General features: G+C 35.7%; 1 protein-coding gene and 1 pseudogene across 2 annotated transcripts; one reads left to right on the forward strand and one right to left on the reverse strand.

Annotated features, from left to right (window-relative positions):
- Positions 1-4,932: 4,932 nt before the first annotated feature.
- On the forward strand, positions 4,933-40,374 carry ZC3H15 (zinc finger CCCH-type containing 15). Its single transcript, XM_079132981.1, has 12 exons — positions 4,933-5,157; positions 14,206-14,307; positions 21,259-21,370; positions 21,918-22,070; positions 22,798-22,889; positions 24,408-24,590; positions 25,850-25,996; positions 26,162-26,263; positions 27,037-27,160; positions 28,931-30,323; positions 30,364-31,515; positions 36,719-40,374. The coding sequence occupies exons 1-10, from the start codon at positions 5,083-5,085 to the stop codon at positions 29,119-29,121; spliced, it is 1,281 nt and encodes a 426-aa protein (XP_078989107.1). The 5' UTR covers positions 4,933-5,082; the 3' UTR covers positions 29,122-30,323; positions 30,364-31,515; positions 36,719-40,374.
- On the reverse strand, positions 31,071-32,129 carry LOC306655766 (H/ACA ribonucleoprotein complex subunit 3-like; annotated as a pseudogene). Its single transcript has 2 exons — positions 32,126-32,129; positions 31,071-31,270 (listed from the first exon to the last, which is right to left on the reverse strand). The product of its transcript is annotated as an H/ACA ribonucleoprotein complex subunit 3-like (transcript).
- Positions 40,375-72,089: the final 31,715 nt, after the last annotated feature.

A 72,089-nucleotide genomic window follows, 5' to 3' on the forward strand; every position in this document is an offset into this window, starting at 1 on the left:
CCGCCACCCCCACCTGCCTACAGTTACCACCCAGTCAGTTCATTCAAACTAGGATGGACAATTAGGGTATAGCTCTCAAAATCCAATCATTTCATTTCTGAACATTCCTGTACTAATATAGGAACTTTTGAGGAACACCTCATATCATTTAAGAGACACTTGCAATAATAGACCAAACAAAAGAAATAAAATGGCCTGAAATAAAGTGATGAGGTTACAAAGAGATTATCTGAAAGATACTTATGAGGATTAGGGATGTGGCTTAAGGGCAAAGTGCTTTCCTGGCACATTCAAGGCATCTAGTTTTATCCCTGTTACTGCAACAAAAAAAAAAAAAAATACTTGTGGTATAGCTCAAAGGTTCTGGATAAAGTACCTCGATGGAAAGTAGATACTACTTTTTGTTTGGGTTATATACATAAAACTATGAAAAGTTCTATGGCATGAGAGAGGTGGTAGTGGTGTGTGGAAAGGGGAATAGGAAGTTGACTTAAATGGGGAGTATAAACTGAAATAACAGAAGATAAAAATCTGGCATCACTGGGCTAAGGAAAGTGTAGAATACTTGTATTGAATTCAAAGGGACATGGGAAATGATTAGAAAGCTATTACTAGGAAAATGACATGATTGATGGGAATCATAGGAAAAGGTTTGAGCTTCAGTGAAGAAAAAATATTTGGAAATTGGTACATCTTGATTTCTTGACAAATGTCATAATAAGCATTATTATAATGGTACCAGAAATATTTCAAATAGAAAGATAAGTCAACCACTTAAGAAAATTTTATGTCAGTGTAGGTTGAAGTGAAGGTTTATAGTATTGAAACTCAAACTGACAAGTTAAAAAGAGATTTCACTTGTTCTACTGAAACACTGGTGAGTCTTTTGTAATAGTTTATTTTGGAGGGGAAAATGTTTTAAAGGAAACTGCACATCAGAAGTATTTTGAAGCATTCGATATTTAAATCAAAATATTTTCTAGGGGCTGGGGTGGTGGTTCAGTATTAGAGCACTTGCCTGGCACGTGTAAGGCACTGGGTTCCATCCTCAGCACCACATAACAAATTAAAAAGTTATTATGTTCACCTACAACTAAAAATATTTTTAAATGATTTAAATTATTTTTAAAAACATTTTCTAATATATACCACTGCAACCCATTAAACAGACCAGCAAATTATATAGCCAGTTAAATTAGTGTTATCTTTATGACAAGAATTCATTTACATAAGTTACTATTCTGGCCTCTGCCCACCATAACAGTAACACCCACATTGTAGTGTGGTCCTTTATCAGAATCTTTATTACTTTGGTAGGGCCGCCATAACAAAATACTACAAACTACTACAGACTGAGTAGCTCAAACAATAGACATTGTCTCACAGTTTTGGAGGCTAGATATCCAAGGTCATGGTGTCAGCAGCTTTAGTTTCTTCTGAGACCTTTGTCCTTGATTTAGAGATAGCCAACACCTACCTATGTCTTCATGTGGTCTATCTTTCCTCTGTACACATGCATCCCTAGTGTCTTTGTATGTCCAAGTTTCCTCTCCTTATAAGGACAGTAGTCACATCATATTAGGATCTGCTGAAATGACCTCATTTTAACTTAATTTCCTCTTTAAAAGCCCTATCTCTAAATATAGACAGATTTTAAGGTAGTAAGGGTTTGTAGCTTCAGTTTATGAATTTAAGGGATACAATTCAACCCAAAACAGAGTTCTTGATTGCCAACAATTAAAATCAACTCTAATTTAAGAAGGTAATGAATCTATTGGGCATATTCCTCACAGAATCTTTAGAAAGCCTGGAATATAAGGTTTAGAACACAAAAGATACAAGGGATTAATAGCAAAGAATAAAACTAAGGACTCACATGGATCCTGCCATTGGCCTGCCACCAGTGGACTTGAAGAACTCCTGAAGTCTGCTTGACTCTAATTATTTTGAGATTAAACACTCTAGGCATAGGAGATAGATGGCAGGAATAATCTACCTTGTCAATCCTAAATTACATACCGACCCGACCATCTGGCTCCATTGGATAAGCGAGAGAGAAAACTACAATTTTGTTTATAAAGTGGAAACTTTAATACAACGGGTAAACACACATGTACACACACGCACACAAAAGACCTCAGGTTTCTGGGTAGCAAAAAAAAATCATTTCTATATCAGTACCAAATCTACTGCCCAGTGACTCGAATTCAAAAGAGTATACTCTGATGTATTTGAATAAACATAAGGTTTTCAAAGAAGATACTTCCAAGACAGTAAATTCACAGCCTATCTACCAAATGACACATCATGTTTGGCACTATTTTTCTTTGAATTCTTTTTTGATGGGTATTTACTTCAGGTTTGACCATGTTCCCACCATTCGCTGATGTATTTCACTCATCCTGACACCAAAGTGTATAGCCCTGCTTTCTTTGGCATTTGAATTTGTAACCACTGGACTAGGCCCTCAGTTTTATTTTATGTAAGTTTAGTTTAAATTATAAAGCCAATAAGAATAGATATTAAAGTCTCAATCCTGCTTCCATATATAATAGATAAACAAAAACTCATTTACCTCATTTTTTTTAAAAAGTGAAGTCAATTAGTGGGACTTCATTATTACTAGTTTATGAAGAAATATGTGTATGAAGACAGAGCACTATCAGAGCAGGTTCTACATTTAGAAATGTGTATTTTCCACTTGATGCAAGGAAGAATCTTTTTTTCTCTATCTGGATTATAACTTCAGGGAACAAACAAGCAAAAGTCAAAGGGAAGCGGAAGGAGGTTAAGAACTATGATCCTTAGCTATAGTTACTACTATAACATGAGATTCTAGATTACTTGTAACTTCCCCATATTTTAATTTAAAAATAATCAGTTTTATAATAATGATTACTAAATTCTCCAAACAATATTGTCCCAAAGTGTATCTTTGGAAGCACTTTAAAAAAAGAGGAAATTAAGGTAATTAACTTCACCCACATAGGAGGTCTTAAAGGAGAGGAGTTCCAAAAAGATATAGATCATAATAATGTGTGTTATAGTTTGGATATAAAATGTTCACCAAAGGCCCATAAATTAAAGACTTGGTCGGATCCACTACTGGGAGGTGGGGAAAGTCTAAGAGGCAGCCACTGGGGGTGTACCCTTGAAGGGGATATTTGGACCTCAGTCCCTTCTTGTCTCTTTGCTTCCCTACTGCCATGAGATGAAGAAGCCTCCTCCTTGGTGGACTTTCACGATATACCAGTGCCACCACAGGCACAAAGCAACAGGACTGAGTGACACCCATTGAAACGTCTGAAACTGTAAGCCAAAATAAACCTGTCCTTTTAAAAATATTTTTTTAGTTGTAGGTGGACACAACACTTTTATTTGTTTATTTTTATGTCAAGGTGAAGATCAAACTCAGTGCTTCACACTACCACTGAGTCACAATCCCAGCCCCAAACCTGTCCACTTATTTGTCTCAGGAATTTTAATACAGTGATGGAGAGGTGACGAACTATGCAAAGAGGGAAGCAGGCTGCAATCCACTGTACTCTGATGAGAACAACTCTAACAAGAACAAGGAAAACTAGGAATAAATAAATGCAAGAGAGGGTAGCCCTATCAGCCTGGATTAGAAGCCCAGATGAAGACAATTTCACACACACACACACACACACACACACACACCATACACATAACAAATACAGGGGAGTCTTTGACATTATCTTATGTAGAAAGTTACTCAGCAAATAAACTGCATTAATGGAGCTTAGGGTTTTCTCCCCATGTAAATTTTAAAAAATAATAAAAGATTAAAAACTTATCTAGAAAGTTGATTCTTGGCTACACAATGCGGTTTAAACAACAGTCACGGGACACAAAGAATAGCCACACATTGTACACTTTTCATATATTATTTTAAGCTGGTTGTAGTGATGCACACCTGTAATTCCAGAGATTCATATGTTGAAACAAAAGAATCTCAAGTTCAAGATCAAAAGAACAAAAACAAACAAAAAAATGTGTTTGGGTTTGTACAAATCTTAACCCCATTCATCAAGAACCTTTTTCAAAAAGACCTACTTTTGCACTGTTAGGTGATAGACATGCAGGCTTTAAAGTCGAACAGTCATAGTTAAAATCCCTGGCCTGGATGTTAACACAACTTTGGGCATTTTATTTCCTTCTTGTACTTCAACTATAAAATGGGAACAGTAACAATTCCTACCTCATGTAGTTGTAATAATAGAGGAAATAATGTGTGCAATGTACCAAATAATTTCTGGATTTACCAAGCAAATTTGGCTCACACTAGGACTGTGTTTTTTTTTTTTTTTTTTTTTTTTTTTTTTTTTTTTTAACTTTCACATTATAAAGGAGTATAAGGAATCACTTAGGCACTTGCCTAGAGTCTGAAAATAATTGAAGTACAGTACTTCAAACGAGTTCAAGTGCCCCATTCATTGGGACGCCATCCCTGGTGCTCTTCAAATGACTGCAGAGTTTTTCCATTTCTTCATAATAACTCCCAGGAATCTGAAGGCGCCGCACTCCTGGAGCTGTCCAGCCTACCCCCGCCACGGTACAAGAAGGTAACCGGGTAAACTGCGCTCGGAGCAGCCCCGAATTGCTGCGGGAACTCGGTAATGGCTCAGGAGGGGGATAGTGCACACCCAAAGCGACGATGGACAATTATCAACGTCAGAGGAACAGGGCGCGGAGGGAACACAGACACGCAGGGCTTTCAACTCCCCCGTTCATCTTTATCCTCTGGCAGCCGCAACCTAGAAAAGGCCCAGCGTCACGTGTGACGCATAAACATTTTCCCACGTCCCGCCCTACTCGCTCCAGGCCAAACGCCGCAAAGGCGCACGCGCAGCTTCGCTTCCGGGAGCCGCTCCTCCCTACCCACAATGCTCTGCGACACCGACCTGTCGCAAAGGCCGCGTTTCGGCGGCGAATGAGCGAGTTGCTTTCCGTGTGCTGCGGCGGCGACGGCGGCCGCGTCTTCCTCCTTCTGCTGTGGTGCCAGATCTCCCGAAGGTATCCATCCTCGCTTAAGTCTGGCCGGTTACACCTGTCTCCGCAATGCCCCCCAAAAAACAGGCTCAGGCCGGGGGCAGCAAAAAGGCGGAGCAGAAAAAGAAGGAGAAGATTATCGAGGTGAGTAGCCACCCCCTCCCCCACTCACGCCGCGAGCCCTCCGGGAAGCAGGCTCACCGCTCCCCCGGGTTCCGGCTCGCGTCTTGGGGGCCACGTGTCCCTGCTTTCGGCTCTGGGGCCCACTGCTCCTCCTTCAAGGCACTCATGACGCTAGCTGCCTCTCATTGCTATAGTGACGCTTCTGGCGCCCCCACACCTGGACTTTGCTTCTCCGTACACACATCCTCCTTCACTCACCGGGTGTGAAGTGACCCGCGGGTTTTGTCCTTTGCTAATTTCAGAATTGGAGACAGTTCTAGAGTTATGTTTAAAGAAATAGGATCAATGTGTTTTCTGGAAGGCCAACTCATGACAGGCCTTTGTGTTCTTTTTTTTTTTTTTTTACCCATCACCGAGGGGCTGTGCGTTATTTTTTCAAGCCACTAAATTACAACGTGGTGTCAGTTTTGATCCGCCTGTGAACTTTCCTGTAGGAGGAGTGCAGGTTTCTTTTAGATCGCAGCCCAGCGACTCATACATTGTACTTTATATATGCAATCAATTAAATAGAATAACGCATTAAGAGAGGTTAAGCTTATGCCATTAGTTGTATTAAACACCATGTCCCAGTTTATATGTATGGTATATGTATGCGTGTATACGCGTATATATGCTTATACCCACGTTTAGTGCATCGAGCCTGTTTAACCCTTTAATGTCAGAACAGTATTGACGTTAAGTGTTGTACACCTGTTTTCCAACGACAGTGTCAGTTTCCTTAAGGATCAATATTTCACATTCCATAAACATAAACCCCAATAAGATATTTCTTTGTTAATATTCATTTATCACAACCTTGAAAGCAGTCAAACTCCTTGTGGTCTTCTTGACCAAATCTAATCAGAATTTGGTCAATTTTCACGTGATTTTTAAGTCTGCTGATGTAAGTGAAATGCTTGTGAAGAATTATAGTAACCTTGGCTAAGTTCCCTCTCTGGAGTAGAACCTGTACTTCTTAAATTTGTCAGGAGGTGACATAGCTAGGCTTGAAAACAAAATGATTGTCACCTTTGCATTTGTGTGTTTAAATGTGTGTACATTTCTGGACAGTCTGGATTCATAGCACTTAGGTAAATCTCTAGGGATGATAATTTTGATAATACTCAGTGCTTTGTAAACAGGGGCATTTAGGGATATTAGGGTAGGTTTTCTTTGCTGAGATGGAGTTAATTAACTAGTAAACATGATACAAAGTAAAACTCCCTTGTGAAAATAAATGTTATATGACAATTTAAAGTACACTTCTATATATGTTTTGTTTTTAATTGGTAAAACATTTTTTAAAGAATTGTGCTTGGAAGTTTTTTATAGTATCCCATCAACTCTAAAATTGATGAACAGTATGTTATGGCTCCATTCATCTTGTAACAAGGTGGTTTTGTTTTGTTGTTTTGTTGGTTTTTTTGTTTTGTTGCTGGGATTGAACCCAGGAAGGTGAGCCTGTCTACCACGGAGCTGTAACTGCAAACAACTAAGTTATTTTTTAAGGTTTCATTAGTGAAGATATCTCCAAAGAAAAATGCAAAAGAAGGCAACTGAATTAACTGACCAAAAAAAAAAAAAAAAAAAAAATTCCTAATAGCTTAATAGAAGTAAGCCTGGTTTGGTTTTATTTATAACTTCCCTAAAGCCCCAGCATGTCTCCATGAAATAAGGGCAGTTCCCAGTCAAGTTTCACTAGAACACTACTTTATTAGTTTTTGTATAAATTTGTAAAATTTCAGTTGAAAAGAATTTTTATTACCAAACCATAGAAATTAAGGTAAAACGTTTGTTTTCTCGACATACTGTTTAATTTTTAAATAGTTGCTGACATCTAAAAATTGGGAGATTTCATACAACTACACACAGCTCCCTGGCCTACCTTGAAAAATGAGAAGGTTTGGATACATGGGAGGACTTCATTCAACATGCCCTCAAGGAAAAGGATTTGACTGAAGCTGAAGAGCAGCTTTTTTTTTTTTTTTTTTCTTTCTTTCTTTCTTTCTTTCTTAATTATTAGTAGTTCATTTTAGATATACATGACAGTAGAGTGTATTTTGACATACTACACAAACACAAAATATGACTTTCAAATTAGGATTCCATTCTTTTGGTTGTATGTGATATGAAATTTCACGGGTGGTATATTCATATATGAACATAGGAAAGTTAAGTCCAATTTATTCTACTATGATCTGAAATTCTAAATCAGTCAAATGAACAGTTAAGTAGAACAAGTGATTTCCAGCAGTTTTGTGGGGAGAAGGGTGAATGAAGAATCTTACCCATGCTGTCTACCACTGAGCTAACTACACCCCCTGCTCCTTCAGTGGTGCTTTTGAATAGACTTTAAATGGTTGTCCTACCTACCTGTCCCCTCTTCTGTATTCATATTGGCACAACTGCTACCACTGTAGATGCTTAGTGCGGAAAAGCAGCAACATGCAACTTTGGAGAACAAAGTAAAGGAAGTAAAAAGATGCATGAAAGTTACAGCAGTTTTTTTCCTTTGCTTTTTGTTTTTTTGTTTTGTTTTGTGTTTTTGTTTTTTGATTTTTTTCTGTTTTTTATTTGTTTTGTGGTACCGGGGATCAAACCTAAGGATTTGTGCATACTATGCAAGCACTCTTTGACTAAGCCATATTACATATGGCATAATTTAATGAATGGAGCACTAACTTTGGAGTCCTAGAGACCTAGGTTTTGAGTCCTGTATTTCACATTCCTAGCTCTGTAGTTTTTGACAAGTTACATGCGTGACCTATCTGTACTACTGTATATCCAGTCAGAAGAAACTGGCTCCTTAGTTCTTCCCATCTCTGAAAATAGATGTTAATTTCTTCCCTTGGTGTTACTGATTTTTCCAAAGATTTAATTTGGGCACTGCCTTCCAGCAGCCTTACGTGACATTTTAGTTGGCCAATCTTTAAATGAAAACAGAGGTTTTTGTCATTTCATAAGTTCCTTGTTGTGTATTACCTGTAGCAAATAAGGGACTTGGGAATCTGAAATGCAGAGGTATAATTCTTTGCAGAAGTTTTCAAACCTAGTTAATGAGAAACTGAACACTGGAAATCATGAAATGAAATTAGGCTACAAAACAATCGGACATATTGTTTTCTGTTTAGTCTCATTTTCTTCATAGAAAGTGTAAGAAAATGGATATAAGCTGTTTTTGGAATAAGTTATTTTCACATGCATATTTCTGTGGATCTTGAAGATGTTTTGACCACAGCTTAATTCCTAGCTCCTCAAGTTTTCCCATCATTCTTCTTTAAAAAGAGGTTATGTTTCACCCTGTTTCCTCCCTGCCCCACAACCTTCTTAGATTCTGCGGTTCATAATTTCAATAAATGTCTTGCCAATGTCAAAAATAAATAAATAAATAAAAACCGAATAGTTAGTATTGTGTGATTTTCAACAGTTTTGTGGGAAGAAGGGGGCTATGGCTTAAAGCAGTACATGGAAAGTATCCACCTTGTGGCATGTATATTTTATAGATGACGGCTTTTATTAATACTATATTGTAAATGAGAGCTTGTTAGGGGAATAATTGCAGACTGACTTACACTGTCTGTGTGATTTTTGTTGGGGTTTTTTTGTGTGGTTTTTTTTGTTTGTTTATTTTTGTTTTTTTGGTGAAGATAGATTTTATTCACCTTTCCCCTCCAGCATTTACAAAAAACAGGATAATAAAAGCTTGCTTAGTTAATGGGCAAATTGCAGGTCCATATCCTTGCTCTTACTAGTGAGCTCAGTACACAATTCTTGGTTTCTACTTTTTTTTTAAATTTTTTTATTTTTACAGGCTTCATTTTGATTCATTATACACAAATGGGGTACATTTTTTTTTGTGGTTGTGCACGGTGTAGGTTCATACCATTCGTGTAATCATACATGTACATAGGGTAATGTCTATCTCATTCCACCATTTTCATACCCCCTCATTTCCCTCTATGTAATCTAAAGTTCCTCCATTCTTCTCTTATCCCCTCCCCCACCCCCATTATATATCATCATCCACTTATCAGGGAAAACATTCAACTTTTGGTTTTTTTGGTACTGGCTTATTTCACTTAGCATGATATTCTCCCAATTCCATCCATTTGTCTGCAAATGCCATAATATTATTATTCTTTATGGTTGAATAATATTCCATTGTGTATATACACCACAGTTTCTTTATGCATTCAGCAATTAAAGGGCATCTCTTTTGGTTCCACAATCTAGCTATTGTGAATTGGGCTGCTATAAACATTGATGTGGCTGTGTTACTGTAGTATGCTAATTTTAAGTCCTTTGAGTATAAACTGAGGAGTGGGATTACTGGGTCAAAAGGTGGGTCCAGGGGTTGGGGAGATAGCTCAGTCGGTAGAGTGCTTGCCTTGGAAGCACAAGGCCCTGGGTTCGATCCCCAACACCCAAAAAAAAAAAAAAAGGTGGGTCCATTCCAAGTTCTGAGGATTCTCTACACTACTTTCCAGAGTGGCTGCACCAATTTGCAACTCCACCAGCAATGTAAAAGTGTGATGCTTATTTCTTGCCCACTGGAAATAATTTTTTTATATCGACTGCTATTTTTTTCTTTCTCTTTTAAACTACCCAAAATTTATGAATGCAGTGTGTGAATAGTTATTTTCTTTCTGAAATCAGTATTAACAAAGAGGATTATCGTTCTGTTGGCCACTCACACATTGGTTCCAGTTGGCGTATACTGTGTGTTCTCTTGCAGCTAAAATTTAATAATAAATTGAATTCAGCTTTGAGCAATAGAAAAATTGGTTCTGGAAAGAGGGTTTAAGGCAAGTGAATAAAAAATGTTTATCTAAGAGCCAGGTACCATGGAGCCAGGCACAGTGGCACAAATCTGTAATCCCAGCAACTTGGGAGGCTGAAGCAGGAGGATCACAAGTTCAAAGCCAGCCTCAGCAACTTGTCAAGGCTGTAATCAACCTAGCAAGACCCTGTCTCTAAACAAAGTATAAAAGGACTGGGAATGTGGCTCAGTGATTGAAGTACCCTTGGAGTCAATCCCCAGTTTTGGGAGGGCTGGGTGGAGATTAAAAAATTTTAAGGACTGGAGATGTAGCTCAGTGTTAAAGCATCACTGAGTTCATTTCCCTAATACCGAAGGAAAAAGAGGGAGAAAATGTTCCCTTAACGACTGTAGCAGCAAAGAAGTAGTGAAAGGGACCTATAGAAATGGGATCCATGTGTGTAAAGAATGGAAATAAAATTATGAAATTCATCTGGAAGAATAAGAAACCCAGAATAGCTAAAGCAATCCTTAGCAGGAAGAGTGAAACGGGGTATTGCAATACCAGATCTTCAACTCTACTACAAAGCAATAGTAACAAAAACGGCATGGTATTGGTACCAAAATAGAAAGGTAGATCAATGGTACAGAATAGAGGACTCGGACACAAACCCAAATAAATACAATTTTCTCATACTAGACAAAGGGGCCAAAAATATGCAATGGAGAAAAGATAGCCTCTTCAACAAATGGTGCTGGGAGAATTGGAAATCCATATGCAACAGAATGAAACTAAACCCATATCTCTCACCATGCACAAAACTAAACTCAAAATGGATTAAGGACCTCGGAATCAGACCAGAGACCCTGCAGATTATAGAAGAAAAAGTAGGTCCAAATCTTCACCTTGTTGGTCTAGGATCAGACTTCCTTAACAGGACTCCCATAGCACAAGAAATAAAAGCTAGAATCAACCACTGGGATAGATTCAAACTCAAAAGCTTTCTCTCAGCAAAGAAAACTATCAGCAATGCGAAGAAAGAGCCTACAGAATGGGAGAATATCTTTGCCAATCATACTTCAGATAGAGCACTAATCTCCAGAATCTATAAAGAACTCAAAAATCTTTACTCCAAGAATTCAAATAATCCAGTCGACAAATGGGCTAAGGAAATGAATAGACACTTCACAGAAGAAGATCTACAAGCAATCAACAAACATATGGAAAAATGTTCAACATCTCTAGTAATAAGAGAAATGCAAATCAAAACCACCCTAAGATTCCATCTCACCCCAATTAGAATGGCGATTATCAAGAATACGAGCAACAACAGGTGTTGGCGAGGATGTGGGGAGAAAGGTACACTCATACATTGCTGGTGGGGCTGCAAATTAGTGCAGCCACTCTGGAAAGCAGTGTGGAGATTCCTTAGAAAACTTGGAATGGACCCGCCATTTGACCCAGCTATCCCACTCCTTGGCCTATACCCAAAGGACTTAAAATCAGCATACTACAGAGATACAGCCACATCAGTGTTCATAGCTGCTCAATTCACAATAGCCAGACTGTGGAACCAACCTAGATGCCCTTCAATTGATGAGTGGATAAAGAAACTGTGGTATATATATACAATGGAATATTACTCAGCCATAAAGAATGATAAAATTATGGCATTTGCAGGCAAATGGATGAAATTGGAGAATATCATGCTAAGTGAGATAAGCCAATCTCAAAAAGCCAAAGGACGAATGATATCGCTAATAAGTGGAGGATGACACATAATGGGGGGGAGGGAAGGGTTAGTGTTAGGGTTAGAGTTAGGGTTAGGGAGGGGGGCAAGTATGGAGGAAGGAAGTACTGTATAGAGGGTAAAGAGGGGTGGGAGGGGTGGGGGAAGGGAAAAAATAACAATGAATCAAACAACATTACTCTATGTAAATTTATGATTACACAAATGGTATGCCTTTACGCCATGTACAAACAGAGAAACAACATGTATCCCATTTGTTTACAATAAAAAAAGAAAAAAAAGAAAAAAGAATGGAAATAAAGAAATTAATGAAGAATTTTAGCTGAGATCAACTATTGATTACTTAAAGCTAGATTAATAAGTACAGAACATATTTTGCATAGATCAACAACAAAATACATTACAGTGCATGGGTGGGGTTGAATGTTTTAAAACAATGCCAGTTTCTGCTTACCTTAGTATCCCAAGCAATAGAACTTGGTTATCTTGAAGCACTATTCACTGTTGACCTGCCCTTCCCCTGCTTCCTTTTTTTCAAACTCCATTTTTTAAGGAATGGAGGGAATGCTGGCCCTGTTACAGCCCATTTTCTTTTTATTGTTGATGAACCTTTATTTTACTCATTTATTTACATGTGGTGCTGAGAATCGAACCCAGGCCTCATACGTGTGAGGCAAGTGCCACAACCCCAGCCCTACAGCTCATTTTCTAAGCTTATCTACTGAGACACACATGTACTGTTTCTTCCTAAATCCTCACTTTTAGAACCTTATTAATCCAATGAGGGCCACTGTTTCCCAAGTTTTATGTTAACCTGATTTGGGGTTCACCATAACCCCCTTTTCCTACCTTACTCGAAAATCCAGGCTAGTCTTTGGATAAGGTTCTATTCTATGTTCAAGAAAAAGGAAAAAAGCCTTACTGAAGTAGTTCAAATTATAACATCCTGTTTCCACGGAATTCTGTTGGTATCCCAGACCTACAGTGTGCTATTTGGGAAACGTGTTGCTTATCAAACTGTGCTCTAACTTAACCAGGTTTCTCTGGGAAGTGCATAGTTTTTTTTATGGTGGAGAGAGTAAGGACTTTGCTTAGAGTCAAATATAATTCGGTTCTAACATCATAGGTCATCTCATAGTTAACACTTAAAAGCCTAGACACAGTTCTCAGTGCTCTGGAGAGAGGAGAGAAGAAACACACAAGCCACATGTAAGTGATAAATTTATATAGCTCCTTTAATTCTCCCAATGAAATGAATATTACTGCCATTTTTATAGTTGGGAAAGCAAGCCTAAAGGTTAAGTAGCCTGCTCAAGGTAACTAAACTGGCAAGAAGCAGAATTAAGATTCAAACCAGGAAATTTGGCCTAAGTTCTTATTGTCAATCTCTATGCTATCCTACCTCTCAGTTGTGAAACTTTTAACTTTTAAAAGGTTAGAATGAGATCCAGTAAGATATATATTCAGGAATATATGTTTAGTGTATGCTAGATGAATATTTTCCCTTCCAAAAATAATAATTTTTGAACTCTAATTAGAGACTTTCAAAATGCAAGTCATTCATCATCTCTTTAGACTGGTTAATTATGTGCTAAAGCAATGTAATTAAACTTGAAAATTTTCGTTTTTGGGGGGAGGGTATGGAGTTCTGAACTTATGCACCTCTACCAGAAACTTCTCCTTGTGCGCTTTCTTTTATAGCAGGCCAGGTCCCCGTAGGGTCTTTTTTCTTTCCCAAGTCGTCTTATATCACTATCTACCTTGCTGTTTGCTGTTGTTTATTCATAGCTTGCTTATTCTCTATAATTACATATAGGGCACGGATAGAAGCCCACTTTTACTCTTCCCTATCAAAGCTTCTATAGATATTGTTGCACTTCAATCCTGATCTTTTGTTGGGGAGCAAGTACTCGGGATTGAGTTCAGTGGCACTTTCCCACTAAGCTACATCTGAAGTCTTTTTTTTTTTTTTTCTCCCAGAAACAGGGTTTTGCAAAAGGCCTTCCTATGTTGCTGAGGCTGACCTCAAACTAATGATCCTCCTGCCTTAGTCTCCTGAGTTGCTGGAATTATATGGAGGGAAAAAGAATCTGGGGCTGGGGCTATAACTCAATAGTAGAGCACTTGCCTAGTATGTCTGAGACACTTGACTCAACCCCCAGCACTGCAAAAAGAAAGAAAAAAGATTTAAGAATCCTGTTCATTTTCCTAAATTTATTTGACTGTAGAACTTACCCCAATATAGTAACTCTGCACATCCCATAAAACTGAAATTCTGAAATACATTGTGGAAAAAAGTATCAGGAAATTTAATGATTGTTGTATGTGTTGAATTGTAAAGAATCTGGGTGATGTTTTGAGGTCATATATTGCCTTGGCTTGATATTTTAGTGTTTTGCATGTCTTCATGTTACAAGGAACAGTATTCTTCTTATCAATAAGTAAATGAATCATTTTTAGATAGCATTGGAAAAATAATAATATGAACTGCTGAGATAATTCTATTCCTTTCTCACTTAGGACAAAACTTTTGGTCTGAAGAATAAGAAAGGAGCAAAGCAACAGAAATTCATCAAGGCTGTCACTCACCAAGTTAAATTTGGTCAGCAAAATCCACGTCAGGTAAATAATTTGAATTTCTTTATTTTCTTATCAGATGTAACATTATTCAGCATCAGGCACAGATAAAAGTATTTGATGTTATAATTGTATTTCAAAGTAGAGTATTAAATTCTTTTACATCTTAACCTTTCTTCCTCAGCCATACCTCTTGGATATTCCTCCAAGCCATTTTTTTTCCCACTTTCCCAAACTTTATTAAAGAAAAAAGCAGTGGTGGTATATCTTTAGAACATAGTCAGTTTTCTGGGATTCCTTCCTTGAAAATGTGGCATTTGGTTTCCAAACACCTGCCAGAAGTGTACATGGTTCCCAATTGTACTAAGTAGGTAAGAAGCTAAAATCCTCAAGTGTTCATCTTCCAACTTTCCCTAGTCTATGGTCTGTCCTTGGATCAGCAATAATTACCTGAACAGCTACTATAGCTTCATTAATTTTTGTAGCTCTCTGAGTTCTTCTATATTCTGCAATAGCAGAATCTGGGCAGCTTTATTAAAATTATATATCCAGGCTAGGGATATAGCTCAATTCATAGAGTGTTTGCCTGTCAAGCACAAGATCCTGGGTTCAGTTCCTATCACCGCAATTTAAAAAAAAGAAGAAGAAGAATTGCATATCCTGTTTCAAAGCCAAGATTATATTTGTCTAAAGCAACAGGCAAGTCCTCTTTTGTTTGATTTGCTTTAGCAACTGCATCTTGTGTTAAGCACTCTTGAACCAAAATGCAAATTGCCTTAAGCATTACCAGATAATCATCATGACACTGAATCTGAAGAAAGTCAGCCAAAGCTATCAGACTAGCTTTCAAGTCAGGATTATTTATATCTGCCGAGCCTTTGATCAATTTGGGTGTAAATAACCTCCAAGCCATTTTGATATAGCTCTAGTTTATTTTAATAGTGGCTGCATACTATTCTACAGTATGGGTATATTTTTTCTGTTTCACTGTTCATAAGTGATGACTTTGTTTCTAGCTTTCTGACACTAAGAACACTTCTCCAAGAGGTAATCTTTTACATGTGTCCTTATCTGTACTCAAGTCCTTACATGAGTTTGTGCTCTTTTATTTCTGTGGCTTAAGTTATCTGCTAAAAGACTTTCTATTTCTAGATCATGAGAATGGATTTCAAATTTTAATAAATATGCCTGATCACATTTCATAGAGACCACAATAATTCATGTTTTCATTTGCAGTGCATGAATGATGGGTAATGACGTTCTTTTTAATGTTTTCCAAATAAAAAGTATAAAATGATAATCTCACATCATTTGCCTCACTACTAGAGATTATCTTCATAAGTTTATTGGCTATTTGGGTATGCCTTTTTTAACTTCTTTATTCAAATTGTTTTGTTTTGTTTTGTTTTCCTGTTTTGGTTATCTTAGGTTAATTAGTGAGAGACATCCTTTGTCAGTATTGCAGATAATTTATAATGTTTTAGTTCTGTTTTGCACAATAATTTTTCATAGTATATATGTCTTGGTTTTTAAAATATGGTTAAAATGTATGACTTTCCTCTGAGTTACACATTCTTTTTCAAATTTTTTTTATATTTCAGTTAACAATTTGTCGTATCAGTGTATTTATTTTGTATAACCTTAAGTTTGTTTTCTTTAATAGCCAGCATAATTTATCCTACTGAATTGAAATACCACTATTGACATATATTAGTAGTAAAGTCTCAAATACATTAGGGTGTGTTTCTGTATTTTGTGCTCTAATCGCCTGCCCCTAAACCAGTATCATGCTGATTTTTTTTTTTTTTAACTAGTGGACTTGTAATATATTGTTTACTTGTAAGGCAGTTCCATTCCCCAGAATACTCCTTTTCTTTTTGTCTTAGTCATTTGTTCTTCCATGTAAATTTCAAAATTATTTGATCCACTGAAAACTCATTAACATTTAATCTCTCTCTGAGTTACTTAGGTCCTCACTAAGTTGCTGAAGCTGGCTTTGAATTTGAAATCCTCCTTCTTTAGCCTCTTGAGATTATGGGCATGTGCCACTGCACCCAGATAATTTGGCCCTTTTTCCTCAAGTTCTTTAGATTTTTTCATTCCTTAAGATTTTATAGATATGGGTCTTTTCTCTTTAAAGGTTTGGTTTGGTTTGGTTTGGTTTTTTTCTTTAACCTCTTCTCCTTTTTCTTAACTTCTGGCAATACTTTCTTGTTCAATGTAGGAAACAAGAGAATATCTCACATTTACATTTTTTTTTTCATATGAGAATATCAAAATAAGTATTTGTGAGATGTTAACCTCTGTCTGAAACCAATCTCTCAGTCATGCTGTCTGCAAATCAGTGCCTCAACCCTTTCCTTTCATCTATCCTTCAACTTGATTCTAGAGTCAAAAGCTATTGCTCTTCCCAGCTGCTAACTTAACCTGATTTAATAAAAATGTACAGTCAGCTCTCCATATCCAGAGGTTTACATCTTCAGATTCAACCAACTATAGATCATAAATGTTTAAAACAATTGTTGAAGTGTTGCTGGCATATACTGTACTGCCTAATTAGGACTAAGATGGCTTTGTTTTGAACAACACGGACTTTTTGGTCAAGGATCTAGAGCACACACAGATTTGGTATCTTGGGCAGGGGACATGGAATCAATACCCACAAATACTAAGGAATAACTTTATGCTAAACCTTGGTGTTAGGTACACTTGGGTTTGAATCCTGTCTTTTGGTTTTTTCTTTCCATGTTTTTTATTGCTGCATTATAGTTGTACATAATGATGGGATTTGTTACATATTCATATGTGCATACACTATAACAATATAATTTGGACAATATCACTGCCCAGCTCTTCCCTCCTCCCACCCCCCTGGTCCTTTTCCTCTACCAGTCTCCCTTTGATTTTCATGAGATTACCCCCACCTTTCTTTTCTTTTTTCCTCTCTAGCCGCCAAATATGAGAGAAAACATACAACCCTTGACCTTCTGAGTTTGGCATATTTTATTTTACTTAACATAATGGTCTCTAGTTCCATCCATTTTCTTGCAAATAAAATAATTTCATTTATTTATATTTTCTTTATGGCTAAATGGAACTCCATTGTGTGTTTACACCAGATTTACTTTGTTCTCTTATTCATTGATAGACATATAAGCTGGTTCCCTACTTCGGCTAGTGTGAATTGCCTTGCTGTAAACAACGGGTATGCATGTATTTCTGTAGTATAATGACTTTAATTCTTTAGGATAAATACCGAATTGTAGTGTAGCTGGGTCGTATGATGTTCCATGCCTAGTCTTTTGAGGAACCTCCATACTGATTTCCATAGTGGTTGTACTAATTTACAATCCTACCAACAGTTTAGGAGTGTCTCTTTTTCACTATATCCTCTCCAGCATTTATTATTTGTATTCTCAATAACTGCCATTCTAACCGGTGTGAGATGAAATCTGGGTAGTTGTGATTTGTATTTCACTAATTGCTAATGATGTTGAACATTTCTTTCACATTTTCTTTTGAGAAGTGTTATTAATATCAATGTACCCATTTATTAATTGGATTATTTGTTGATTCATGTGTGTGTGTGTGTGTGTGTGTGTGTGTGTGTGTGTAGTTTTTTGAGTTCTTTAAAGTTCCTGTCAGAAGAGAAGCTAGCAAAGATTTTTTCCCCATTCTGTAGTTTCTGTCTTCACATTCTTTTTTTCCTTTGTTCTACAGAAACTTTTTAACTTGGTTCCATCCCATTTATGAAGTCTTGACATTATTTCCTGAGCTTTAGGGGTCCCATTGAAAGAGTCATTGCGTGTGCCTGTATGCTGGAGTGTTGACCCTACTTTATGCTTTGGAGTTGCATCGTTTCTGGTTAAATTTATAGGTCTTTGGTCCATTTCAAGTTGATTTTGTGCAGGGTGAGAGTTAAGGGTCTAGTCTTTCTTCTACATATGAATAGGTTTCCCACACCATTTGTTAAACAGACTGTCTTTTCTTTTCTTTTGGCACTTTTGTCAAGAATCAGATGACAGTAGATGTATGGGTTTGTCTATTTTCTTCTATTCTGTACCTTTGAACTCTGTGTCTGTTTTTACACCAACACTATGTAACTTTTGTTGAATTCTATCTTTTGTTAAATGATTAAATTATTTAGTGACATTGGTTGTTATTCTTATAGCTGAAGTTGAATTATCCCTTGTAGAATTCCATTGGTGGTTAAATGAGAAGAAATTCCATTTTTCAGTTCTCTTCTTTCTCCTTTATCAGATTTCATAAACCTTCACAAAGTCACAAAATTTATGGTAGTATTTTGGTGTGATTATACTTTCAGTAGTATAGATTTGATACCATATTATTTAACAGGACTGTGTGAACATGGGATGCCTAACCATCATTAATAACTTAGAAATTGAGCAGCAGTCCTGGACATGAGGTGCACTATCGTAAGCCCTGTGCCATAGATTACCCTTCTCCTTGTCTGCCCCAGACATTTCTCTTCCTATAGATAAGAAGTCAATAAGTCAGGATATGTCCACGCAGGTTTTGCAGCACAGCTCCCCCACAAAACTCTGAGCCTACTTTTAGGACCTGTAAAAGACCCTTTCCCCATAAACATGTTCATCTAGAAGTTGCTGTGCTGCCAGTGCCTGAGGTAGCCTAAAGGAGGATGTGCCTTAGGATTACAACTGTGGATCCGTAACATTTTTCTCTCTAGCACTTTGAACCTCCCCTCACACACAGGAAGGATAAACTGGTAGAAAAGGAGAAGGTACTAGGGACTGACTCAACAATACTGTAACACTCCCCCACAGAGAACCTGAGCATTTTAAATTTGAACCTGTCCTTGGCAGGTCATAAGACAAGTAGGAATATAAATCATATTTTTAAATATTGACTTGATTTCTAACTTTTAAGTAGTTTATGAAGTCTTCATTGTAGTCACAAATGTTTGAGATGGGCCTGTTGATCAAAGATACTTTCATTATAGGAAAGGAGAGAGGATAGGAATAGGAAAAACAGTAGAATCAGACATAATTTTCCTATCCTTTTATGTCAGTATATGACCAGTGTAACTCCATTTCATGTACAACTATGAGAATGGGAAGTTATACTCCATGTATATGTAATACGTCAAAGTACACTTTACTGTCATATATATCTAAAAAGAACAAATTAAAAATTACTAAAAAGAAGAAGAAAGTGAAGTGGCCAGGAACAGTGACCCATGTCTATAATCCCAGCAACTCAGAAAACTGAGGCAGGAGGATCACATGGTCAAGGCCAGGATCAACAACTTGGTGAGGCCTTAAGCAGCTTAGCAAGACCCTGTTTCAAAATAAAAAGGAGCTCGGTGGTTAAACCCCTCTGACTTCAATCCCCGGTGCCAAAAAATGAAATAGAAAGTAACTTAAATTTTTTCTTTTTAATTGGTCAGTCACAATTTGGAAAGTCTTTGATCTATTTATAGCATTGTTATTACTTTCCTAAAATTCCTCTTTTGACCACTTTGGTTCTGATCTTTACCAATTTTTTTTTTATATTTCCTGGTCTCTTTCATGGGCTACATAGGTTCTGTTGAATGGTTAAGTATAGGTATTTTTCAAGGAATCATCCTCTGCTTACTTTTTTCTGCTGTTCTGAGTAATCTCATACACACCAAAATTTTAATCAGCTGTGATCTGTAACCTTTTATTTTAAAATTCTTTATCTCAAATCAAACCCTATCTAGTTTCAGTAAAATCAGTATCCATGTCTGGTGTAGCTGCCTTCTGAATAGCTCCACCCACATGCTCTGTAAGCATTTCATAGTGAGTATGCCCCAAACTGAGCTCATCTCCACCTCCTATCCTGAAACTTGTTTCTCCTGTATTCCCTGTCTTATTTAACAGCACTAATTAAATATATGATAATCCTAGACGCCTTCTCTACACTTCACAGTCACTTAGTCCTATCAGTTCTGCTTTCTAAATAGCTCTTTGTTTCTTTTTTCCATCCTAAATACTAATACCTATTTTAAACTCCTGTGTTTTCTTGCCTATGGCAATTGCAATAGGCTTTTTGCCTTCTTCAACCTTGAATTTCTAGACTATCTTCCATCAAGCTGCCATACTGATCTTTTTAAAAATAAAATATGCTCTTGTCACTTGCTTTATTTTAAACCAATTAAGTTGGACCCTGTCACCTACTGATAAAAATCCAAATTTCTCATTGATGCTTCTCATACCTTATTCCTCTTGTCCCTGTATCTGCATTGCCTGGCACTTTTGCATTCTTTTCTTGCTCATCAGAAGAGCTCATCTATAAGGTTTATCAGCTCAATCTAATTTTTGTAGATATTTTATGTGTATTATATTATAGTTGTTGGCAGTCTGTCTTTCCCTCAGATTCTGAACTTCTTTAAATAAGCATCTTTGTCTTTTCATCTTTATATTCCCTGTCATCTAACATAGGACCTGACATAAATGTTTGGATGAATCCTCTAATCACATTAGGTAGGTAAATCATGTGCCTAGAACTATGGTATGTTTTCATTTTGTTTTCTTTTGTTTGTATCTCCTGCCATGACCTAGTGTAGTGTTTTTTTCAGACACTAATATTTTGGGTGGAACAATTACTTGTGCGTGGGATTGTATATTTCAGAAGGTTTGCATTGCTCATCTTCAGAATGTACCCATACTTCTCTGGGTTGTCACAGGAAAAATACCTCAGTGGAAAACCATTTACTAAAAATGCCAAGCATTGTAGTAAATGCTTAATGTTTGTTGCCATAAGCTTTTGAATGTGCTTTTAATTAGGCATGGTACCATTTTTAGACCAAAAAAGAATTCATTACAAGTTTTAGCAATTCTTCGTAATAGTTTAACCACAACATTTAATATACACCACAAGGCCATTCTATAGGTATAGATATGCAAATGACTTTGTTATATTATTGATTACTGTGTGGTGAAAACAGTTTTGTAAAGAATCAAATTTACATTTTTAAACCTGGGAATATTTTAGGTAGCACAAAGCGAAGCTGAAAAGAAATTGAAAAAAGATGACAAAAAGAAAGAATTGCAGGAGCTGAATGAACTTTTCAAACCTGTAGTTGCTGCCCAAAAAATAAGCAAAGGTAAAATTTAAACTGTATTATTTTTATGAAATGTAATTGATGTTTACAATTCTGGATTTGTTTTGATGTTCATTAGCTATGTCATTGTACAACTATAACTCCCAACTGTTAGCCCCACACATCAGAAAAAATTAAGAATTTAAACAGTCTTTTGGTTGACTTATAACATTTAATCTTTGGTAATTGCCAAGGCAAAACTATAGTTGTGTAAAGCATAAATCTTTTTGGCAGTACTCTTCCATTCATGTTTGTTTCTTGAGTCCTGCCTTATTGAGTCCAGCTAGGCAAGTGACTGTAATAACTTGTGTGTTTAGTTTCCACCCCTGCACCTCTTTTAGTAAAAATAAAATAAGCAAAAATAGATACAAAATGCTATGGAAAGAACCTTTAAAATAATATTTTCCTAGTCACTTATAAGTGATATTTTTCCTCTCCTGTGAGTGAATGGAAAATAATGAGTTAACCAAAGTAATTATATTCCAAATACAAGCTATACTTTATTATCCAGCAGATTGTAATGCAAATTTTCACCTGCCATCTGACATAGGTGCAGATCCCAAATCTGTGGTGTGTGCATTCTTTAAGCAAGGACAGTGTACTAAGGGAGATAAGTGTAAGTTCTCTCATGACTTGACTTTGGAGAGAAAATGTGAAAAACGAAGTGTTTACATTGATGCAAGAGATGAAGAACTTGAAAAAGGTATTTTTTAACATTCTCTTAAAAATAAATGTGTATTCCTTTTAGTTTATCAACATATTTAGTAGTTTAAAGAACATTCCAATCTTCGTCGTATTGTTCGTAAATAATAATTAGTTGCGTTTGCTATTTTTTTGCAAAATCTCATTTTACTGCCTTATCCTCTTTGATAAAATTAATGAAGGTGTTGCCTGGGGTTGTGACTCAGTGGTAGAGTGCTTGCCTAGCAGGTATGAGGTACTGGGTTTGATTCTCCGCACCTCATAAAAATAAATAAATAAATAAAATAAAGTTATTGTGTCCATCTACAACTAAAAAATAAAAAATAAATGGAAGATGCTTAAAAACCCAGAATTTTATTTTTAATTTGTCACTCTTTCCTACTACTGCCTTCTCATTTGCCTCAGCTACTTAGGAAGCATTGGTGAATTTCTAGTAATATTGTTTATGCTGCCTTTGGTATTTTAAAGAAAAATGTGTTAGGACATGAGTCTTATAATAAAGTATATTTTCTCTCTGTTTGAAGAGGTACATATTAGTGGGAACAATAAATACAAGTATTTAATCTTTATATATTTTTTTAAATATTTTTTAGGTATTGATAGATCTTTATTTATTCATTTATTTATATGTGGTGCTGAGAATCGAACCCAGGGCCTCACACATGCTAGGCAAGCGCTCTACCACTGAGCCACAACCCCAGCCCCCTAATCTTTATATTTCTTTTTAGATACTATGGATAATTGGGATGAGAAAAAGCTGGAAGAAGTAGTGAACAAGAAGCACGGTGAGGCGGAAAAGAAAAAACCAAAAACTCAAATAGTATGTCCTTTTCTTGAATTGAGTTGCTGTGGTAATTATTATTAGGGAGAATTATGTGGCAAAGTATTATTACTATTTTCTGCTAGATTATTACTAGAAATTTTTATTTCATCAACATAAGGTACATCAAGTTTTATTTTTGGAATTTATAAGTTATGATTTACAAAATTAGATTTCTATTCTGAAAATAAAAACCATGCCACTAAAGTCATCTGGATGCCATTTTTTGGGGTGATCTTATGTTCTCAAATATCAGTGAATATAATCATGTTCAGATAAGCATTGTTTCCTTGTAGTCTGGCATAGTGACACATGCCTATAGTCCCAGCAGTTTGGGAGATAGAGGCAGAAGGATCAAATGTTCAAGGCAAGCCTTATCAACTTAGCAAGAACCTCAGCTACTTAGGGAAACTCTTTCTCAAAATAAAAAGGACTGGGGATGTAGTTCAATGGTAAAGTGACTGGGTTCAGTCCCCACTTCCAAAAATAAAAATTACTGCATTATATTTGTGTATACTGAATGGTGGGAAACCTGTTAAACGAACCTAAATTAATAATAATTTGTTTAATTTTAATAGGAAATTTTTTTTAGTTGCCAGATTAAATAGGAGTTTTTGGTAGGTAGTAGTTATAGTATACTAAGAATTTTACCTTTAAAAATTGGTGACTTATTTCTTAGACTGCATTCATGTCCACATATTTATCTATAGTACTATTAGGAGTGAAAAATATTGCTGTGCTAGACAAAATTTAAAATACCACCTTCCCATACAGCTTTTTTCAGGAAAAGATAATTGTTTATTAATTTTTAATTATTCGCAAAGGTTATTACCTGAGGCTTCAGTATAATTGCATCTTGTACCCATTCACGTTTTGAAGGATGGCTATCCTTTGTGTTCCTTTTGAGTTATGTTCACTTGTGACTCACAGTACAAAATTGTCTGAATAATTAGGTAATTCATACAGTATTTATGTCATTACTGTATATGATTAATTTTTAGGAAAGATCAAACCGAAAGAGTCATATTATTTTTTATAACCATTTTTATGTACTGATAAATATTTTTTTTAAGTCTGATTGAGACTAGTCTTTTTTGGTACTGGGGATTGAACCTGGATACACTTAACCACTGAGCCACATCCCCAGCCCTTTTTTAATATTGTATTTTCTCTCTAAGTTGCTTAGGGCCTCATTAAGTTGCTGAGTCTGGCTTTGAATTCACAATCCTCCTGCCTCAACCTTCCAGGCCATTGGAATTACAGGTGTTTGCCACCAAGCCCAGCAACAAGTCTTGGGTGTAATTAGAACATTGCCTAAAATATAAGCTTCATATGAGTTCTCTCTATAGAGAATTTGTTGTTGTATCAAATATTTTAAGATAAATTTTTAGGCATATTTCTTCACCCAAGTAGTTAGCCAGAAATGTCAGTAGAATGTACTTGTTCCATATACTTAAGCATTTACCATGGAAGTGGACTACTTCAAGCCACTACTTCTAAACAATATTGTCTCTATAGGTATGCAAGCATTTCCTTGAAGCTATTGAAAATAACAAGTATGGCTGGTTTTGGGTGTGTCCCGGAGGGGGTGATAATTGCATGTATCGTCATGCACTACCTCCTGGATTTGTGTTGAAAAAGGATAAAAAGAAAGAAGAGAAAGAAGATGAAATATCATTAGAAGATCTAATCGAAAGAGAGGTAACTAGTGTCTTTTTTCCTACTTTTTTTTTTTTTTTTTAAGAAACTCGAGAGCCATATGTGTTATAGCTTCTAATGTTTGCCACTTGGGGGCAATAGCATGTTGTTATGAAAGAGAAGAAATATTGTGACCTTTCTCCTATGTTACCCTACTTTAATTATTATTTGTCTAAAATGTAAATCTGGCAGTAAACATAAGTCAATCATGTGTAATAATTTTTGAGTACCAGATTATTTTCATAAGATGAGTTATATAAAATGCTTCATTGAACTTTTAATGTTAAATGCTTTCATCTGTGTCTTTTTTTTTCCTACCATTGTACTAATCATTAATATATGTATGGAAGGACAGCTCTCCTCCAGCTTTTAAGTTGTATTGTGTATACCATTGCTGGACTTAAAACGCTCTTTATGTTAGAGGGGAACAAGTCTCATTAAAAAGGATCTACAACTACTCCTGGCTCACAAAAAGAACAGTTTTATTCAGTGAGTTAAAAGATACGGCTATCAGGGATTACATGAAATTAAGAGATTACTGGAAGTTTTAGATTTAGCATTATATATTTCAAATTATATACATTTTGTTTCATCATGGACAATAAATAAGTCATGTAAATGCCTAATGTTGAGATTATATAACTTGTTCTTAAGTGGACATATTTGTTGTATCACAGGATTCAACATACTATAATGTAGACTTTAGAGTCAGGCGTGTTGTATCACAGGATTCAACATACTATAATGTAGACTTTAGAGTCAGGCGTGTTTGGGATTGTTTATAGCCTAGTTCCACTACCTGTTAGCTGTTCATCTTTTATAAATTTTGTCACCCTCTGCTTATTTGTGGTGATCAATGTGTTAGCATATGTGTATAAAGCTTATAACACTGAATACCAGGCATATGTTTAGCAAGTATTATTTTTCTGTGTATTTATTACCTGATTATTGCCCCTTCACAAGTGGCATTTTTTTGTTTAGTTTTGTTTCAACAAATGAAACCTGGTTATTGCTGTGGTGCTTTTTGTTTTCCATAATTAGTTCATGTTAAAACAGTTTTTCTTGACAAGTTTTAGTTTTGATATCCAATGTTGAGAAGAAATCCAGCTCTGAGTAGTATGTTGTGATTGTATCTTTGGACACTCATTTTGCTCATTGCCATGTAATATAAAAGGGCTTTAGTTTATACCATGTTTAATGTCTTTAGGATATTCATAAGCAAGGAATTAATTCATTAAGAGAAAACTGCTATGTCTTTGCAGCGTTCTGCCCTAGGTCCAAATGTTACCAAAATCACTCTAGAATCTTTTCTTGCATGGAAGAGAAGAAAAAGACAAGAAAAGATTGATAAACTTGAACAAGATATGGAAAGAAGGAAAGCTGACTTCAAAGCAGGGAAAGCGCTCGTGGTATGTCCCAAACTCACACAAGTTGGATCCTTTACTCTTTCTTCCATTTTAAAATTTCTGTCATGCAAGATTTTGTCTTTATTTAATAATGGATGTGTCTAAAATCAGTGATCAAGAAATGTTTGAATTTTCTCCTGAGTTGATAACATTTGTGTGTCTAAATAGATCAGTGGCCGTGAAGTGTTTGAGTTTCGTCCTGAACTGGTCAATGATGATGACGAGGAAGCAGATGATACCCGTTACACTCAGGGAACAGGTGGTGATGAGGTAAGAGGAAGAGAGAGCAGAGTGGTTAAGAGCACCAACCATGGAGCCAGAGTGCCTTGGTTTAAATCTTTATGCCATTAATGAGCTAATAAATTTGTATTTTTTTGTAGTTCTTTTATGGATTTAAAACAGTACTTAGTATATAGTTATGTGCTATATGTATTAGTTATATATGCTCATTTTTAAAATAAAAAATAAAGCCTTTGTGTTTAATATTTTATGCTTAAAATAAAAATCTTGGGGCAGTGTTACTATCTAAAAAGTAGAGTAGGGAGCATGAGACAAAATCAGTCATTTGGTTGTAGAGAATTTTAGTAATAGTAGAAAACTTACTGGTTTTGTGTGTGTGTGTGTGTGTGTGTGTGTGTGTGTGTGGTTTTCATAAAATTCTGCATTGAAAGAACAGGATACTCTTAAAAAAAGTGATGCTAAAGGAAGCTTCAAATATGACAATGCTTTTCTTTTTTTTTTTTCCCTGAAAAATTTTAACAGTAGTTGATCATTTGTTTTCACGTGACATCAGTGATGATTTTATTTCTCCAACATAAATCTTAGGACTAACAGTAAATTGTGAAAACTATTATAATTGTTGGTATATAATAATTGTATAAGTTAATGGGTATCATTGTGACATTTTCGTACATGCTTTAATTCTCTCCACTCCCTTACCCCTTACCCCTTCCCCACAAGCACCTTCCCCTTCCCTATAGGACCCCCTTCTATATGAAAATACTCTTATTTGTATCAACTTTCTTTTCTATGTGTTGTTAAAGGTTGATGATTCTGTGAGCGTAAATGACATAGATTTAAGCCTGTACATCCCAAGAGATGTAGCTGAGACAGGTATTACCGTAGCCAGTCTTGAAAGATTCAGCACATATGCTTCAGACAAAGATGGTAAGTATGCTACTTAGAATACTAAGAACTAAGAAGCTATCTAAAGAGAATTAGACCAGGCTTTGCAAAATTAGATATGTGTAGGTATCAGACTGGTAACTTAAATTTGGGTTTGGCCATATCTAAAATTAGTAGCAAATAGGAGAATCTATAGAAATTAGTGGCTGGGGGAATATTGATTCCATTAACTGAAACTAGAATGGGACCAAAAGTTGGAGATATAGGTAATAAGTGCAGTTGGGAACGTTCATGAGTTTAACTTTTTGTTATCAAGAGTGGCATTGTCTAGGATACTGTGTGGCTGTTTGCAGTAGAAAACAGTTTGAAAGCCATCTGCATTGATATCTAAGTGAATGATCTCATCCAGGCATAGCATATAGAATAACATTCCAAAACACACTGCAAACATTGGTATGTTAAAATAGGCAAAAGAGAAAATGCTTAAAAAAAGAATACTGGAAGCTCAGAGAAAAATTACAAAACAAGTTTCAGAAAAATCAAGGAGGATGAGAATTACAAATAAGTTGTTAGTTATGATTAGTAAAGGAGTTACAGGAATAAGGTGCCAGTTTTCAACAGGACTCATTGGTAGGAGAAATGAGGGGAAAGAGTGCGTATAGACCACTCACTTTTGACTTTGAGAAGGAGAGGGGAAATTTTAAAGTAAAGGAACTTAGTTAAAGAACCCAGACCTACAAATATAAATGATTGAGAATGGAGGAAAAGCTGTCTAGGGTGTATTTGGAGAGAAAGATTGTTATAATTTATATCTATTTGTGCCTTGAGTAAGGGGTTTATAGAGAGGAATAAAAGTTTGACATGTTTGCCATTGGGAATACTAAAGAAGCAGAAGCCGTGATAGGCTAAACCTTATTTTTTTTTATTAGTAATAAGAGCATACAGTTTATACTTGAAACACTGATTTGCCCTCCTGATATCTAAGAATGCTATAACTGTTGTCTTCTCAATATAAAGACTGATTTGCTCCTTTAAGAAGTGGAGGTTTGGTGACAATAGGTACAAGTGGGAATAATACTTCAGAGTTTATAATCCCCAAGACTTTATCATCAAGAGAGTTTGAAATAGGTAAAATCTAAATTTATCTGTTAAAAATTGTCTTTGTATAAATGTCATTGAACAAGATAGATAGTATATTTGTTTTCTCAATCATTTATAGCTATAAGGAAAAATAGCTACATTGTACTAAAATATTTTTTAAGATGCTGAAGATTGAACCTAGGTCTCCATGTATGCAAGGCAAGTGTTCTACCACTGAGCTTCATCCCCATCCATACCAGGCTATTTTATAACAGTTTGGTTACATGGTGAAATTTTTCTAGTTTCACACACCATCACAATTAGTGTGATTTAACTATTACTTGCAAAACCAAAAGCCAAGTAGCTGTTTATATGAATTTTTTGATTCTACACCATTTATTCAAACAAAATATTATGTGTAAGTTGACTGTTTTAAAACCTAATTACTAGGTCATGTAGGGAATACAGAGTTGTAGAAGATTCATCTTGCCTTTAAATATGCAAACCATTAAGCTTTCAAGTGCCTGCAGTAAACAGTAATATTTTACAGTAGTCATAAATAATTATAAATAAGCTTAGAAAAAGAAAGAACAGTTCTTGCTGCAGAATTCCTGGGAACAGCTTTTGTGGAATAGAGGTGGGTGGTGCAGATAAAGGAAGGAGAAGTATTAGCTCTTAGCTGCTAACGGAGCATAGTGTTTTGGCCATAATGACTTCAATTTTTATTTTTAGAAAACAAATTAAGTGAAGCTTCTGGAGGTAGAGCTGAAAATGGTGAAAGAAGTGATTTGGAAGAGGATATTGAAGGGGAGGGACAGGAAAATGGAGCCATTGATGCTGTTCCTGTTGATGAAAATCTTTTTACTGGAGAAGATTTGGATGAACTAGAAGAAGAATTAAACACACTCGATTTAGAAGAATGACACCAAACAAGTCAACGAAAATATTAAGTCAGCTCAGCATGAGTTGAAACTGACTACGTTAATTTTTTCCGCCTAGAATCAACAGGATGTTTATTTCCCATGCTGATTCTAGAGGGCTTACTCTCCAAAAAAGGAATAATCTCCCTACGTCTTCTCTTCTGACTTTGACTACATCTCATAGTAAGTTCAGAGTAGTTCATGATAATTGAAAATATAATGGTCATTACAGAAAATGATTGATTGTCGTAACTGTCCACTCAAGTAGGAAGTGTAACTGCTTTTCCAGCTTTTGGTTTTCATTGGGCATGTATTATTACTAGAAACAACATAAATTTAAAATACCCATCATTTGATGCAGTTTTTAATGAGTGGTTTCCTTTCCTTTGTATTTATGTTTTAAAGACTGCCTAAAACATGAGCACTGTACTTCATAAAGAAAGCTGCATATGCAGATTCAGTATTGTATCTTTGGACAACTGGATGGACATTTAAAATGGAACTTCTTTAACTGACAGGATCAGCTACAATGCCCTGTGTTAAACTGTTTTAAAAGTTTTCCCTCTTCTTTTTTGCCAATAAAGTTGTAAATAAAGACCATCGTACATTAAAATCCAAATATGGGCCTTTTTTTTTTTTAAGTTTTTCTTTGAAAATTTTCTTAACATTTCTAACTTGAGAATTTAAATATGTTATAGTATCACATAAGGCACAGACACTTAATGGGCTTTTTTAACACTTGAAGGAGCATGTAGAGTATTGACAGTATTAACAATGAATTTAATAACTAATTCTTAGCTTCTAGAATAGTCTGTAGATGATACTATATTGAAAAATAATTTCTCCTGAGTTGATAGATCATTAACCTAATTAAATATCATTTAAAGTAGATTCAAACACTACCTCGGAATTATTGATTTCCATGGTGTTAAAATAATGTGTACTAAAGTTTTGCTTAGTCTGTTTGTAAGAATGTAAACAAATTCACCAGAAATCTTTGGCCTGAGTGTCTTGCCATTGAGATTTCCTGAAAAATTAGGGTGATAACATTTAAAATGGGCATGATTTGTTAATGACATATTTAATACTAGATAACTCTTAATCATTGTTATATTGTATTTTTTCCTGTACTACAGTGCTGCTTTTGTTACTTGCAAATACAAATGGATTTTGAAACAACTAACATAATCATACTAAAGTGTCAGGTGACCTGGGCCCTATTCTCATTTTTAAATCTAGTGTCAGGTGACCTGGGCCCTATTCTCATTTTTAAATCTCTGTATTCAGTTTTTTGATTTGCTGGAAAGCTGAGACTTAAATGATCTCTAAAGTGCTTCTGAATTGTAAAACTTAAGAAAGCATGATTTTAAAATTCACCAAATGATAACATCAAAGTTGATAAAGAAATTTACTTCGTAGCTGTTTGATACTAGCACTACAATTGACGTTTTTCAGATATGGAAATCATGAGCCAAGTTTATTTCCTGTCTTTTTAAAGCTATACCCTGAACTATCAACTTTTTTTCAATTTTCAAAGCAATCTTAAAATTTTTTCTAATATATCTCATAACTGAAAGTTTAAATTCAGTTACTTTTGTCCCTAAACTTTTGTTTTTCTTCAGCATGTAAGATAGACCCATTTAAAAAAGAATGAGTTTTAGATGTTTGATTTGAAGCATCTCTAAAACACTACAGCATATAAGTCATTTTTTTTTCCCAAATCATTTTATCTTTAATAACATGGCAGAAATTCAAAATATGAAAAACATGTTCCCTTTAAAGAGGATGCCACCATGATAGCCTCATACAAACATGATCAATGGCAGTGAGAGACTGGATTCCAAAGGGCATGGGTTGTTAAGAAAGCTTCGTGGCTCACAGATTAATGAGTTTGCTTATGAATTCTCCGAAACAGAGCAGGCGACAGAAGGGACATGAAATTTAAGGGACTGTCAGAGAACAGGGTGCGGTTGCTGAATCGTGAGCACCTTGAAGCATTTCTTGATGGTGATTTGGTGTCTCGAGTATTTGTCGTCCAGGGAGAAGTGAGCAGGATGGGCTGAGCAGGTCTGCTGTCCCATAGGGTCAAATTTCTTTAGTGTGTAAACCTGATCTCCTTACTCGTTGAGGTAATCCTGGAGAAATATGACCACTCATAAGCCAGAGGCTCCAAGTCAAAATAAGTCATTTTGAACTGATTTAAAGGAGAAAATGTTTCAGTATGGAAGTCATTATTGATACTACAAGTGTGTAATTCTTGGATGAACTTCATAAACCTTAATCCAAATTTTGTTCCATTATAGAAGCATATGTGCTCAGAAAATGTAGAAACATTTACTCTTAGAAGAGCAGAATGCAAAATTAAATCTACTTCTAAAGTTACAGTACATTTCAGAGGTCAGTAGAAATAATTTTTTGTATTGTTCACAGTATAGTTACTCTGTACAATTAATCTGAGATTGTCCTTTTTTAAACCCATTTCTACATAACCTTAATTTTAAATAGTTTTTCTTTCAAATTTCTCTTTATATATAATTCCCACTGTTAATATGTGTCTGTAATATAATTATAAATTATGGGAGTTAGCTTTATTTTAAAAGGACTGTAGTTTAGAAAAACAGAAACTGTATGAAATCATTTTCTCAGACATACTGAGGTTTTCACTTTCTCCTTAACATCCATGAGAGTCCATTAACCTACACTCTCTGTATCTTATATTCAATAACTATTACAACCTATAATGATCCTATGTTTGCCAGAATATTTCTAATTTTAAGTAGGTATGTTGTGAATTTTACCTTATCTTTGCACAGATGACTTGTTCAGATCCTGTAAGCCCCACCATACATGGACAGATGCATTTTATGTTATTGTTTCCAGATACTTAGCACATTATTCATATACTCAAATACTTGTTTCAGTGAAGATCAATACCAGATAACAGGATGGACTACCAGAATCTTTTGTTTGAGATTTTTATCCTTTCTTAAGCATATGTTTCACTGACGCATAGCAGCGTTTTCTGAATAAAGATAACAACTTATTTCTTAATTACTAAAAATTATGAGACACTAAACTTTAGAGTATGGCCACACTGGTTCATCCTACAAAGTTTTATAATATACTTAGAAATAAGTCTGAATGAAACATAAGTACAAAATGCATTTTCATATTCTTCTGTATCTAAATGTTGTATGTTGTCCCTTGTTAATTACTTTTTGTTAATGTGGAAAGAAAAGGTGGTTCCTTTTTTAAGTAAAGATGTCCTTTGTGAAAATAATGTGATGGACATTTTTCAAGCAAAGACTCTTCTTTTGCGCTTGTGAGACATAGTTTTGCAGCAGTTAATCTGGTTTTTAAACAGATAAATGTAAAATTTAACCAGTCCTTGGGGACTTAAGCACCAGGACTTAATTTCCTTAGCCCTGTCTAGTTAGCTACGTGCTATAATTCAAAAAAACAATGAATACTTACCATTTTTCTTGCCAGTTAACCTCTAGGGTATACCAGTATTTTCAGAGGATCATACATCATTTTCCTTCCAAATACGCAGCAGTGTTTCGTTTTTCCTGTGAATCCTTTAAATCTTATTTGTATTTGTTTGGGGAAACTATTTTAGTGACAGAGGTAATTCAGTATAGTTTTTACAACTTTTACTATTGTACATTTTAAGAATTTTATGCATCACCATATTTAATTGGTTGTTATTTTGAGTATCTTATAACTTCATAGCATGTATGGAAATGTATCAAAGGATGTATAATTGAAAGTTAAGTAACTGAAAAGTCAAATTACAAGTATAGTGTATAATAAGTAATTATGTGACTTGTTTCATAATTATACATTATTGTATATATTGTAAATATTTTGCTTGAAGTTAGAAAAGTTCAATGTGTGAGGAGTATAATCCATTATTTTAGTAATGTTTCTCCTTAATCTTTTACACAGTGCTGAATAGGTAGTAAAAGTGAAAACTTTAGTAACTAAATTGCTTTTTGTTAGTTAACTTATGGAGATACATTGTGTATCAGTTGTATACAAGCTAATTAATCACATTGGTAGTTCCCTCTAGAGAAGAAAATACTCCCATATACTAAGAATGATAAGATTATTCCTTCATCTCTTATACTGATTACCCACCATAGAAGGAAAAGTAAAATTTTAATTAATATCTTTTTAATTTATTTTAATGGACACATAGTAGTTGTGTATAATTATAGTTAACTGTTTTTTGCACTTCATATCCATATCTGAAACCTGCAGGGAAGTTATCACTGATAGCTTCAGTCTGTTTTTCTTGACAGAAATGTAGAACTTAAAAAGAGCTGTATAATCTGGTTGGAGCTGGTCATAGCCAGTTATTAGTTACTTGATTATTTCTTTTTGTAGTTTTCCCAAAGCAGTTTTCTAACTAAAAGGGTGAAGAAGCCTCGGTTATCTAATGCTCCCTTTAGAAACCCTAAGATACAGAAGATCCTGACACCCACCTGCTACCCCTTTTCTCTCCTGGAAAGCTTTTGGCAGTAAAGAATTCTTTTTAATCATTTCACTTTGTTTAAATATTTTTATATATTTAATTAATTCAACATTGGGGTAATAACTAAGGAAATTTCTAGCTAATGGATTTATTACAAAGGTTTCTGATTGCTGACATCCATAAAAAAGCCAAAACTGGGTGAAAAGCAAAAAAGCTGATTTCCTTAATTAAAAATAGATAGCACTCAGTAGAAAGAGTGAAGCAGGGGGTATCACAATACCAGATCTTCAACTCTATTACAAAGCAATAGTAACAAAAACGGCATGGTATTGGTACCAAAATAGACAGGTAGATCAATGGTACAGAATAGGGGACATGAACACAAACCCAAATAAATACAATTTTCTCATACTAGAAAAAGGTGCCAAAAATATGCAACGGAGAAAAGATAGCCTCTTCAACAAATGGTGCTGGGAAAACTGGAAATCCATATGCAACAGAATGAAACTAAATCCCTATCTGCACAAAACTCAACTCAAAATGGATCAAGGACCTCGGAATCAAACCAGAGACCCTGCATCTTATAGAAGAAAAAGTAGGTCCAAACCTTCAACTTGTTGGCTTAGGATCAGACTTCCTTAACAGGACTCCCATAGCCCAAGAAATAAAAGCTAGAATCAACCACTGGGATAGATTCAAACTAAAAAGCTTTCTCTCAGCAAAGGAAACTATCAGTAATGTGAAGAGAGAGCCTACAGAGTGGGAGAATATCTTTGCCACTCATACTTCAGAGCGCTAATTTCCAGAATCTATAAAGAACTCAAAAAACTCTACACCAAGAATACAAATAATCCAATCAACAAATGGGCTAAGGAAATGAACAGACACTTCACAGAGGATGATATACAAGCAATCAACAGATATATGAAAAAATGTTCAACATCTCTAGTAATAAGAGAAATGCAAATCAAAACCACCCTAAGATTTCATCTCACCCCAATTAGAATGGCGATTATCAAGAACACAAGCAACAATAGGTGTTGGAGAGGATGTAAGGAAAAAGGTACACTCATACATTGCTGGTGGGGTTGCAAATTAGTGCAGCCACTCTGGAAAGCAGTATGGAAATTCCTCAGAAAGCTTGGAATGGAACCACCATTTGACCCAGCTATCCCACTCCTTGGCCTATACCCAAAGGACTTAAAATCAGCATACTACAGAGATACAGCCACATCAATGTTCATAGCTGCTTAATTCACTATAGCCAGATTGTGGAACCAACCTAGATGCCCTTCAGTTGATGAATGGATAAAGAAACTGTGGCATATATATATAATGGAATATTACTCCGCTATGAAGAATGATAAAATTATGGCATTTGCAGGCAAATGGTTGAAATTGGAGGATATCATGCTAAGTGAGATAAGCCAATCTCAAAAAACTAAAGGACGAATGATCTCGCTGATACGGGGATGAGGACATATAAGGGGGGGTATGAGAGGTTAGCATTAGGGTTAGGTTTAGGGTTAGGGATAAGGAGGGTGGTAAGAATGGAGGAAGTAAGGACTATATAGAGGGAAAAGGGGTGGGGGAAGGGAAAAAACAGTGAATCAAACAATATTGCCCTATGTAAATTTATGATTTTTAATTAAAATAAATAATAAAATATTCCAAAAAAAAATAGATAGCAAAATCATTATCAGTAATGCCAGAAATATTAGCACAGGTGAGTAATCCCTAAGAAGACAAAAAAAAAAAAAAAAAGGGGGAGCTAACGCCTCATTTATCTGGGCAAGAACATAAATGTACTCTTTACCTTTACCGTGAACATATAAAAGGAAGAGAAGAAGAATTTTTTTTCCCCCAGCACTGAGAATCAAACCTTGGGCCTCATATATGTTAAGCAAACATTCTACCATTGAGCTACAACCCTGGCCCCAGAAAATTTTTAAAGGAGTCCTAAAGCTGGATATGGTAAAATCTTAACTTGATTAGTATTGAATAAGTCTGTTGAGTTTCATATGATAAATTATTTTTAAATACATTTATGTAAAATATAACATTTTTAAAAGAAAGTACAGTTCTCTTCCACATAAAAGAAGTAGCTGCTTCACATTTGGAGAATGTCATTCACCAGAAGACATTGGGCAATTAATTTCAATCAATAGTTCATACTAAAATAAAGTACAGTAAAATTCTCAAAAGAATCAGTGAGCCCTATTTAGATGCCTTCATCCTACAGTTTTGTTATGTAAACAATTATTCAAAGAAATAAAAGATAAGGTGAACTTTTGTTGAAGTGCACATCTTTTGCTGTTTTTTAGATTTCCAAGTTTGAGTTTGCAAAGGAATGAATTTCAGGGTAATAAGATGGTCGTACTAAAAATGCTTTGTACTTTTAATAAGCACATTAAGTTCTTTATGGAAAATTGGAAGTGCTATAAAAGTGAAGTTTTGTTTTGGTGGTGCTTGGGTATTGAACCCAAGCATTTATGCATGTCAAGTAGGCATTGCTACCACTGAGCTACATCCCCAGTCCAAAAGTGATATATTGAATATGTTTTTCTACTATGTTCAGAGAAGCATATCTTTTTAAAAATCATTATTTTTAAGTCTGTTTACTGAATATTTAAATGTTCAAAGGATCCTTTTCAGAGCATTTCTGGAAATTTCAATTAAAAGAAACTAGGTATTATGATGGGATAAAGACAATGGTGAACATTTACCACCACCACACCCTTCACCAAAATAAAGTAGCATTTACAAAGCAGGAAACAACAAAATAGGAATTTAGATTTTCTTCAACAGATTTAGTGTGTTAGAATTTTAAAATAAATAATATTTTGTATTCAGTCATCTTAGCTTTATTAAGCCTATCTGCCTTTACATAATTTTTATTAGAAATAACATTTTCAAATTTAATAGGAGCTTTATATATTGCTTAGACCTTTACCAGATTACTTAGAAGTCAAATAAAAATAAGTACAGATTTTTTTTTTTTTTTTAGGTTTCAATAAAATTCTTAAATTCATAATGTATCACGGTTCATTCTTCCTGAATAGAATTTCATGGTATAATTTTCAAAAGACTATTCACATTTTTCATCTCTCTTTCCTTTGATAGTTGAAGATTTAGAAGACAAAATGCAAAACTGACTGTCAGAACTTGTCCAGAGGCAAATAATAAAAGCATAAGGAAAAAAAAAAAAAAACTGAAGGAAGCCAATAGGATTTCAGGTGTTGACAATAAACTTAGACGGCTAACAGGTTTATTCTTGTACATGGTTATAACAGGTTTATTCTTGAACTTACATTGTTATATCTGATTTAATTGAATTAGTAAATAAAAGTCTAGATGCTGCCTATAAAAATAAAAATGAGCCTTTCTTTGAAAATTAGAATGATATTTTATAATTTGTAATGCAATGGCTTTGACATGGAGATTTGGGCCAATTTTTTAAAAATGTGAGCTAGAATGGAGAGTTATTAACATCTAAAGTGTAAAATAATCCATGTTTCAAAGAGGTAAATTGACATATATCTGATTAATTCCTGTAGGTTTTTGTAGATCATCACTAAACTTTCAATATTTTTATTAAGATATAATTGAGGCAAGAAACATATTTCATAAATGTATTTACCTGTAAAACTACAACCATGATCAATATAATATGCATATTCATGTCTCCAAAAGATTCCTCATTCCCTTTTTAATCCTTTTCTTCCTAAGGCAACCACCATAATGCCCCCATCCCTAGGCAAGCACTGATTACCCTAGATTAGTTTACATTTTTTATAATTTTATATAAATGGAATCATAACATGTACTTATTTTTTTTAATTTCCCTCAGCATAACTATTTGAAGATTTGTTTGTTATTGCAGATATTGGTAGTACATGCCTGTAAATTAAGAAGTAGTATTTTTGTGTAGCTTTAATAACTTGTTTATCCATTCATCTGTTGATGAACTGGGCTTGTTTCCAACTTTTGGCTCTTAAAAATAAAGGTACATAAACTTTCAGGTACAAGTCTTTGTATGAACATATGGTTTCATTTCTTTTAGGTAAATAGAGTGAAGCATTTGGTTTGTATGTTTTACATTTTTAAGAGATCCACATTGTTTTCTAAAGTATTTATGCCATATTATATTCCCTGCATCAATTAATAAAAATTCCAGTTGCTCCACGTCCTTTTTGACACTTGCTTTGGTCAGTTTAAATTTAGGTCTGTAGTATATTTGGTGTTAGAGTTTGTATGTACTCCAGTGTATGAATCAAAGTTCACTTTTTTGAATGTGGTGAACAATCTTACTGATTTAGCTATTATTTGTTAGCATTTGTTAAAAGGACTGTCCTCCACTGAATTCTGTTTGCACCTTTGCAAACAATCAGCTGATCATCAATCAACAGTTCACTTTTTTAAAATTTATTGATTTTTCTATTTCTAACACCTTACTATCTTGATGACTATAACTTTATGTAAATGAAGTATTGTAATCAGGTAGAATGAATTCTCCAACTATATTAATCTTTTTCAAAGTTGCTTTGGCTATTGGGGCTTCCTTGCATTTACATTGTATTTTAGAATCGGCTTGTTGGTTTCTACAGAAACAGGAATTTTGACTGGATTTGCATTAAATCTGCAAATCAGAGTTACAGAGAATTAACATCTCAGTGTTAAATCCTCTGACCAATAAGTGTATATATGTTTATTTAGGTATTTTTACATATCAACAATTTTTGGTAGTTTTCAGTGCACAAGTCTACATGTTATTTGACCAATTTATTCTTAAGTATTTTAATTTTTCATGCTATTGTAAATATTTTAATTTCAATTTATAGTTATTCATCATTAGTATACAGAAACAATTGATTTTTTAAAATATACTTTTTAGTTGCAGATGGACACAATACCTTTATTTTATTTATTTATTTTTATGTGGTGCTGAGGATCAAGCCCAGTGTCTCACATTTGCTAGGTGAGCACTCTACCATTGAATCACAACCCCAACTCTTGAAACAATTGATTTTTGCATTTTGATTATATCCTGCTACTTTGCTAAACTCACTTATTAGTTCTAGTATCTTTATTTTTAATAGATTTCACATCTCCAATATCTATCATTTAATTTGTAAGTGAAGATGATTTTCTTTCCAATCTGGATACAATTTAGTTTTTTTCACAAGTCAGCAGGCCTCATATTGTGAATAAAATTTTAAATTTTATTTAAAATTTGTTTTATCGATTTTCTATGCCTGCTATCTTGACAATGGCAGTAGCTGTCACAAAGATTGAACAGCCTTACACAGTCTAACTTAGTATTTGTCTCTTTACAGCAAAGCTGTGATCAAACTATCTTACAACACTGCCTGGAATCTTTAGTAAGATGTTGGATTCTAGGTAATAAGAGCAGACCTTCTTGCCTTGTTTATGATCTTTACTGAAATATGAACTTAAGTGGAAAGCATTCAGTCTTATACCTTAAGTAGTGGTGTTAGTTGTACATTTTTCATTGCTGCCTTAGGTTGAGGGAGTTCCCTGCTATTCATTAAGATGGGTTTTTTTGCTTTGTGTTCTATGAATGACTTGGGTTTTTTTCAAAGTTTTCATTTTTCTGATGAGATGATCAGTGGGATTTATTCTTCATGTGTTAAAATGGTGAAATCAGCCTTGAATTTCTAGATAAACTTCACTTGAGTGATGTATTTTGTTTTTTATATATTGTTGGATTTGATTTCATAAAATTTATCATTTATGTTTACAATTGCTGAATTGGTCTATAAACGTAATGTCTTTGTGGTTTTTTTGTTTGGTTCATTGGTTGGTTGGTTTTTTTGATCAGGGTAATGCTATCACAGAATTAACTGGGAAGAATTTCCCTTTCGATTTTCTTGAAGGTATTATATACAATGTCATTTCTTCTTTAATATTTGGTGGAATTCACAAGTAAAACCATCTGGACCTATAGTTCCCTTTGTGGAAAGATTTTAAATTACAAATTGAATATCTTTCATAGATATATAACTCTATTGAGATGATTTCTTCTCAAATAAGCTCTTGTAGTTTGTTTTTTAAGGAACTTGTCCATTATTGTCTAAGTTATTTAGATATAAGCATAAAGTGGTTCATAATTTCCCTTCTTTTTATTATCTGTAAATTAGATAGTGATAAACCTGAGGTTTGTCAAGTTTCCAACAGCCCGAGGAACTAGCTTTTGATTTCATTGATTTTTTTCTATTTTACTATTTTCAGTTTATCGATTTTCACACTAATCTTTCTTTATTTCTAAAAGTTTAAGTTGCTTTTCATTTCTTAACATGGCCATTGAGGTTATTAATTTGATACTTTTATAATATAAGCATTGAGTGCAGTAAAACTCGTAGCTAATTTCTTATAAGAGATCCTCATGTTATCCCACGTAGCCTGTGTTTTGCATCATGTGAAAACATACTTGTTGGAAATAACTTTGTTAATATTAAGAATGCTTATATTCATATTGAGAAATTTAGGACAGCCTGAAAAGAATCATCTGATTTTTCTTTTAGGATTATTTTTTAATGGTCAATATGAATGATACTGTAAACATTTGAGTAGAAACTTTTTATTTATGAATATGGTATGAAACGGTAAAATCTGATGAAAACAACTCAGATGTAGTATAAATGTTCAGAACTTCAGGGAAAGACTGGGGGTGTAGCTCAATGATAGAGCTTGTGCTTAGAATGCTCTGGGTTCTAGGTTCAATCCTCAGCAATAAAAAAAAAAAAAAAGAGGGAAAATTAGCAAAGATATCTCTTGAGTTTGCTGAAAGACTGATGTTTTTATATGTTTGTTTGAATCCACTGTTCAAAAAATGTAATCAGTATTTAAATTAATTCAGTGAGAAAAGAGAAATTCTCCCAAATAAATTGCTTCCTTTTCTAAGGTTTTTATGTAAATGTCACAATAACTACCAAAAAAGTATTTAAAACCTGTTGAACTTTATAGAAACTAAAATAGTAAGGATAATTTCAGAAAAGATAAAAATATAACCATGCATTACTTAATGACAGGTATACATTCTGAGAAATGTATTAGGCAATTTTATCATCATGTGAACATCGTAAGAGTGTACTTATACAAACCTAAATGATATTGGTCAGTCCAGGTGCAACCTAGACACAATCCAGACGTAACCCAGATACATGAGAATGCTGCCAGTGTACTGTTTTACCATGACCTCTTTTTGGAAATAGAAGTGTACTTTAAAGTACAGTATAGTAAATTCATAAATATTATATACTTTGCATAATTGTATGTGCTATATTTTTATGCAGCAGCCAGTGCAGTAGGTTTGTTTATACCAGAATCACTGTAAACATGTGTGTAAAGCCTTGTGTTAACATTACGACAGCTATGACAGCACTGGATGATAGGAATTTTTAGCTCAACTATCTCATATGAGCTCCATCATATATGGGGAAAACAAAGCAATAACAACCTTTAGTTTGTTTAAACTTTAAAACTAGGCTTTAAAAATTGAAGGAACAAACAATATGACATTGTATTTTGTCTCAGCCTCAGAATACATCATTGATATAATCATAGCTGTATATTCATCCTGAGAAAGAAAAAACTACTCAGCATGTACATAGACAGATATGATTGAAACCTATTGCCAGTAAGGTTTTATAGATTTTTTTTTTTTTTTTTAAATCTCTGTATTGCTCACACTCGACTTGAACTTTAGTGTTCAAACAGCCTTCCTATTTTGGCCTATCAAGTAGCTAGGACTACAAGCTCATGCCATTACACCTGACTTATAAAAAAAAAATTTATACCATGAATATTACAGTCCTTTTTTAAAAAGACAAATGAGACCATTAATAATATCAAACAGTGTCTGGCAAGATTCTAACCCATCATGTGTTAACTCTACACAACTTATTACTGAATGCACTTTACCTTCAGAGCAAGCTTTCCATGGTGACGATATCAAAATTATGTTTATATTTGAAAGGCCCAATGCCAACCTGGAAATATTGGTTGCCTCGATGAATAATAAATTCTGCATCATGCTGATTACAACAACTGCCTGAGTTTGTTTCTCAATATTGGCAAAGATTCTGAATTCTTAACTGGATACATATATAGTTCTCTTCCAAGCAGGTATTAAAAACACATTGTCTTCTTTTTAGAATTGTAACTGAGTCACTGCACTTTGTCTCTGACAGTAGGCTTAAGGTTTGTGATGTATTAAAATTGCTTGAAAAGATTCATTGACTTGTTCTGTTTTTCTTCTATAAATTCAATGCAGTCCTAGTGGACTGAACCATTTGTTTTAAGATATATGGAGAAATACATGGTCTACTTTAATATACTGTTTTTTTCCTCTGAAAAATTAGTTTTATTAAATGAGGAAAAGATGCATAAAAATTTTTGAGATCACTGTTTCTAATTCAGTTCTAGTAAATTATGGATTATTGGTACTTACTGAAGCATCAAAATTTTTAAAAGACAAGCATGGTAAATATGCTGGTACTCCTGCTAATTTAAACTTCCCTGACAGTCACTTTTGCATTTGTTGTGTTTCCATATGACTTTATTTTTAGAGCAAAAGAATATGAATTTTCCATACAAATTATAAAGATTTTAAATGTACTTCTTTCCTTCATTCATCACAGCAGTCTTAAACTAGTCATATATATATGTTTATCAACTCTGTATACTACTTCTATGGTATACCTGGCTTTTCCTGGGTGGGATGTACATCCCTATGTAAGTGAAACGATAATTCAAAGACTTTCATACGCTAACACTGAACAACTTGGCAATTACACCATTTTATTCTGAATACACTGATAATATAGAGATAAATTCTGTTTTTTAGTCTTTCTGTCATTATTGATATTGTGAGAAACTATTATGAGGTTGATAGTGTATGGAAAATTATGTGGGAAACAGTAACATTATTCTTACACATACGACAGAACATACAGTTGAGTGACCCACATTATTTACTACTGTGTTTCCTTCTTGAATCAATTCCTCTAATCCTGGGCTAAATAACATCTATAACATAACACTCAGAAGTTCACATTCACAAGAATAAAGCTGATGAAAATGTCATGAAATAGTAATTAGTTGCCCTTTAGTTTTCTGATCAGCTACTCAAATGCAGCGTTCTGCCTGGGCTTTTGATAATTTTGACTGTGCTGAGATGGTCAGGTAATTACAAACTCTCCCTTACAGTTTGAGGGTTTTTCTAAAGAGGTCTTCCTTGTCCTGTATAGCAGGCTCTTTGCTGTCTTTGACTATTTTCTGTCCCTTGGCAATCTCACTTTCATGATTTCAGTAATCATTTCCATATGGGCAGTTGTATTTCTCCAGCCTCACATTTCCAATAAGCTGCTTACTAGACAGCAATATGAATATCCTGCTAGTACCTCAGATTTCAAACTCGACTCACCATTTTCTTTCTTAAATCTTTTGTTCCTTTTTTCCCTCTATTAGATTTCTTTATCCGTCTTTTCCATTCATTCACATGTCCACTATTCTGTATTACCCAGTCTCTCATCTTCCTTCAAAAATCACATATATTTATCTTCCAAACCAGGACATTTTTAAGTGTGAAAATGGCACTATGGATAAGAAGAAGGCTTTTTTCATACTTCTTCTAGGACTGCCCTTGCAAACATGGACATATGGTCACCATACTCATAATTAATCTAACCTATTTCCTTCCCTTTCTAGAACTAATCTATCTAAAGCACTGCCAGATTTATCTTCTTAAAGCCTAGGTTTAGTCATGAGAGTTCCCTTTGTATAATTCCTCAATGACACTAAATTGCCTACTAAAGAGAATCTAAATATTCATGTATGGCCTTCAAAGTTATTTTTAATGATGGGTCCCAACTTCTCTTTCCTACCTCATCATTTCTTAAGTAATTCACAATATAATATTTTTTATCTTAAATTACCTCTATAGTAAAATAGTAATTAAAATGTTTATAACTTAGTTGTGAGGCCAGAATGGAGTATTATATATAAAAAATGTGGTTAGTACCTAGGTACATCGTAGCAAGTATTTAGAACATAGGCTTTTATTATCACATACTACAGTTTTGTATGTCGTATCTGCCAATTCCTATTTGAGAAATATCGTCTTCCTTTTCCTTAGTCTTCCAGTCTCCACATTCTCAAATCCTTTCTATCCTTGAATTCTGAAGATGCATTCCCATGGAAGCTTCTTTCATTCACCAAAAAACTGGGGGGACTGTTTACATGGCCATTACTATGTGACTGTTCTACCTTCTTTAAGTGCTTAACTTTTTTTAATTATTTTTTTTTTATTTTTACAGACTGTATTTTGATTCATTGTACACAAATGGGGTACATCTTGTTTCTGTGGTTGTGCATAATGTAAAGTCATACCATTTGTGTAATCATACATGTACATAGGTACTTCCTTAATAGAGAAGTGTTTTCTTGAGGCCAGGAACTCACTCACTCACTAAATGCCTTCCCCGCTTGGTGTTATACATTTAGGCAATGACTGTTTGCTAATTTGATTATTGAATTTTTTGCCTTTGAAGTGTTCATTCCTTTAGAAATATTTTATGTACTGACATAAAAAGTTGACATTGATATTCTGTGGAGTAATTTTTGAATAGGTAATCTTGGGATATTGTTCAGTGGTGGAGTGTTTCTTGTGTGAAGTCCTGGATTTGATCCCCAGTATCACCAAAAAAAAAAAAAAAAAAGTCAAGTATGAGAATTGTAAAAGTACAGGTGTGTGTATAGTACATGTGTCTATTTCCTTTATAAAATGATTGAGAAGTCATAGACCTATTAACAGTAGTTGTCTTTGGTGTTTGTAGAAGGGAAGGAATGTAAAAACCCTGACTTTGAAGGTTTCCAAGTGTACATTTCTAATTGTACAGTTTAGGAGGGTTTCAGATCTCTGAAACTTTTTTTTAATCTTGAAAAACAAGCTCTGTATTCATTAAACACTAATTCCCCTCTTCCACTCTGCCATTAGCAGCCATCTTTCCTCTCATCGTTTCAAGGATTATGAGTACTTTGGATACTTGACTTGGGTAGTCTCAGACAGTATTTGTTCTTTTGTGTGAATGGCTTGTTTCTCTAACATGTCTTTGAGGTTCATCCACTTGTGTCATATGACAGGATTTCCTCTTTAAAGCTACATAGTATTACATTGTATACATGTGCCTGGATTTTCTTAATCTGTTCATTTTTCAAAAGACATTTGATTTTCTTTCACCCTCTTGGCTTGGGAGTAATGCTGCAGTGAGCATGGGTTTGTACAAATATCTCTTTGAGCTGCTGCTTTGAATTCTTTTGGATATACACTCAGAAATGAAATTGCTGGATCCTATAATTTTATTTTTAACTTTTTGAGGAACGTACATTGTCAAATAGGTTACTGAATTATGGGTTTTGTACTATCCTATGACAGAGGTGATGCTCCTCAGAAGAGCTCCTGGGGTGGAGGTGCCAATGGAGATGTCCTAATTGCTGTGGTGATGCCCTGTTCAATAGGAGATTATGTGCCAGCTACAGAGCTATTCAGTTCTTAACCTTGAATTTCGGGTGCCAGCTGCTCGAGGGTAGAAAGTTATGGGCACAAGCTGATAATCAAACTTACTTATGACCTTGACTCTACTTGCTTTGAAGAAGCTTTCTCATAATAACCTTTTTTTTTTTTTTTTTTTTTTTTTTTTGCGGTGCTGGGGATCGAACCCAGGGCCTTGTGCATGCAAGGCAAGCACTCTACCGACTGAGGTATCTCCCCAGCCCCTCATATTAACCCTTTTAATGATAAAACTTATATAGTAAATGTGCTGAGCTCCTTGTAGTGCACCTTCCTCCATCAGAGATTGACTGAACAACCAAGCCCCAGCTTTCTCTCTATTTGTGTGTGTCTGTCTTTTCTCCATCCCCCTCAGAGCCTGGTTCGGTTAGCAGGTCACTGCAATCCATACTATTTTCCATAATGACTCCACCACTTTACATTCCCAATACCAGTGTACAGTGTTTCTAATTTTTTAATTCTCCTCAATATGTGTTAATTTCTGCTCTCTTGGTAGTGACCATCCTAATGGGTGTAAAGTGATATCTCAATGTGGTTTGGATTTGCATTTTCCTCCTTTCATATGTTTATTGGTCATTTCTGTGTTGTTTATTTTTGGTGTTTTGCTACCAAGGATTGAACACAAGAGTGCTTGTGAGCCATATTCCCCAACTCTTTTTAATTTTTTTTTGAGAAAGGGCCTTGCTAAGTTGCTGAGACTGACTTTGAACTTGTGATCCTCCTGACCCAGCCTTCTGAGCCCCTGGAATAACAGGGTGCACCACCATGCCAAGCTTATATGTCTTGTTTGGAGAACTGTCTGTTGAAGTCGTTCATTTTATGTTCTGGACATCAGCCCCTTTTCTGATAGATTCCTTGCAAATATTTACGCCCATTCCACAACTTACCTTTTCACACTACAGTTTCCTTTTATGCATAGAAATTTGATATAGTCATATTTGTCTATATTTGCTTTTGTTGCCTTTGCTTTGGATATCATATTCATGAAATCCAGTGAGCCAAAAATGTTCTCTTCTAGAATTTCAAAGTTTTAGGTCTTACATTGAGGTCTTTAATTCCTTTTGAATTTTTATGTGCAACGTTTCATAATTTTCAGTATATCAGTCTTCCACCTCCTTGGTTAATAAGTTTTTTCATAAGTATTTTACGTTTTTAAATACTATAGTAAATGGGATTGTTTTCTTAATTTCCTTTTGGTTTGGTCATTGTTAGAATATTAAAATGTATGTGATTTTTGTGTGTTAATTTTGTTTCTTTCAACCTGCTGAAATAGGGCATGTGGAATCTTTATGGTTTTTTACATATAAGATCATGTTATCTGGGGCTGGGGTTATAGCTCAGTGGTAGAGCACTTTCCTTGCATGTGTGAGGCACTAGGTTCGATCCTTAGCACCACATAAAAGTAAATAAAGATATTGTGTACATCTAAAAAAAATATTTTTAAAAAAGATCATGTTATCTGTTAACAAATACAATTTTACTTCTTCCTTTCCAATTTGGAGACCATTTATTTCCTTTTCTCTCTAACTGCTCTAGTTAGAATGTCCAGTACTATGTTGAACAGTAGTAGTAAGAGTGCCCATTTTTGCCTTTCTTGATCTTAGTAGAAAAACTTTTAATCTTTCACCACTGAGTACATTGTGGGCATTCATATATGGCTTTTCTTCTTTTTTCTTGTTTTTTTTTTGTTTTGCACTGAAGATTGAATCCATAACCTAGCATATTCTAATAAACACACACACTCTACAACTAACTGAGCTACACTTTCAGTCCAGCTTTTATTATCTTGAGATAGTTTCCCCACATTTCTGGTTTGTTGAATTTTTGTAATTTTTTTTGTATTGAATTTTGTCTAAAGTTTTTTTCTGCAATTTTTTTTTTCCTTTTGGGGTACCAGGATTGAACTCAGGGGCACTGAGACACATCCCCAGCCCTATTTTGTATTTTATTTAGAGATAGGATCTCACTGAGTTGCTTAGCACCTCACTTTTGCTGAGGCTGGCTTTGAACTAACAGTCCTCCTGCCTCAGCCTCCCAAATTGCTGGGATTACAGGCATGTGCCACCTTGCGAGACTATTGTTAATATGGTGTATTAAGTTGATTTTCATATGTTGAATTGACTTTCTGCTTTGTATATGTCATTTCTGCTTTATTTATTTCATTTTTATCATTTTACAAGTAGGAGATTTTATAAAGTAAGAAAAAATTATGTTTGTGTGTGCATATGTTTGAAAGACAAGATGAAGTCTTTACCTGAAAATACCTTAAAAGTTTAAAATGTGCTTATTGTATAAAATTTGGAAAATACAGAAAGAAAACTAAAATCACTAAATCCTACAACTCAATATTGTTCCCCATTATGGTTGGGCAATTTTTTTTTTTTTTTTTTTTTTTTTTTTTTTGCCCAATGCTGGGCTTAAACTCAAAGGTATTCTACCACTGAGCTACATTTCCAGCCCTTTTTCCCATTTTGCTGGGATTACAGGCATGCACCACCATGCTCAGTTGAATAGTTTTAAAGATAGGAAAATACTTACGTTTTAATGTTGGGTATAAAAAACATCCCAGCTCAACTAGGAGCATCTGTAATCCCAGCAACTTGGCAGACTGAGGCAGGAGGATCTCAAGTTTTAGTCCAGCCTGGGCAACACAGTGAGACCCCATCTCAAAATAAAATATTTTAAAAGGCTGGATGTGTACATGTACCTTGCCTAGCACATGGAAGTCCCTGCGTTCAATCCGCAGAACCACCAAAAAAAAAAAAAAAAACTATTTTCACATTATAGTAACAGATTAAACAGTTTCTCTTATGGTTCAATGCCCTAAATTCCTAAATATTTATATTGTACATATGTACACACATGTATGTTTATATGTATTTACATTCATTTTATCATAAATGCATAATTATGAAAGCTGAAAATATTAGAATAATTACTGAACCCTTGAAAGTGCTTTGAAATTTTTTTTTATCTATTTGGATTTTGTTAATCAAAATCCTCAAGTTTAGATTTTATTTTTCTTTACTAGTTCAAACCAGAGTTGAGCAAGAATAGCAATCTCATGTAGAAGTATTAATAGTGATGATAATGATTGACAATGGTGATGACGATAGCACCATTACATCGACCAAGAACTTATGTCCCAGTCATTGTGCTAAATTCTTTCCATAGTAGTCTATGTTTTCTTTATGACCACCCTGTGATCTGAGTAGTTGGTCCTTCTTATGATTAGGATCTTACGTATCTTCCAAGGACTCATGCGTTGAAAACTTGGTCCCCAGCTGATGCTGCTGCGGGGAGCTGGTGGGAACTTTCAGGAGGTAGGGCGTAGAGGAGGGAATTTTTTGTAGCTAAGGGGTGCATTTGAAGGGATTATTGGGACCCTGGCCCATCCTCACTTTCATGCCTCTCAGCTCCCGTGAGGCAGGCAGCTTTTCTCCACTGTGTACTCCCACCATGATATTCTTACCACAAACCCAAAGTGACATCCTTGTCAGTTGTTTATCACAGGTATTTTGTCAAAGTGACAGAAAGCTGACTAACAGATCCCAATTTTACAATAATGGTAAGTGAGGCTCAGAAAGGTTAAGAAAATGACACAAGATCACATAGTCAGTAAGCATCAGAAGCAGAATTGAATCCCAGTCAGTCAATCTGAAGAGCTTTGCTAAGGTCTTTATTTTATGAGTGGCTCTTTATTCCTAACCTTAGCTAATACACTGTGGGGCTATTGTGATTACAAATATAACAAGCAACATTCCTATGATTTAATTAGAAGAGTATCTGGGTCTACTCGATTCTGGACAATGGATCTGCAAGATATATTAATTGGACCAAGTTACAACAGATCCATTCAATATGAATACTGAACCCTGTGACCAAAAGGATTGTGCAACAATACCACTGACCTCCTAAAGCAAGAAAATTAGCCACTTAACAAATATACTCATTATATTGCTGGGTCTACTCATGCTTTCCTCCTTAGTGTAACATAATCACAGAAGTTCTTATGACTAGAACATTTTAATTAAAATGATCAAAATGTCCACATTATTAATGTACTGTCATTATAGGTAGCATTAATTACATGAAGCTAACTTGCTTGCTTTACATGAGAATTTGTACAAAGTATAAATCACTTGAATCAGCAACTTAGTAAGATTCTATCTCAATATTTTAAAAAAGGAACCTTGAATGTGACTCAGTATTAAAACACCCCTAGGTTCAATTTTTAGCACAACAAATAAATAGGTATTCAGATAGATACATAAATAAATCCTATCTCCAGAAGGTTCCAGCTTATTGGGGAAGATAGAAAAATAAATGGATGATTTTACACAGTGTGACAAAGATGTGCACAGTATGCTGGAAGAGCATATGAAAGAAGTAACTAACTCAAAACCAGGAAGATAAAGACAGGATCACCCAGATAATCCTTTAACTAAAAGTGCAAGTTGAAACTGGCCAAATGAGTGAGAATGGTGTTTTAAAAGAATTAGCAGACGTATAGCAGTGTGAGCATGGCTCATTTGAAGACCCTTAAACTCATTCAGTATAATTGGAACATGAAGATAGGAGGAGTGGTGAGAGATTTCTGATTTAATAATTGAAAATATTCTAGGCATAAGAAAACCATAATCAAGATTCAGGATTTTAAACTTCAAAACCAAACTTTTGTAGCCAAATAATATTCCTAAAATTAAAGGAATTTCATGGCTTGGAATTCTTTCCAAAATGATCAGATTCCTAGATTCTGCTAAGTCTCTTTTTTTTATCTTACTGTTTAACTTTGTAAATCTTTTGAGTATTTTTTATTGGTGCGTATCATTTATACAGAATGACCACGTTTCATTGTGGCATACTCATACATACACAGAAACACTTGGGATCCTCCTGCCTCAGCCTTCTGGATCGCTGGGATAATAAGTGCACTGCATCTGTCAGGTTTTTTCTTTTTAAATTCTTTTATCCCTAATACTAGTGGAATGCTTGGCACACAGTAGCTTCACAAGTGTTGAATAAATGAAAAAGAAGTTGAGTTAATGCTTAACAAAGAAACAAAACTGGGAATTTGACTAAATTTTTTCTTCCATGTTTAATGGCATGAGCTAGAGTCAGCAATAACTTTCAAACAAAATTGTTATTAATAATGTCTAATTTGGGCTGGGGATATAGCTCAGTTGGTAGAGTGCTTGCCTCGCAAGCACAAGGCCTGGGTTCAAATCCCCGGCACCACACACACACAAAAAAAAGTCTAATTCAAACATGTTTATAATTTGAACCCATACATAGGAGAAATGCTTTATATTTATTGATTTAGATAATCCAGAAAGAAATAAACAATACTAATTAACATTAATGGAAAATTTTGGAATAAGCTATGTATGTCCAATATTGATATGCAAAGTTTATTCTTGAATTATTTTATATATTCAACATGAAAATGAAAACTTATTTTCAGAGTGCAATCTAATTTCAAGTTAATTTCTACCCATTGTTTAGGTCTTTCAATCATTACTTTAGGTTTTCATGAAAAATAGCAAAATGACATTAGAGCTCAGTATTTCTCATTAAAGTGAAAGTGTTACCATAAATATGTTTTGTGGTCTGACATTTTAACACAGGAAGAGGGAAGTGTTTCTCTGTGCTCCTCCAATCTGTGCCACCCAAATTATGCACAGACCACATACCGACAATTTGTTTGTCCTATAACTGGATATATGGATAAAAAGGAAGGACAGATTCACCCAGTAGTCATGATCCCTTGCTAAGAAGGATCCCTGGAAATTGCTCATGTCTTGGCACAGTCATAACAAGCATAACTGCCCCACCCAAGCACCAGAAACCGTACAGGCAAGGTATGGCTGCCAGCACTGATACGGGTTTGTTGAATCTGGACGTTCAGAAGCCCAGAGTGGATTAGAGAGTATAGAAGTGCAGGCAGAAGGGCCCTTTGGCATCACAAGTAAAAATTCATAGCCAGTGTGTCATTCCTCTTTCTTCCCAGCTGCCTTGTGGCCTGATTTGCCAAGTGTTTTTCTCATCCATGTACAGTCACTGGTGTATATGTGTATGGGAAGGTGTGGTTGACTTGGACTTGAATAAACTTTTTCTTGGAATCTTCTAACTCTTTGATATAACACCATGAACAACAACCTTATTATAGGAAGGAAAGCATAACACTGGTAGCCCCAAATGGAGAGTGACTACTATTGCAAATTCTTGAGAAAGCAGAAACAAAAACAAAAAGATACATATAGACTAAAACATGTTCTTGGCATAGCACAAAATGCTGAATGAGGCTGAGGACATTTCAGCAACAAATGAAGTCAACATTGAATCTAAAAGGAAAATGGCAGATATAAAAGTGAAGGAGCAAGAATAACAATAAACCTTGTAGCACAGCTGTCCCAGCAAAATGCCAGAATATTGAATTTTTAAATACACATGTATACAGAAGAATTTATTAGAAAAATTTATATCCATTTTTAAGTATATTTCAATTACTTGGAATATGCAAAGTATTTTGGCATTGATTGGAAAATAATGTGCAAGATAATTTAAAAGATATTTAAAGGATTAAATGTAGGTTGGTTGTGCATAGAATTGAGAAAGAATACTATGCCCTTATTTCAGTTTTCCTTGCTCAGTGAAGGAGTTGAGCTGGCCAACTTAAATGACTTCTTTGTGCCCAGAATATAGCTCATCCCAAATAGCTTTTGCATTGCCTGGGAGCTCACAAAAGAAGAGGGGTCCCTCAAGGATTTCTAAAGGCTATGGACTAGTTTGAGTACACCATGCTCTCTTTGTACATAGTATCCAGCAGAGTTCAAAGGCACTTAATAAATTATGTTGGCTTGAATTAATTAACTAGATTTTTTTCTATACTTTAAGCTGTCCTGGGACAAATATGAAATTATATATTTTTGAAATATTTCTAATGTGTATGCTTTAAGGCACAGCATGAAAGTGAGTAATCTTAATTTCTTAGACATACACTATTTCAAAATTCTTTGTCCATTGAGAAGCAGGATCAGGGGACCCTTAAACCCCTTACTTTAGATACTAAATTTCATTGCATCTGGCAAGAACAGAGAACAGGTGGGTTAATACTTCCTACTTGTAGTTAGTTGATTCACATTCTTTGACATTATAGAGCGGATTCCAGGAAAGAGGTGGGATACTGTGACTATGTGCAGTGACATTTCGTCATTCTTTAATTCAATAGAAGTGCTGATGGAAATTTTCTTCCCTTCCTCATATTTTTCCAGAAGCCTGAACTGCAAGATTTTAAAACTGGATAGTAAGAATGCAACTACATGTTATCACCCTTGACATTTACAGACTGAAAAGAACTCCCTTTTTCTTCCACTTGGTTTCTGGCTTCACTTACTGACTCAATAGACAAGACTTATTTGTTGTAGAAAGATTTAAAGACCAAACCCAGCATGGTGAAAATGGCAAGAAAATAGGTTGTGGAGTAACACAAACCAACTTAAAAATTCTGACTCTTCTCTTTAATAGTTGGATGACCTTAACCTCAGACCTTCCTCATAAGATCTGTCCTGGGGATGCCAGGTTTTGAAAAAAGAAAATGTATGTGAAGTACTTAGCTCAAGAGCTGACCATTTATAATTGTCTACTCCCTTTCTTTGTCTCCTCCCTCTTTTCTCTTTTCTTCACAATGTTTCCTAAAGAAAAGATTAAACCATATCCCTCCTTTAGTTATACAAGTTATACTTCTCTAATACTAATCATTATACAATTCTACCAATTTCAGTAATAATTATGATTAAAATATGCCAGTAGGAATACTTTTCGTAAACATAGCTTTCCAAGTTGTTTGAATAATTTCCCAGATATTACAGTATGCAGTAATGGGCTTAATTGCCTCATATAGTTGAGTCCAAGGCCTTAGGCAAGGCATTAGGCAAGGCTTGATCTAGATTATCAATGGATCTCATCAAGAACCTAGTTTATGTGTTGTCTTGATCACAAGCTAGTTCCTCTTGGTGACCCTGGCTTGCAGAAGAAAAGAAAACTCTTTGAGACAGGTGTCAGAGAAGGCAAGAGAAAGGGGATAAGCAGAAAATTTTGCAGATAATCCAGGATAAGGACATTCCAGGCAAAGGGAACCCAAATTCAAAGGTCATGGAAGAAGGAGTATATTTGGTGCTATGATTTGGATGGGATTTGTGCCCCGAAGAGTTCATTCATGTGGACCTCAGTGTGACAGTGTAGAGGAACTTGAAGAGTAGGAGCCTAGTGGGAGGTCATTGAAGGCACTGCCCTCCAGAGGGGTTAAGGTATTCTCATGGGACCCTGGGTTAGTTCTCAAGATAGGATTCTCATAAAAAGAGCTGAATTTTGAATTTCACAAGTGCTTCTCAATTTTTCTCCCCATAGATAGAACAGGTTGTCTAGAGTGAGCTGGAGTTGGGTATTTTCTTTCCTGTAGGTCAGTGTTGTTCTGATAAAACCCCAGAAGTTAATCTCAAGTAAACTAATTTCCATTAAGGTCGGAATGTTAAAGAACAGAGAACTCTGGAATACTTCAAAATCTTTTTCTTTTCCACCTGCTGGAAGCATGAGATTTTTCTTCAATATTTACTATGAGAACCAGTTTGAGACCCTAGAGGTACAAGTGTGGGAGTCCCTCCATAACAGAGTTCCTTAGTCATTTTTAACTCTCACATTTGAAGACTACTCAGAGCTTCCAGCAATTCATCAATCGGGTAATTTCGATTTTCCTACTAGTACTGGTTTCTTGGAAGTTCTGCTCTGGGATTTCTCCTCTGGTATGTTTGATTCTCTATTTACTTGTCTGTCTCCCCAGTTTTGGAGGCAGCAGTTAGCCCTTGATTGCATTTTTCTAATGGATCTAAGAATTAATGAGTTTTAAGTTCAGTTTTTTACTTGTTGGTGACAACTTCCAACCACTTTCCAGGCTGGACTGGAAACCTAAAGTTCTTTTATTTTTTATTTTTTATTTTTTTTAAGATAATACATATTACAGGGTATCTGTATACTGATGGGAGTGATTTAGCAAGTGTAGGAAAATTAATGATACAGGAGAGAGGATAAATGATAGATGTTAGAGAAGGTAAGGGAATAGGATCATGGGATCCAGTGCACAAGAGACTGTTGGAAAAGGCTGTGTGCAGTTGTGCATGCCTGTAATCCCAGCAACTTGGGAGGCTGAGGCAGAAGGATTGCAAGTTCAAAGCCAGCCTCCACAAAAGCGAGGCTCAAAGCAACTCAGTGAGACCCTGTCTCTAATGCAAAATTGGGCTGGGAATGTGGCTCAGTGGTCAAGTGCCCCTGAGTTCAATCCCCATTACCAAAAAAAAAAAAAAAAAAAAGAGGGAGAAACAACTGGATTTAGACAGGAGACATTGATCCTTGATAAAAGGTTAGGCAGAAGATATGGGACCCGATGCAAATAGGTCAGTAGATGTGGTGGGAGACACACATGGAAGTTCTTTTCTAATTTTTTTCCATTTTCTCAGAAAATGGTAAACGAGTATTGGGATTTAGAAAACTATTCCCCAAGGTATGGCACTTTGACATGCTGAATACTTTGAAGAACATTGGAATGACCTCAGAGTCACTGGTTGACCTTCTCCTACCCTTTTTTATCCTGCTCCATAGGAACCAGAATTATTCTTCCCTATGTTGGGTCATAGAAATTAGAAACCCCTTTTTCCAAAAGGCAGCCATAAAACCTAGAAATATATACTTCCACCACCTTTGTATGAGAGCTGGCCATAAATTCTCTGACCTCTCTTGTTTGATAGTAGATTTAAGATCCTCATTTCAGAAGGGGGTCCTACCCTCCACCCAAGTGGAAAGAATCCTACAGAGACCAAGAAGACTCTGCACAGACAGGCCTTGCTGGGTTTCCTCTCGGTTTATTACTACTATAGCATATCCTTTTTGTTCCATCACCTTTCTACAATAGCTCTCCATCCTTCATTCAGTCTAAACATAAAAATGGGCCATTTTCCATGGGCTTTTGGATCTTCTTTTCTGAAGGCTCCCATGTCATGTTAAGCTTTGATTAAATAAGTCTGTTGTGTTTTTTTCTTGTTAGCCTGTCTTTATCAAAGTGTAGCCCTGATCCTCACAATGGAGAGGAAAGATAGCTTACCTTTCCCACACACACAAGTCATCAGCAGAGTGAAGGCAAGGAAAGGTATGAAGAGAAAAGATGGGAATGAATCAGCAATTGGAACTTGGAGAGTAGAGTCGGTTCTTGCAAAGTCTAAGTTTGAAGTGAGAAGAATCAACATGGTTGTTTTTCTTCAGCTATGTACAGCTGCCTAAGTACAGGCAGGGGGAGGTGTAGAGTTTAATTTAACTAGGGAGGAGTTTTGCAGCAGTACATGAAGGCCAGAGAACAGATCCTGAAGTCAGATTGCTCAAGTTAAAATCCTGGTTCTGCCACTTAGCAGCTGCGTGGTCTTGAGCAAAATGATCATCTTCTTCGTGCTTCAATTTCCTTGATTGTAAAATGAATACAGCCTTGTTTCTCATTTGTAGAGAGACTAGAAGCATTTAGAAGAGATCTACATACTTCAGCATCAGTCTCCCAAACTTCCTGCATCTGGATTCCTGTACTTTGCCATATATTCACAGGGGTTAACAGGTGTGAAGTATTTAGAACAGTGGTTGGCATGTAGAAAGTTCAAAAGAATTGCTTTGTTATCTGCTAAGGGAAATAGAGGAAGAAAGTATCTGGAAAAGGTAGAGTGCTTGCCTTCAATCCCCAGCACCCAAAAAAAAAAAAAAAAAAAAAAGTATCTGGAAAGCTGGAGGTATGAACAAAGGAGTGATATGAGTGATGAACTGTAATCCTGCAATCCTGCTTTGTTAGGTCTCAATAAATGTGGGGAAAACTCCTTTTAACTTCAGGGAAAACCCTTTATCCAAAAAACACTGGAATTTGATTTGAACTCAAATGAGAGGCAGACTTGAAACATAATCTCTCATAAAGTTAAACGATGAAAGGAGAAACATGCCAAGAAAATGAAAAATACTTAATGCAAATAAAAATTCTGCAACTGTGTTGAAAATGGTCCTTCTTTTTTCTGTTGTAATTACTTTAGTGGTACAGGATTGAGGATAATCCCTGCTCAAAGCTGCCTTAGAGCTGTTTTCATACTACCGGTTTCAGGAGTCTAGAGTTAGTTACGTAGTAGCTTGCTGCATATCTTCAGTATCCCATTTACATTAGCCACAAAATTACTTTCATATTTTCATTTGCATTTTTCCATCAAAGAAAAGGAAGCTTCAGTGTGTGTTGCCCTTATGGAGTTCCATCAGAGTTTCACTATTCTGCTAATTCAGTAACTGTATCATGTTGTCATGAAGACTTTTCTTTCCTGATGTCTCATAAGGGAGTTTATTAGAGAAGGAGAAAGAAAATAGTTGTATGAGGCAACAAGGCCCACACCACTTAGCCTAATAAGCAGGGAATACTGAGTGCTTACAAGCATGGGTGACCTCTGGAGCTGGACTGCCCCTGGTCAGCTCCCATCTCCCTTTGCTAATGCTAATTGTCCTTTCTTGGATTTGTCTCTCCATTTACTCATTTATAAAATGGGCATTTAGAGCTGTTTGTGAGGATTAAATAAATATCATTTTACATCTTAAAATTGATACTATGTGCACTCTCTAAATCATATACATCACAATTAAATAGCACGGGAATGGATTGTCATCTCATTTTCTTCCTTAGGACCATGCCTTAGGACACAACATGACCAAACCATTTGTTTATCTCAATCTTTTGTTGTTGTTGTTTTGTCGTTGTTGTTGTTGTTGTTTTTAGGCTTCTCCCAAGTAACTCTGGACCTGTCCCTCAGAAGTACTCTGCTATCTTAATAGTGCAGCCTATAAGGAGAGGAGAAAGGCATAGCAGACAAATCTCAGGTGGGATCATGAGTTCAATATACTCTGCCATATGCTCTTGGGTTGCTTTCCAATTAGTGCCAAGCTGGTATGTGTTAACTGGGTTGAAAATGATCTCTCTAAAAATGGATCCTGGCTGAAGTGTTATTATGTGCTGGAAGAGAACGAGGAGGAGAGTAACAAGAAATCCAAGGGCATACTATCTGCACTTACCTAAATCATTACCATATCCTCCTAACTAAGTTGGGGATGCACCCGCTTCCCTCCCAGTTTCCTGAACAAACTGCTTCCCCCTGCAGCAGGAGCCATGAAAGTGTGTTCTGCCTGCAGTGCTCTTACCAGGGCCAGCCACCCATTCTTTCACCTTTTAACTCCTCTTCCTCTTTCAGTTCCCAGCTTAGGTATTGGTTCTTCTTAAAAGGTTTTCTGGACCCCTAATTCAGGACTTCCTTTGGTCCTTCATTAAAGGGAACCTCATAGCACTTAATTTAATCTATGGTCATATTTATGTGGTTACTGGCTACTTGTGGTTAGAGTGATATATGTCTGTAAATATTTATTAAATAATAAATGAATATTGCTCCCATTCTCACACTTGGGAAAATTTTCTCCCTAACTTCACTGTGAATGGTTGGTTAGTGTCTTTTAAAGAAGTAGCCAGAGGAGAAATGTGCTAGAGGCTAGATCATTAACGACCACATAACTGAGATAAAGGCCAAAAAAGGCATAAAGCTTCTTTTTAAGAAGATTTGAAACTGTACTTGGAGATCATCTAGTCCAACTTCTTTGGTATTGATGTTGATGGGGGAGTGCTGGGGACTGAACCCAGGGATGCTCACCAATGAGCTATACCCCAAGACCTTTTTGTTTTTATTTTATTTTTATTTTGGCACTGGGGATTGAATCCAGTGGTATTTTATCTCTGAACCACATCCCAACTTTTTTTCATTTTTTATTTTTGAGACAGAAAAATAAAAATATTTTTTATTTTTTAAGTCACCCAGGCTTGCCTTGAACTTGTAGTCCTCCTGCCTCAGCTTCCTGGGCAGCTCTGATTATACAGGTATGCACCATGGCTCTCAGCTTTTGTTACTAGCACCACAACAAAATTCATCATTTAGCATTTTGATTAAGAACTTTAAGTCAGCCACCATTCAAGCAGCAAATTCACATACAAATTTTTAAAGTATGTTTCAAACCATAAGAGCTTAAATATAACTCATCAAAATCTGCTTTAAGTATTTTTCTCTTAGAAACTAAAATCACTTTTAAAAAATAGAATAAATTCTCACAACACACCATTGATTTTTCATTTTGTTTTGGTGGTGCTGGAGATCTAATTGAGGGCCTCCCACATGCTAGACAAACTACCACTGAGCTGCCCACCCCTGGAGGACAAGCATTTTATGCCCCTTACTTTGTAATTCCTTCATTTTAAATCTCTATGACTCTATCACAGGAATCTTTTGTGAGGAAAGTTCAAAAGGATTTGTTGAATTATAACTGTAGAACTGATTATTCAAATTTGTTTTTAATAAAGGAATAACCAAAATAGTTATTTTCCATGGAAAACTATCACAGTTTGATATCAAGTAGCCCATATACTAGAGGGTTGAAAATTCTAGTTTAAAAAAAAAAAAAATCAAAGTTTAATTTTATTTTCTCCTTTCTCTCTTCCTGAGAAAGAGAAATTTGCCTTGAAATTTCTTCCTCATTGCTTAGAGCCCTCCATAAATGTTCTTCAATAGCATGGACTTTGTACTGTGTTCAAACATTCCTTACTTGATCTGTACATCTTATTCCCTCCACATTCTTTCTCTACCCTGCAGGAAAGAGTGGCAAAACATTTAATCAAAGAACATAATCATTGTAAATGTGTTAATAGGCCAATTTCCTGTCTCAACAAAATAATAACACCCTTCACCCAGTTAAAATCCATGTTCTCAGAAAGTCCCTCAGGAGTGACTAATGGGGATTTCAGTTATGTCATCAGACTCGTGGGGTGGAAAGCTTTTGAGCACTGAGGGTTTTTTTCTTCGTGCTTTAAAAGACACCATGTAGAAAGCTTCCTATAATTGACTTTGGGCAAGGTGGCCCTTGGAAATGGATCAGTTACTATCAGTAAACCAGCCTAAGAATCCAAAGAAGCAAAAAGTTCTGTGCAAATTAACAGACATTTCCTACAGTAGACATCTTTTTAAAAGTTAGACATGGTTAGAAATCAAAGGGTTAGTATCCAGATTGAAGAATCTTTTACTAATTAAGAAATTATAAACAGTCTAATAGAATAATAAGCAAAAGTTATGAACAGGAAACTCATAAAAATTAAAAGAATATGACCCAAAAACATTGAAAAGAACTCAGACTCATTTATAATGAGGAAATGAATACCTGAAAGATCAATAAGATACATTTTTCATCTGTCAGTTTAGCAAATAAAGTTTTACATCATCAAAATCTGTTTAAAAAGTAGAGAAATCTTTTTTTAATATGCTCTAATAATATAGTGTTTATGTCATTTTTACCTACAATGATTAAAATGTGTGCTCTTTGGAAGCCATTCTACAACTCCCTATTCATCCTAGAAAGCAATTCACATATGCATAATAAGGAATCTTGGAGGGCACCCTCTGCAACATCATTTATATAACAAAATATGGAATAGTACTTCCCTGGTGTCTTATTCCCCAACAAAAGTCAGTAGGTGCTAGCCCCTTCACATTCCAGAGAGATCCACCAATAATGCCCTAAATGTGCTGGTGATGTAGCCCATCGCATAGAGTGCCTGCCTCACATACTGGAGGCCCGGGTTCGAGTCCCCAGCACTGTCAGGTTATGGGAATAACAAACAATAATGCCCTAAATTTGTTCCCTAAGAATACCTCAACCTGCTGGCCCAATATTGGGAGTGTGATAGGAAATAGCCTAAGAGAATAAGCCAACAAGCAAGAAAGAATATGCTTTTTTTTTTTTTTTTTTTTTTAAGATATCATTAAGCCAATGGCTCTAAATTTCAGAACAATTCTACCTGGGTATTGCTTTCTTCTTCCATTTTTTTTTTTTTTTAATTGATCTTCAATCTCAAGTGTAGTCGACATATTTATTAGCTTTTCTAATCTTTTGTACTCAGTCATTCACTAACCTCAAAATTTTGGTGACTTCCACATAGACTTTTGTACCCCATCCACCATCTTTCTCTCCATCTTAACCCACATCAAGAATAAACAAAGGTGATTGAAAGTAACACTAAGTACTAATAAAAACTATACTTCAAGGCCTTATTAGGTGTTAAACTATGTTTTATTCCATTTAATCCTCACAACAGTTCTAAAAGACAGGAGCTCATATGACTCCCTTTTTATGGATGAGAAAACAGATGCAGAAAGGTTTAATAATCTTCACGGTTCACCCCATAGACAGTGGCAGAGCTGGGACTTGGAGCCAGCCCTCTCTGACTGCAGAGTTGCTGTGTACACCCACTGAGTCATATTCCTACACAACCTTTCCTCATTGTGTTCTGGACTTCCTGAGGCAGAAGCTTCATTCCCACGTCCACTACTTGGCAAGGCCTCCCTAGATCTTATCTCACTGATGTTGTTTCACTTCCAAGATCTCAGTCCCAGAAAACCTATATTCTGATTTTGGCTTCAAATCTCCCATTTCTTCATGATCGTTGAACTTGTTTTTAATCCAATGGTGTCCATTTGTGTTTTGAACTCTCCTCTTCAGTTTATCTTCTAGCTTTTCTGGGTTCATTTGTCATGTCAGTAATATACCAAGCCATGTCAGCAATATACTTTTTTTTTCTTTTTTTTTTTTAGCAAATATTCTCTTAAACCACTGCTACCACACAGTATTCCTTGCCATTTTTATCTTCTGTCATTCCTGTCTTAGCATTTTCAAGGTCAAAATAATGAAAAATATGCTATTTTTATTCTTAACATTTTTAGGTGAAGTCAGTACATTGTCTCTATAGCAATTAAATGTGTCTAATTTCAGCTAAGCTCTCATTACTTCCCAGAAATTACTTTATGCATCTCTAACCAGCACTCAACCTGTTATAATGGCTCCCTAACCTTCAGTTGCCACACCATTTGTGGAAGTCTGAGAGAGACCTTGTGTAGTTTCACTTTCTCACTCTCAGTATCTCTGAGTCCTCCTTTACTCATGCCTCCAAAGAAGATGTGAGTCTCTGCTATCGTGAGACTGAACCTGGGTTCCAGTTCCATTCTTCCTGGCATTCTCTAGATCTTGTTCTACAGAGAACCTCTCTGGATAGTGTTTTCATTTGTTTTCCCTGTTCGAGTTTCTAAAAATATTTTCCCTGTTTTTAAAGCTCCTTCCCTTGGCCTTGCCACCTTCTCAGTTACTGCCCTGTATTTTTCCTTCTTTTCTTTGGAAAACATCTGTAGAAAGTAGGCTGCCCTCATAGCTTCCATTTTCCTACCACCCACTCATTCCTCATTCCTTGGAATTTGGATTCCACCCATGGTTCTTGTTCTGAAACCCTTCTCTCAAAGGTCACCAGTTACCCCATACTTGGCAGAGACTACAGTTTTTCTCTGGTCTTTATGTACTATTTAGCACTATTGACCATGCCCCTCTCTCCTGTAACTTTGCCCATCCTTGGTACTGCAGCAAGTTTCGTCCTGGGTCACTGATCTCTCCTTATGTGTCCTTTCCTGGCTTCTCCCATCTGCTATGAGGAAACACCTACTAAGACTCACTAGAACTCCTTTCTCCTTTATTCCCTCAAGTATTATCTCTGTACATATTATTCTCAATAGACTTTAAGTCCAAACACCCTTAAGTTTCTTATACACATAGCAAACTTCACTTCAGATATCTTTGGTTTGTATTTTAACACATCTATGTACTATGTCTACCCACTCATCTAATTTTCTAAGTGAGAAAAGTAGTGAGAAGATTCTTCAAAGACCCCATAATGAATGAAAGGGTGACAGTCAAGTGTCTAGCTAATGCAATTGCAGTAGTAGTAATCCTAGTATTGGTAGCTAATATTCACTGAGTCTTTAATGTGTATGCTAGCCACCACAGTGAATGTCTTACCTTTAAAAACTCAGCACTGAAAAAAAAAAAAAAAAAAAAAAAAAGACTTTATTAAATCTTCACAAAACATTTATGTGGGAGTTATTAGTACTGGCCTCTTAAGGGATTCTATACACAGATCATTTCATAAGTCTTTATAACAACCATATGCCATAGTTGTTCATGTTATGCCCATCTTATAGATGAGCAAATCAAAGTTTTAGAGGTTAAATCATCACATAGTTAGTAAATGACAGTGTATTTGGACTCATCTCTGGATAATGGTCATGCTAGCTATCACTTCTTAGCACTGTACAAGTTCAGCACACGTGTTATCTACCTTTCAGAAGTCTCTGAGGTTTTCCTTTTGACACTTTAGGAAAGTCAGGTTGAGAAAGATTAAGAAAAGTGCCCTAATTAGAACAAATAAAAAAGGAAAGAAAGAAAGAAAAATGCCCTAGATAATAAAATTAGATAAATCACAGAATTGGTATGATAGCTTAAAAATGAGAATATTAAAAATATTTCTAAAGCACTTGAAGGATAGAATGGAGCCACAAGTGACTTAGAGTTATTTGCCTGAATGTCCCACTGGTACCTCATACTCATTATTTCAAGTCTGAGCTAACTGTCCTGTCACTTGTGTTGGTTAGTTTGGTGTGTCAACTTGATTGGCAATAGAGTACCCAGGTGAAACATTATTTCTGGGTGTGTCTGTGAAATGTTTCCAGATGAGGTTACTATTTAAATCTGTGGACTCAGTAGATTGTTCTTCGTGCCCCCAATGAAGCTGTGCATCGTCCAATATGTGGAGGGCCTGAAAAGTACCAAAGGTACCGGAAGTTGGAATTTCCCCTTCCGCTTCCTGCCTGCCTGCTTGAACAGGGACGTCTCATCTCATTTAATCTTCCCCAGCATGGTGCTAGGATTTACATCGTTAGCTTTTCTCAGGCCTTCAGACTTGGACTAAATTACACCACCAACTTTTCTGGGTTGTCCAACTTCTCAGCCACTATAATCTAGCGTGAGCCAATCTCTCAAAATAAATTGATCTGTCTCTCTCCCTCAAAATACCTTACTATGCTGTACTTTGGGCCATGGCTGTGTTAGCCAGGTTGGTATCTCTGTGATCAAAATACCTGACAAGAACAACTTAGAGAAAGGGGATTTATTTTGGCTCACAGTTTCAGAGATTTAGTTCATGATCAGATGAAGCCCTTGCTCTGGGCCCAAGATGAAGCAACACATCTTGGTGAAAGGATACGGCAGAGGAAATTGTTCAAGACATGGTGACTGGGAAAGCAAAGAGACAAAATGAAGAAGCCACAGGGAAGAACCCTTTCAGGGCACATCCTCAGTGACACCCCTCCCCTAGCCACGCCCCTCTTGCTCACAGTTACCACCCAAACTATGATGGACTGATTATGTTACAGCTCCTCTAACCTAATCATTTCAACTCTGAATACTCCTGCATTAACACAGGTTTGGAGCACCCAATATGCAAACCATAACAGTGGCTAACGGGGATAACTGAAACCATGGAAAGCAAAGCCATGGCTAAGTGAGGAACCACTGTATTTGCTGTTTCTCCACAAATATCTCCCACTGTCCTTGTTCCCTGGCATCAAACTCATGCTTGTTTACTTTCATGGCTTTGTTCTTTGCTTAACATGTACCCCCTACCCGAGTCAATCTGTTAAGGTAATAATTATATTAAACCATCTCTTCCATGAGGTTGAGGTTATTGGGTTTTCTGCTTGTTTGTTTATTTATTGGTTTTGTTTTACCTGGATCTCACTAAGTTGCAGAGGCTGTCCTTGAACTTATAATCCTCCTGCCTAAGCCTCCCAAGTCACTGGGATTATAGGCATAGGCCACCACACCCATATCCCTTTTTTTCTTGATATCTCCAGATTGTAGTAATTTCTTTCTCTTTAAATTTCCCATAACACTTTTTTTGCTTCTATTATTTTAATTATTCATCTAGTTATACAGTTATTAGTGAAAAGTTTTCACTCTTTACTAAATTTCAACATCCCTAAGGAAAATAGGGATGTGTTTACTACAGTGTGTCACCTGCAGTAATCTCCCAGAACCTTCAACACAACAGGTTTTGAGAATTTTGGGAACTCAATAAATACAATATGTTTGTCCTTCTAACTTAAACCCATATGAGAATAAAGATTAAGAAGTCAGATTTATGGAGAAATATCAGTTTTATTTTTTACAAAAAACAATTGATAAGATAATAAAAAATATTGGAACATTGCCCTAACTCACTGTAAAAATTCAGTATATGTTGCCATCACTACTATCATCATTATTACATTCATATACACTTGTAAATTCCTTTTTGTTGAATCAATTTTCTATTCCTTGTTCCATAAATATGATTGTTAGCTAAATACAGGGTGTCCTTTCGGCTTTCACCGTGAAGTTGAAATTCTAATGAAGGCCAATCCTGATGCCTCCCTGTGGAAGGACTGCAGCTGGATTAATACCTCAGGCCTCATTGCACTGTCACTCACTTCTCGCCCTGGAAGAGGAGTGGCTTATTTTATTTCTGTGTTTTGGAAAAGAAAGTGGGTTGTATGATCAGTGGATCACTGTGGTGACCAGGTATGTTTCGGTCTGGCTCTCCACCACACAATCAGGCTCTTGAGGAAGACTTTCACCTGTCTTATTCCATGACAGGGTAGATGATAAGCCTATTATTTTAGGGTCACAATGTCAAATCATTTGATCATATTTTCTAATCGAACATTCCAACAAGTCTATGAAGCATGTACTGAAATTATCTCCACTTTACAGAAAAAGAAACTTGGATAAAAAGAGATCAAAAAATTGTCCAAATTTGTGCAGTAAGTAGTAAAGATGGTCCCCTCTGTAACCCAGATATTTGTAATAAAAAATGTTCATGGCTCTTTTCATGTTGTTGTCTACATAAACCTCCGTATCCAACACGCCACCTCCACACCCATGGCAATTTCAATAGCTGGAAGTTTCTCTTTGTCATAAATAGGCAATTCTTGGTTTGATAGCTTGAAAATGAAGACTGCCTATTAGTGAGTGATCAAACCAACAGATATTTACATTGTTAGTGAAACCTTAGCCTTCCAGAGTCTAAACAGCCTTCCACAAGTATTAAATAGCATTCTCTAATTCTGCTTTTCCATCATTATAAAAAGGTGAGAAGCTGGGCCTGGCATATGCCTAAAATACCAGGGGTCTGAGGCAGGAGGATTGAAAGTTTGAGGCCAGCCTCAAAAACTTGGTGAGGATCTAAGCAACTTAGCAAGACCCTGTTTCAAAATAAATAAATAAAAAGGGATAGGGATGTGGCTCAGTGATTCAATCCCCAGTACCAAAAAAAAAAAAAAAAAGTGATGAAAGTGTCTCATGAACATGTCTCTCCTTCTACCCTTCCCCAACCCACGTAGGTATTGAGTTTTTTCTATTTTAAGTCCAGTTTATACTAAGACACTTTTCTTAGCTAAAAAAACATAGTATAGGCTGTGTGACACGAAGTATTAGCATGGACATGAAAAATTCCTTTTGGTTAAATTCAGGCCAGAAACAATTAAATGATTGTTTTCTGAGATATGCTTACTTAGCACTAATCAACAGCAATTGAGGACATTTGCCATCTGTGCTGCTACCGGTACAAAACTCCAGAAAGACACCCTCATACAAAGTCCCAACACCAGAAAACAAAATACACCAGCATTACTGCCAGCAGAGATGTGGTTACTTCCACATCAGAAGTCCCAGAACTCCCAGAAGGTTGGGTCAGGCAAGGGAAGCAGTAAAAGGTGAAGAGAGCAACACCACAGATGAATTTTTATAGTGCCACCACCAATCAGTTGCATTTTGATGGCTACTTTAATGAAAAGATGAAATTGTCTTTGGAATTTGGACAAAATCTGGGAAGAGTTTGATATGCCCTAATTCACTTTAACAGCCCCTGTCCAGTCATAGCCAGGGAAACGTCTCCATATCTGCCCTCAATCCTTTATCCCTTATCCAGTTGTTGGTTTTTTTTTTTTTTTTTTTTTTTTTTTTTTGGCAAGTCCAGTGTAATTATTATTGGACAATATTTATTGAGAAAGGGCCCTTCATAAAATAAACTAAATTATTTTAGTTTACATTAAACCTATAATCTGGGGGCTTGGTGGTAGAGTGCTTGCCTAGCATGTGTGAGGCACTAGGTTCAATTCTTGGTACCACATAAAAATAAATAAAAATAAAGGTTCAGCCACAACTAAAATATATATGAATTTAAAAAATAAAGGTTCAGCCACAACTAAAATATATATGAATTTAAAAATACCTTGTAATCTAGGAAAGGAGGAAAATACCTTTCCCATGTAATAGCGTTTCATATATAGTAAGTGCTATATATATATATATATATATATATATATATATTAATACTAGTCATAATTGTTCCTATTATTTTACTTGGTATTGCCTCTGATTCTGTTCTTTGGCACTTTCCTGAACTCCATATTCCCTGGTTAGTTTTTCTTATTCTCTGTCTCTTTTACTCTCTTATATCTCTGAAGGAGTTACTCACATTTGGGCTCACGCAGACAGACACACACACACATATACACACACTGCCCTCAGGATCAGAATTCAGGTTTAGTGCCTCATATTTAAATGAATACTGAATTGATGAGATTACACCTTAATGATAGTCTAAAGGGGGAACAAACTGTCCTGTTCAGAAAAATTGTCTATATTCAAAAGAATCATAGTATAGGCCTATCTGCTGAAAATAGACTGGTAGATGATTAAAATTAAAATACTTAAATATTTGTTTCCTTTTAAAATGTAAGTGTTGAATGAGCAATTGCTTTGTTGAGGAATTATATACATCTTTCCAGTCAGCAGGATGTTGTTCAAAATGTGTTTCAAAAGAACATGAGTTATGATGGTTTCACACTTGGCCAAAAAGAATGATAATTCCTGTTTTGAAACCAGTGGAGGCTCAAATGCTTCTGACTATGTTAGACTTTACTGGAAACAGAGCCCTTAAGTGAGTGAATCATTAAACATCATTTATTAGTACTGACATAATTTAGGGAACCCAGCTGACCCCTGCCTTGGAGTAGCTTGCAGTACAATGAAGAGACAGGACAGGTGTATATTAGAGATGAACACTGAAAACCAGCCTGAACTATATGCCAATGAGCAGTTCAGCCCCCTACTGCTAAGACCACCCAACCTGGAGTGTGGGACAATACTAGTACCCTTTTCCCCTTAAGGGAATTTCATACCTAATGCCAAAACAAGAGTATTTTTTTCAAGATCCCTACTGGGTAAAATATGATAGCATTTTAATAGTGCCTACAACATGTAACAAGATAAAATAATGAGTGGAATATACTTGTAAAAAAAGGACAAATAGCATAAAATTACAAGGAAATCGATGTCTTCCAATTTGCAATTACTCATAGCAAAAACAATTCTGGAAAAATATGAGGCTCCACAAATCCATGTGTCTTTTATCTTGACCAGAAACTTTGTATTGTAAGGTGTTCTATTAGCATACTTTTCCTACCAGGATGTCCTCTACATATTCATTAATTTAGCAAATGTTATTGCTTGTTTATTATGTATCAGGTGCCGTGCCAGACATGGGAATACAATCATCGCCCAAAAAGAAAAGGGAAAAAAAAGTCAGTGTGCTGCATTAAGTAGCTTCCAATTGATCTATATTAACATACAAATAATTTTTAACTTTGATAAAAGAAACATTCTGAGATATTCTAAATTTAATTACAAGGACATTAAATGCAAGTGGAGAAGTAAATAGGAAAATTAATTACCAGCCCCAGATGAAGCCAACAACACTATTGTGTTGAAACATCGACTTGAATCTCATCTTGGCCCACCCCAGGGCAGGGATGAGGCCCTCATGAAAGAGGCTCATGCAGCACTTAGCTCCTCTGCTTGTCTTCAGGCTTTGCCCTCTCACTTTCCACTATGCAAGGACACAGTGCACTAACCTTCAGAGGGCGATGTTCAAGGTGCTGTCTTGGAAGCTTTGAACAACTGGAGTTCACCAGACTTAATTTGCAATACCCAAATTTAGCTTCTGCTATTTGGCCCTTTATCCTAGAAACTGCAAACCAATTCTTGTTTATCACTAGTCCTTTTAGCTTTTCAGTAACTCCTTGATTTCTTTATAATCTTTCCTTACTCTCAATTTGCTATCCTCACAGGCTACTATAGTTTTAGATTTGAATGCCCCCAAAGGCACATATGTTAAAGGTTCAGTCCCCACGTGATATTATTGCGAGGTGGTGGGGTCTTCAAGAGGTGGGGCCTTTTGGTAAGTCGTTAGGTCTTTGGGGTTGTGCCCTCAAAGGGAATTGTGGGACATGAGATGACTCCTCTGCCTCTTTGCTCACTGGGTAAGTGATTTTGCTCTGCCATGATTTGCTTCCTCACTACAGGTCCAAAAGCAGTAGGACTAATCAATCAGGAACTAGAACCTCCAAATTTTGAGCCCAAATCAACCTTTTTTTCAGTTGATTATTTCAGATATTTTGGTAATAGTGAAGAAAAATGGACTAATAAAAAATTGATACTGAGAGTGCTCTTTGCCAATGCTATATACCTGTCAATGTGGAGAAGCACTTGGAATTTTTTTATTATTATTATTTTTTAAAAGGACTGTTGAAATTTGGTTAGAAAAAACCTAAATTCTGTAAGTAGAACTTAACAGGTGATTCTGTTATAAGAACTCAGAAGACCAGAATGCTGATAGCAAGCACTTTGGATAGTAAAGTATACATTGATGTTTCAGATGGAAATGAGTTTTCTATTAGAAATTAGATTAGATACCACCTGCTTATAACATGTCAAGGAATTTGGATGCATCTTGTCTGCCCTTGAAACACTGTGGGAGGCCAAGCTTAAAGGTGATGGCCCAGGGGCTGGGAACATAGCTCTGATACAGCACGTGTCTAGTAAGTACAAAGCTCTGGGGTTGATTTCTATCAGTACACAAAAACAAAACTAAACTAAAAAAGGTGATGAACTAGTTTTTCTGGTGAAAGGAATTTCAAGGAAACCGAACATTCAGGCTGCAGCATGGGTATTACTGGATGCTTTCAGTCAAATTACCCTGACAATCAGGAGCCAAAAGAAGCAACACAAAAGGTTTGAAAAAATAGTAGCATGGCCAGAAAAGGAGAGCATGTAAGGTTTTGGCCAAGGTGGGTGTGATTATGAGCCAAATGCTCTGCAGCAGGAAAATAGGAAGGAAACCTGGAGGGCACCATGGGCAGAAACCTATCCCCCCCCCCCCCCCCGAATTACTCCATTTTATAAGCAGGAATTTGCCCTGAGCTATACCATTTTGAGTGCAAGTGTTATAGCAGAATGATTTGGCACCTTGTCTGGACAAATAGATAACCACTGGATGTTGGACATACAGAATCTAGCAAAAAGAATAACCCCCAGCTGCACAGTGCAATCATAAGGCACACGCTGATAAAGATATTAATTGTGCTAATAAAAATTTCCACCTGTGAAGTTATCAAATTACATCAGAGACACAAGTTGCATGAGTGTATTAGCCTCATATCAAAGCCAGGTATCTTGGTGATCCCAGCTACTTGAGCAACTGAGGGGCGAAGACAGCAAATTTGAGGCCAGCCTGGGCAACTTAAGATCTTGTCTAAAAATTTAAAAAATGTGAAAAGGGTTGGGTGTGTCTCAGTGATAGAGCACTTGCCTAGCATGTACAAGGCCCTGAGTTTAAACCCGAGTACCATAAAAAGAAAAAAATAGAAAAAATCAAACACACCAGAATAATGAACAAGCAAGCCCCTCACCTGAAACACAGAAAAGGTGGATCACCTAAGATGGTGGTACAGCAGCACACAGTGACCCCATCATCTTACCAATCTTATCAGACTACCTGATGAACCAGTCCTGAGACTGGTCCCCGAGGAATAAACTCCTGACTGTGCCTGCGGCACAGTCAGCTCCATCTCCTGCTTGATACAGTCTACTTCAAAACTGTCTGCCATCTGGACACTTACCTTGACCACTCCACACCCAAACAGCTCCACCTCTTGCCTTGAACAGTTCTGTGCATTAAACAAGTTCTGCTGCTGGCTTCTTAAGTCTTACCTGACACTGAAATGACTCTTCTTCATCCAGATCAGCTGTCTGCCTTTGCTTTCAGTTCTGCCTCTTTAAAACCTGTGGCCACTGTTAACCTTTTGCTAGTCATTCTGTAACCTGTATATCACTGTGTAAAGACTGATGCATGACTTCAGTGTTATAGGTATTAGTAATAAAGGTTGGAATGGAATGAAAGAAGTTGTGATGGCCCTGTTGCTGACTACCATAGGAACCATGAACACTTGGTGAATTAAAGTTAATGAAATTGATGTAGCTTTTGAATTTATTGTTATTCAATAAATTTTGACATTGCGGAAAGACACAAATGTGTCTGAATATGTTATGTTAATAGCATATCTCACTCACGGCAGCATCTCAGGAATCTGTAAAGCCATCCCACCCATCATAGGCCCAAAAAAAAAAAAAAAAAAAAAAAAAAAAAAACCAAAACACACACACACACACACACACACACACACACACACACACAAATTTGTTTCAAAGACTTTCCTTTGTGAAAAGAACCTCATGACCCTGCTCACTCAGGACTTCCTATGGAATTGTTTCCCTAGAATTTCTTTCCACTGTGCTCAGAAATCAAGGGCAATGCACCCAGAGGCCACCGCAGCCATGGTTCAAGTATGCCCTGGTGTTCACAACTCGGTTAGGCTTGAGCTTCATGAAAGACTTTGGACTTGGACTTTTAAGTGACAATGTAATAGTTAAGACTTGGTGAGGGTAAACTGAGTATATTTAACATCATGAGATGGACATCAGTCTTTAGAGACCAGAATGCTATAGTTTGGATCTTAAATGTCCCCCCAGGTCTCCCAAGTGTTAAAGCCTTGGTCCCCAGGTGATGGTATTGGGGGGGGCGGGTAGAACATTTGAGATGTGCAGTCTTTGGTCCTAAGGTTGTTGGGAGTGTGCCCTCAAAGGGGATTGTGGGACCTCAGACTCTGCCTCTGCCTCTTTGCTTGATGACTGGTGATGGAAGTGATTTTGCTCTACCACATGTTCCCACCATGGTTTGCTGCCTCAGCACAGGTCCAAACCAACAGGACCAATTGGTCATGGACTGGAACCTCCATAACTGTGAACCAAAATAAACTTTTCTATTTATCAGTTGATTATTTCCAGCATTTTTCTACAGTGGCAGAAAGCTGACTAAAACACAAGAGTAAAATCCTTATTTAATCTTTACCCGAAAATTGTATGGGGTAAATGCTATCATTATCCTTACTTTACACATACAGGTACCCATATTTCAAGACAAAAAAAAAAAAAAAAGTGGGTCTGGGAGCATGACAGACTCACAGAGAACCTGTCCTACCAATGTCTAGAACTGCCAGCAAAATAAAATAAATTATAGTGTGAATACCATGGTGAGCTTTCAAGAAGATTAGGAAAACACCAAGCATTAAAAGGGAACTAAACTGTGGTGGGTAAGTTTCAGTCCAGGGTAGTTATGACATTGAAAGAGGCCTTAAGGCTAAGGAGTTAGATTTTAAAACTCAACACAGAGAAGAATTAAGATAGAGATTTGAAACTAGGACCTCTACAGGAACCAAGGTTCACAAAGGAGAAAAAGGAGATGAACCAGAACAAAAAATCTACCTATATCCTCAGGAGAGAGCAAGGCAACATCTCTTCCTGGACCATTGAATTCAGGACCAGGGACCCGAGAGACACTAGACAGAAACAAATGAAAGAGCACTCTGAGTAGGACCATGGAAGTTCCCATAACAAAAGCAATCTCTGATGAATTCTATGACACATAAGGAAATAATT

The sequence above is a fragment of the Sciurus vulgaris genome (assembly GCF_902686455.1).
Source record: "Sciurus vulgaris genome assembly, chromosome: 3".
Taxonomy (NCBI): domain Eukaryota; kingdom Metazoa; phylum Chordata; class Mammalia; order Rodentia; family Sciuridae; genus Sciurus; species Sciurus vulgaris.

Bases quoted from the DNA above. Each gene is read 5' to 3' on its own strand.
- ZC3H15 (XM_079132981.1), top strand. From the start codon at position 5,083: ATGCCCCCCAAAAAACAGGCTCAGGCCGGGGGCAGCAAAAAGGCGGAG. The intron at 14,308-21,258 runs GTAAATAATTTG...GGAATATTTTAG, and splicing joins GTCAGCAAAATCCACGTCAG to GTAGCACAAAGCGAAGCTGA. The intron at 24,591-25,849 runs GTAACTAGTGTC...ATGTCTTTGCAG, and splicing joins AAGATCTAATCGAAAGAGAG to CGTTCTGCCCTAGGTCCAAA.